The 60,948-nt window shown below is 43.7% G+C and overlaps 1 protein-coding gene and 1 long non-coding RNA gene across 2 annotated transcripts in view; both read left to right on the forward strand.

Annotated features, from left to right (window-relative positions):
- Window positions 1-11,958, forward strand: part of LOC138120016 (uncharacterized) — a 14,525-nt gene extending 2,567 nt beyond the window's left edge. The window contains exons 3-5 of the long non-coding RNA XR_011155703.1: window positions 2,045-3,173; window positions 3,500-3,623; window positions 9,856-11,958. This is a non-coding gene — a long non-coding RNA (uncharacterized lncRNA). The remainder of the gene's footprint in view (window positions 1-2,044; window positions 3,174-3,499; window positions 3,624-9,855) is intronic.
- Window positions 11,959-18,905: 6,947 nt separating this feature from the next.
- Window positions 18,906-59,360, forward strand: ADAMTS5 (ADAM metallopeptidase with thrombospondin type 1 motif 5). The gene is made up of 8 exons (XM_069026385.1): window positions 18,906-20,725; window positions 30,906-31,038; window positions 42,272-42,439; window positions 46,219-46,502; window positions 47,688-47,871; window positions 48,305-48,480; window positions 49,139-49,314; window positions 52,630-59,360. The coding sequence occupies exons 1-8, from the start codon at window positions 19,871-19,873 to the stop codon at window positions 53,198-53,200; spliced, it is 2,547 nt and encodes an 848-aa protein (XP_068882486.1). The 5' UTR covers window positions 18,906-19,870; the 3' UTR covers window positions 53,201-59,360.
- Window positions 59,361-60,948: the final 1,588 nt, after the last annotated feature.

Here is a 60,948-nt window from a genome sequence, read left to right on the forward strand (position 1 = left end):
AGTTGGATTCTGTGATGGGTCCCTTCCAACTTGAGATATTCTATGAATTTATGATTCCATGCCAGGCTAGATACAAAGAGAGAGGTTTTTTTCACCAAAGCACAGCACAGCCACAGAGCTGGCTGCTGGGCAGATAGCAGAGCAAGAGGGGAAGTGCAGGTTCCACTGAATTCCCAATTACTTCTAGTACAGTTAACTGGAAGGAGAAAATTCTCCTGTGCATACCTGAAGTCTCAGCTTGACACAGGCAGCCCTGAACGAGAATGCTCTTGAAGAGGCTTTGCTGAGAGGAGTTTATGTGAGCTCCCAGTCGAGCTGAAAGCTGTTCCACCTGCTCCCTGGCAGAAAGGCAATGTGCATAATTAAAAGCAGACATTTCAAAGGCTATGAATACCCAGCAGGGTTTTGAATGCTGAGAGTAGTGAGGGGTTCTACCTCATCTACACACTATTTCCACCCTTTAAGGACTCTGGAGAAATTAACCAGCGATGTTTGGTTATTATTAATCCTTTTTTACAATGGAAAGAGCATCTCAAGAAACGTCTGGTGCCAAGAATCTGTTGTTTCAAGCAGCCTCAGACACTGCAAGCCCTCCCCAGTTAAAAGTTTCAGGGTTTAATTTATTCCAGAGTCTGGATCAGCACTGGTGGGAAGGTGAAAATCCTGTTTCAGTATTCACTTTAGTGGAAGTGAGACTCTGTTTTTCTTTCCAGGCTCAGAAGAGAAGCTGATTGCCACAGAATTAGCTCTTCCTAGGGAAAAGGGGTTTATTGGTACCAGAGGCAAATTTGCGCTCAAGGTTACCAATTCCAAATTACTTTTTCTTCTCAAAGCCATGTTATTAGATACTACAGATCTATGGTCATTTCATCCCAAATGTAATCTGGGCTTGCTCATAAATTATCTGCTTAGAAGAGCTGATAACATTGCTGTGTGAGGGAGTCTAACTTTTCTAATAGAATGAGGAGAAGCAATCAAACAGAAATGAAAATACAATTGCCTGCCCACTCTTAAGATTTCTGTGCTGGGATAACCAGTCAACAGGAATTATCCTTGGTTCAGAAATGGAAAAACATTAAAAAATAAAAGATATTCAAAGAAATCACATGCTGATGACATCCTTTATCCAACATCTAGTGACAGAGCTGTCTAAAATGTAAGAACCAATTAGTAAAAGTGTATTTTATGTTAATACAATTAATGAACACCAGACAAAGTTTTTCTTTAATTGTTTCTCCTTACAAGCCAGTCCTCAACAGCAACATGGACCGGATGATGACTTCACACATCTACAAGGCTCGGGTTTATGCCTCTAAATTAAATTGAACAATTTTTTTTAAGGTTTCTCCTCTCAGTTTAGAAAAATTATATAAAATATGTTTTCCCCATATGAGAGAAATTAATATAGAATCTCCCATTAGGTCATTTCAGCATAAATAATATTTTACTCTCTTGACTCTTTTGTCTGAAAACAATACTATCTTTTTCTCAGAAGGTCTGATTCTGAAATGTATAGACCGTGTAATAAAATATATTGATTTTAAACGGTTATTAATGGGAATATATGTATTGCCATGTGAATAGAGCTGTAGGATCAGGCCAGAACCATGCAAGTCACCACAGAAGGATGGATTATAGGATTGGAGAGGGATAACTGCATGAACCTGCAAACCCCATTGTATTCTTGATTGCATTTTGAATTTCCTTTTGTATTAAAAGTTTACAAGTTATAGACACCCTATGAGAATTGCCAGACTGTGCTTTAATAAACAGATATACTGCTTGAGCAACCCTTCTACACAGGCATAAACCCAATTCATTTCCTCTAGGGTCTGATTTCAGCTGGAATCTGTCAGGGCAAGGAACAAGACAACCGGGACAGGAGCAATGAAACAGAGCTGAGCTACTCATGAATAAATAGGAGTATACACGCAGTAATTGTGGATTAAGTGGGTGGCATACTAGAACTGGGCTTCTCTTCTTCATCCTTTTTCTCTCCACCATCCTGTGACACTCCCTAATAAAGCCATGTTTGTCTCCATAGTGCCAGTTTGGAAATCACACATGTCTGAATACTGCCCAAAGAGCAGCCCAGCTTTAAAACCTGCAGTGATTCACAGAATCACAGAACACTGGAGATCATCCCCCAACTCCCCTGCTAAAGGAGGTTCACCCAGAGCACGTTACGCAGGATCCAGGCAGCTTTGGAATATCCCCAGAGGAGCAGACTCCAATCTCTCTGGGCAGCCTGTTCCAAGTGCTCTGTCACCCTCACTGTAAGGAAGATTTTCCTCCTATTTTCCTCCTAAAAAACTTTCTGTGTTTCAGGATGTGCCACTGGAAAGAGTCTGATCTCTTGATTGTCTCCTCTCGAGGCTGAACAGCCCCAGCTCCCTCAGCCTTTCCTCCTAAGGGAGATGCTCCAGGCCCTTCATTATCGCCACTGACCTCAGCTGGACCTGCCCCAGTAATTCCTTGTCTTTCTTGAACCAGGGAGCCAGAACTGGACAGTTCGCAGAGAAGTGGGGATAATTGTCTCCGTCAGCCTGCTGGCCACACCCTTCCCCCTGCAGCCCAGGATCCCACTGGTACATGGTTCAATTGCTCATTTCCCACTCAGCTATTAGGGAGCTAGATTGGTTACAGAGCTCCCTGAATCAGGATAAATTCTCCTCTCTCCATAACTCTTATCTCACTCCAAAGGAGAGAGGCATTTTCTGTAGCTGCACAAGTGGGGAGAGCACTGATGTTTCTTTCATGAAGTACTTTAAGTGCTGGGACTTATTGCAAGAGCACTCTTTGGCTTTAGATGTGTGAATAACAGGGTTCATTTTCTGTAAATAGCAGGCAGAAATAGGTGGTTGGCTAAGAGGAGTGTTCCTGAGTTTTATGGGATCAATAAAAGTTGTTGTTGTTGTTGTACAGAGCACTTGGCTTTCTCCAGTGGTCTCTCACAACAGCTTTAATCAGGTTCATCCCTGCACCATTGAGGGCGAGGATGCACCATGAGTTTGTTTGGCAGCTGTTCCACAGAATCCAGTCAAAATCCAGGCTTCCCACTGGAGTGAACAGGGCTTATGGATGCACTTGAGTGCTTTGCTGAAGCAGGGCCAGCCTGGGTGAAAACATCTCACCTAGGAGCCAGTCTCACCTTCTTTGGAGACATTTTCAAGGTATGAGATTTTTATTTTCCTTTCAAATGTTGGGGGGGCGGGGGGAGGTTGTAGGTTTGGTTGGTTTGGGTTGGATTTTGGTTTGGTTTTTTTTTTCAATCGGGAATAATCTCTCCAGAATGAATATGTATGATATCCTCTTGTATATGAAAAACTGCATAAATAAGAACAGATGCTTCCAGTGCAGAGGCCTGAGAAAGGCATTTCTTTTGAAAACAGCAGTCAGAGGCTCTTCATAACTCTCCCCTTTTTGGCTGATGATATGCTTGAGCACTGAGACCTGGGCTGGGAAGCCCCAGTAACCAATTCCTTCCTCTATAAAACAGACGCCGAAGAGGAATTTGATCCAGATTTCTCCTGCACATTCCACCACACACCTTGGGTCTGAGCTCCAAACCACCGAGGGCAGCTGGCTGACTCCACTGCAGTTCAGAGAATATCCTACCTGGGGTAAGCTTGGAGAGTGTCACAGAGGCATTCCTGGTTTTGCTAAGGATGTGGGCTGGTCCCATTAATCAAGGTCTTAGACAATCAGGGCTGCATTTAAACTAAAAATGTAGAGGAAAAATAGGAAAGAAGATCAGAATAAATAGTGGGCCCACGGGCATTCAGATCCCATTATTCACATCACCAAAATAGAAAGCAGAGCCTAGAAGGAAGCAAGATTTAGTGCTGGCTTCCTTCTAAAAAAGCTGGGAGTAATACCTTTTTATCCTATTTCTTTAAAGAAAAACTAAAATGAGGGAAGAGGAGAAAAGAATCCTTGCAAAAAGAGGTCCCTTTTGCTCATGGCCTCTCAGGCAGCCTGCACAGTGAGTGCTTCCCTCACTCCTTCCTCCTGTACCTCCATTTCCCTGGTTGCTTGTGGTTCAAAGACTGCTGCACCCTGTGAATCTTTCAACAGAGGAGATTGAATTTTTCCATCATTTGGGAACCTGGATACAAATCCACACCTCCAGCAAAACAAACAAAACCCTCACAGTGCTCATTTTGCAGTGTCAGCCTCGATAAAACACCCTTTGGAGACGTTTTACTCATCCATTTCCCCTGAACAAAAGCAGCAGAATGAAGTTGGGGACAGGCTGCTCATACACCCATGCCATTTTAATTGGTTGGAGTTGATGGGTAGCAACATTTACTGCAGTATAAAATAAAGCCTAGCTCAAGACTGATTGTAGCAAATTACCCTCCCTTCCACCAAAAGTAAAACTTACGTTTTGATGTATGAGAAAATTCTTTTTAGTTGTAAATGACCATTTAAATGACCTCATTCAGCTGGGTAAAAACTGTTTGAGTGGAAACCCTGGCTTAGGTGAGTCAGTAAATGTTTGTACAACTAACAGCAGTACAGGAAAAATTAGGCAAGTTTGCTTTTGTTTAGGCAAACAGAATGAGAAAAATAAAATTGTGTCATGTAGGATGAATGGTTAGTGAAATCTCACTTCTTGAAGCACTGTTATTAGGTGAGGCTGTGGATCTGTCAGCACTGTCCTAATATCAAATACATGAAAGAGAACCTTTTCAGTGTCATAGCAATAATATTAAGAGGTTCAAGATGCTTTCAGACATGTCATTTCATCTGTAAGGAAACTGTTCTTGAATGGCTTGGGCACCAAAGTGCTCTTTTGTTCCAAGATTTCAGAACAAATTGAGGTGGAGATGCAGCAGAAGATAAAATGTGATAGCTGAGATCTTCCAGGACAACAAAAAAGACTTTCCTTTTCACAGATTTTCCACAGTTGTCTCTCATTTGTAATGGTAAATCCACATTGCTGGGATTTTCCAAAGCATGCAATTTCAGGGGATTACTAAACCTATTCCTAAATTATTTGGGGGTTTTACAAAACTCCACAGCCATTTGTCAGTGACTTTCAACGGCATTTAGGATTTCCAGGACAGCCTCAGGCACTTCTCTGGAATGCAACTGTGGGAACCTGTGGGGATGGTTCTGCTGCCATTTCCCAAGACTTGCAGGTCATTTGTAGGTGCTCCAGCTCCAGCTCCCTGCAAGTTTGGATGCTTAAGGCAGTTGGATAAGGATCTGCCATGTCCAACTCATCCCGAATAAGCCCAAAAACCAAACCAAAAGAACAGAAAACCTGATTTTTATGTACATGAGAGGCACTGAACATTTCAAGACCAGTCTGCTGTGTGACTTCAGCTTGCTGTCTGGATTCCAGAAAACCTCTCATCAAGAGTTTCAGTCTTTTAAATTTATCTAAGCAGCAATTGACTTCTTCGGGTACCAAATCTGTATTTATTTTTAACTGAGGGACTTTTATTGCTGTCATGCTAAAAAGCAAGAAAAAGTTCCAGCCCTTAAAAAAAACCCCCACGAAATCACTAGGGTAGACATTAAGCTGAAGGCAATTTATTTATTTTGTGAAGTTAACAAAACTTAATGTGGGGCTTTCCAACAATCAGCAGGTTCCATCTCATTCTTGCTCCTGGAGGCAGAAAAGCTGGAAAGGGCAGGTAACAAGCACACTCAACATCACAAAGATCTCCCAGCATTTTAGCAAAGATTTTGCAAAACTATTTCCCATCTTTTCAGGAGCTTTTCGGCCTTTAGTGAAGGGAGTCAGAGACAAACCAGAAAGCAAAGCAAATACAGGTTGAACATTCACAGTCACTAAATACTGCTAACAATCATTAAGCACTGCTGCCTGAGTCAGTAAAATACCAGTTGTCTCAGATTAAAACACTGCCTAACAGCCTTTGGGACAGCATTCTTTAACAGAAGAGAGGTTTCATTCTTTCTAAATTCATTTTTGAGTGTTTTTTGCAAAGGTACAGGCATTATCAACCTGTTGTGAAAGACACAGTCAACCAGGGGTCTGATTTTCAGAAAAAAAGCCAAGCAGAGAGGTTGTCCTGCACAGGGCTTTAAATCCAACAACATTTTCATAACCATTCAGCAAACCTCTCATGGAAAGACTTCCCACTACCACCTTCCTCCTACTCCCATCAAAGTGTTGTGAAAAAAAAGCTGGTAAATGATGACTTTAAATCCTGTTTCAGCAAAGAAAGTAGGCTGCCAACAACAAGGAGCTTTACCTAAAGTATGTTTCTGAGTCTCAAACAAAACAAAGCCTATCTTATCTCCACATCAATTTACATGCTGTAATCTGGAGTGGTTTCACATTTCATTTCGTTTGAAGAAGTACAAAAAAAACCATTTTGCAGGAATTTCCCTTATTTTAAAATGACCTAATTAGTCCCCAAGTTTGCATAGATTTCAAACTAAAATTCAGGTGCAGCGAGGCAGGGCCGTTCCTTGCTTTGTTTGCCCATCTGTTTCTCTGCACTTGGAGCACAGGGGAAACGTGGCAGAACTGTTTAATGCAAATGGTGCTGAGAATATGGAACAAGTTACCAGAGTCGGGAGTCAGTGCAGAGCATACATGTGTTCAAATTACCGGAGATTTGTTCCTCTGGTAGGGAGGATTGAGGGATGAAAATGCAAAACCGTGGGATTCAGCTAAACTAAACAAAGGAATCCATGCTACGTTTTGGGCCAGATGCCTTTTTCCTGAAAAGATTTTGCTTCCAAAAGTTTCCAGGTGCAAACTTGTTGTCTGCTGAGACCGAGAGCCAAGAGCCCTTGGTACTGCTTTGGGTGTGACACGTGACTGCAGGCAGGGGGTTCTGCCTGGTTTTCTTCTGATTCAAGTTATTCTTTTATCTGCAAAGTACATGCACTAGGAAAGGAGTCCTACAGGCTTTGGCTGAGGGCTGGATTTTGGCCAGGCCTGAGAGGGTGCAAAGCAAGGCAGAGAAGGCTGGTGGAGGCTGTTAAAAACCTGCTTCGTGTTCAACAGGGTCCAAAGAGGCTCCCTGAAACCAGCTGTAGGCTCTGTAGAAAATTCTGCTGGGCCAGAGCAATGGTTATGGCATAACAGAAAGCAGAAAAACACCTCCTCCCCCGAGTGCTTTTATTCTGAGGCAAAATTCCTCTTGACATCCACAGAGGCAACAAAACCCCAGATCACCTGAGGACTGAGCTTTACCTACAAGGCATCATCTCAAAGCAGATGATTGCAAGGGCTTTGATATTAGCTCAAACACAGAACTGAGCTAACATGTCTGCAGGACTTCTAAATGAGAGCTGGCTCATGTCCAGGCAGTTCCAAGCACGAGCAGAGGAGCCTCAGGTCTGTCTGAAATGTCCTCTAGATGGATTCTCAGATAGGATGCTCTGAAGTGTTGCCTCTTGTGGTTGCAGTTGCCATGTGGGTGGCTGGGCTCTCTGAATCACACCTTGTAAAAACAGCACCTTGACAGTCCCATGAACAATACAGAGAGTTCTGGGTTCAGTATGAAAACCTTTCTTTTCGGAATTCCTCAGATCTGAGCGGTGGTTTGAAGGGAAAAAAAGAATCTGATTCAGAGCTTGAAAGGAATTCATGTATTTCCCACAACATTTACTACTGGGAAACATTACTAACTTTTACTCTAAGAGGCATTGACCAATAACTCTCCCAGTGTTTTCCTGGTAGCACAGCAAAGTGCAAGTAAAGAGGCTGGAGAAAAAGAGTGTTTCGCTTGCCAACATTAAAAACTAAAATAAAATCCCCCCCATTACATGCACACAGAGTGCCCTCAAATCTGCAGAAAGAGCCTGAAACTCAAACTAAAGGCATTGCTAAAATCCACCAGGCCATGTGAACGCAGGGCACTCACACCACAACATAATGAAAACCATCAGAGCTCCAACTTCATGTGGCTTTCATGGACCCACAGCATCTGCCGGCTTTGTTTTGGAATTCTGCCTCTGCCCCACGCGAGTCACTGTGTCAAGAGAAGTATGTGAGGGAGTCCTCTGGGCCTGCAGAGCAGGAACAGCAGGAACATCACAGCTGAACCATTCCAGGTGCTTGTTAAAACAGGGTTAGGCAAATGAGGGAGGAGAGAGGGCCACAGGGGTTACACTGCAGACAGCAGACAGTCTGATGGGCCTTGCATGTCGTGCAGTCATTCATTTCCATATGTGCATGAAGGCTGCATTCTTGCAGCATTCCTTGACTATTTAGAATGGGGACTACTCCATATCCCTGTAAAAGAACACACAGGTCAAAAAAACCACCAAAACCAAAACAAAACCAGTAACATACTGTGCCTCAGTCAGTGTTTGCTTCCAAGGACAAGTACAGCTTGTGCACAGTGATGTGCAGTGAGGCTTTTTGTCAAGGACTTGCAGATTTTCCTCAGCCACCAAATGTTTTCTCCTTGTGCTGGTTCCAGCTGGGGTAGTTAATTTTCTTCCCAGTGGCTGGTGTGGGGCTGAGTTTTGGGGTTGTGCTGAGCACAGGGTTGATAATACAGATATGTTTTTGTTATTGCTGAGCAGGGCTCACACAGAGCCAAGGCCTTTCCTGCTTTCCGTGCTTCTGGGGAGGAAATTGGGGGTGCAAGGGGACACAGCCAGGACAGGTGACCCCAACTGACCAAAGGGATATCCCAGACCCCGTGACATCCTGCTCAGGATATAAAGTAGGGGGAAGAAGGAGGAAGAGGGGACATTTGGAGTGATGGGGTTTGTCTTCCCAAGTCACCATTACATGTGATGGGGATCCCTGCTCTCCTGGGGATGCTGAGCACCTGCCCATGGGAAAAAGTCAATTAATTCCTTGTTTTGCTTTGCTTGTGTGTGGGTTTTCCTTTCCCCATTGAATTGTCTTAATCTCAACCCACGAGTTTTCCAGCTTTTACCCTTCCAGTTCTCTCCCTGATCCCGCTGATGGGGGAGTGAGAAAGCAAGACTGTTATAATGCTCTTCCCTACAAAATTGGTCTGGCCTCATCTACACAAAACTGCAGACAGACTGTTCTAAGTAAGACAAAAAAACCCCTGCAATTAGAATTTACCAAAATGAGCTCTTCAGAAGATGCAAGCAGGAAAGGACAAGGGGTGTTTATGTCTCTGTGAAGTGCAGGAGGGAGGTGCTGCCCGAGCCCTATAAGTAGAAACGTGTCCAAGCAGCCAAAACAGGGCTGAAGTGAGGTCATGTCTTTGTCAGTGGCACTCAGGAAGCCTGACTTCACTCTGAGGGACCCCAACAGCCACGTCCTACACAGCAGCCCTGGGCCTGGAAGGCAAACGCCGCAGCACGCAGGGGATAGGGAGGAAGTGACTGTACAACCAAGAGCTGTTATTCATCCTCATTACACTGTGGTTGCTCAATGTTGTGCATGTGGATTTGCTGAGGCATAGAAAACAGCAAACAGTGACTGGACTGGAAATTGAGAGACCTCAACGTGTGATGGTAAAGAGACAGTATCAAGCAAGACTTTCCTGCTCTATACCAAAATACACAGTTCTTAGCACTACACAGTTTAATAATTTTATCAGCGGCCTGAAAATAGAGAATCATGGAGTCATAAAATGACCTTGGTTGGAAGGGATCTTAAAGATCATCTGTTCCAACCCCACTGTTGTGGATAGGGACATCTTTCACTATCCCAGGTTGCTCAGAGCTTCATCCAACCTGGCCTTGGACACTTCCAGGGATGGGGCAGCCACAGCTTCTCTGAGCAACCTGTGCCAGGGCCTCCCCACCCTCACAGGCAAGAATTTCTTCCTGATATTCGCTCTAAACCTACTCTCTGTCAGTTTGAAGCCATTCCCCCTTATCCTGTCACTCCAGGCCCTTGTAAAGAGTCTCTCTCCATCTTTCTTCTAGGTTCCCTTCAGGTCCTGGAAGGCCACACTGAGGTCACTCCAAAGCTTCTCTTCTCCAGGCTGAACAATCCCAACTCTCCCAGCCTTTCCTCCCAGCAGAGCTGCTCCAGCCCTCTGATCATCTTGGTAATGAGTTCCTGGTGTGGTTTCTGCCCAACAGAGTTATGGAAGTCAAGTTGCAGCATAGCTTTGTCCAGCAGCAATACCCACACCTTGGAGATATTTTTGATTAGCTGAAGGAGGCCAAGACATGGACTGAAATATTGAAGAATTGTTCTTTGCATACACACAAGGTCCTTACTGTGCTTAAGCCTCGCAAGGGGAGGGCCAGAGTAACAAGCTATTATCTATAATTGACTAACTAGGAAAAAGAAGTAGCAGACTCTTCAGACTGGCAGGAAAATGTTTAATAAGGTGTGATGTCTGGGCACTGCAGCTAAAGGGATCCAGATTAGGAGTTAGATGCCACTTTTTAAGGTTAATAAGCATTGGAACACCTTTACAAAAGCTCTCATTTCTTCTCTGAAAATACCAAATTTTAATGAGTCAAATGGGTCAAGCTGAGTGTTTGGGGTGTGAACACACGGCAAAAACAGAGTGCCAGCACTCATCTGCCTCACACAACAGCAGCTGGCACCTTGTGGGGCACCAGGTGCCTGTCCTGAATGGAGTTCCAGCATGGAAAGGGGAGGTTTTTGTTGGGAAAGGTCATGTGTGGGACATTGCTTGGTTATGTTTTCTCTTAAAACATGTCACCATATGGTTTCTGTGTTTGGAAGTGGTGAGCTCCTGCTCTGAGCAGAGGAGAATGGTTCTGCTACACCAGGGATGGGTGAGTTTTTATGAAGCATGGAAAGTCGTGCTGTTCACTGGCAAGGGCTTGAGTACACACATTTGTCAGTTCATACTGGAGCACATAAACCCCAGTAAACATCAGGAAGGAAATAAGGTTGCCTGGTGTGGTTATGATCTAGACTATGACATGAACATTTCAAAATGTTCCAAGGGGAGAAAAAAAATCTGAAAATATTGCAGGCAAGGCAGCAGAGAAGCAGAAGGGTTCTGAGAGAGAGTAGGTGACTTGGAAAACAGCCCTGAGGCTATGACGAAATCTCTGCAACTCAGACAACATGGGAGAGCAAAAGTTTGGGTTGGTTGGGAAGTTTCTTGCTCTGTTCCAATGCCCTGAAAGGTGGGCTAGGTGTTTTGATAATGCTTTGCAAATCCATTCCAGGCCACAAGAAATGTTATAGCATGATGTAGAGTGGAAGGGTGTTTTTGTCTAGGGGACCTGCTCTGGTTTTTCTCCTACTGAAGGTCAGGATAGAGGGATTTTGAAAGGACAGTTGTTCACATCAACTCAAGATCAAGCTGTTCTCTGCTCTGCCCATCTATTATATCTGTTAAACACTGCATTTATTTATTTATTTATTTATTTATTTATTTATTTACAAATTTCTTTGTATCATGGCTGCTGAAGATTTCCAAGAGTCATATGTGATGATATTCTGGGTGTCCAATAATTTCCTGTGGCCTGTTGCAGTATCAGGTAATAGAGCTCCCCCATCCCTTTCAAACACACGCCCTCCCGGAACAATGGTGAAAAAGGAGTCGTGATATTTATCAATTTCCACCATTTAGCTTCCTGAAATGAAAACCCTAATGACAGCCCATGCAGGCTGCATGGTCAGGAAAACCAGACAAAGTCTCCCATTGTACCGGTCTGGTTGTTACGGGAGAGGATCTGCCTGCTTTGGTGTAACAGGATGTACTGCATATTTTGTATTTTTGCCCAGTGCTCCAATCCCTGTGGGCTAAACCTTTTCAACAGCAGCAATAAAAGAAGAAAAAGACTGAGGCCCTTCTCTTATACCACTTTTATTTTCGGGGGATATTAAATACAAGGAGTTTCACTCTCAGTGGAAGTTGTCCAACTGACTCCAGGATACTGTGTAATCATTAGGAACTGGAAAAACTCAAACTGCCTGTCTGTAGTGGCTTGGATAAGACCTGCTGGGCGCCTTCCAGAAATGAATATTGCAGCTGTGATGAGACTTGTGTTTGGGCTCTTCTTTCGGGGTGAATCGCGCCCTTACACCCAAGGCCAGCCTGAGCCTAACGCATCATTTGAGACCCATTTCAGCCCTTAAAATAAGATTAAAATAGCATTTAAATGTTACACGGACCTCCCAGCCCTTCTGAGGGAAGTGAGTGCTCTGCAAGGTATGTGCTAAACATGAAAATGTATGTGCTGATCGTTAACATGTCTGTGCTAATCATTAAATTGAAGCTTTCCACTGCTAAAGACAGGAAAATATATCCCAAAAGCTGCATCCATGTCTTACAGATGCAACATCTCAGCCTGCACAGTGTCTAAAACCTTTAAAAAGGAAGGTTGCATAGGGCTCAGCTGACACGGCGGCCTGTTTGTGTCCTAATGTTTCTCAAAACTAGCAGGACTGGCTGCTCTAGGAAGGAATGCAGCTAGGTGGGAGATGTGGACATGAACAGTTGGCTCAGGATGTGCATCTATCTCTAGGTGGATTTATTTGGTCTAGCTCTATCTCTTCCTGTGCCCTGTGTGCCCATTGGATCATATTTCTGGTTTAGTTTCATCCCAAAGGAATCCTCCGTGACCCCTCCCTGGTGCAAACCAAAGCACAGTCAGGAGATAACAGGAGAATCCAAAAGCAGGTTCATGATCCTACCCTAAAAGCACCCTGGGAGCACCTACACACCCTCTTAGGCAGCAAGAGCTCTCAAAATTATCCAACTTTGGGATTAATGTTGGGAGAGCAAGCTGTAGGTTCTCCACCTTTCCCTTTCATGGCAAAGATTCCTCTTTGGAGTGAGGACAAGCGAGAAGAAGCTCTGGGCCAGGCAGTGGTGCCACCTGAGAGCATTCCCTCCTTCCTTGCAGGACCTGCAAAGTCCTTCCTCCCCCAGTTTCAGGGCAACCAGGACTGAGATGGAAAAATCTGTGCACACGGCAACCAGAACTCGATCTCTGAAGTGGTGGAGCGTGTGTATTAATGCCAGGTGAGATCTGGCAAGCCAATGTTTGTTTTAAATTTCTCTTTAATCACTCTTACAGTTTTGACTTTGAAGTCTAGGGAAGTACATTTTCTGGTTTATGCCTCAGATGACGTGGAAAAAGATATTCCACCTCCAGCACTGGAATATCATTTATAGATGTGTAAATTCATAAAGCTATGCCTCTTAACAATTTGCCCACATGGAACCGTCCCAATTTGCAGCAACTGAGAACTTGACTGTAAAAGAAAAGAAAGAAAAGAAAAAGAACATTTGAGGCATTTCTTTTATTATCATTGCCCCAGAATTTCAGACCTAGCTATTTCAGAATATAGGATCTATATCCAGGCTGTGTGCAAAAGAAGGGCTGGGAGGACAGGGAGAAGCTGAACATTCAAATCTTTGGAAAAATATTTAAAGAAATAATGACAAAAAGTGGTAAGGTTTGGAGGGGTGCGAGAGAATGCAGATTTATTTGAGCTCTGTTTTTCTACTACAGATGTTCTGCTAACTAGAGCAGAGATGTTCAGAGACCACATATTGGCTGTAAAATTCTAGGACTGAGATTAATTAAATGTCTGCTGCTCCTCATATAAACTACACTCGAGAGTTTTTCAGGCCTTCTACTCCTCTGAAGGAACAGCTGTAGAATACATCACATGCATATCTTGCACCCTTAAAATGTATTTTTATAACAAGTGTCATTTTTTTACAAGGAAATTTTAACATTTTACCCTTCCTCTGATTATCTTGCTGCTGTTCAGAAAATAAAAAAGGAGAAGGGTCTGATGCTTACTCTACTAACATGTGATACTTCCTGCAGAGCACTGCCTCCACCCAACATGTGTTTTTAAACAAAATTCATGGTAGGTTCAATGGTCACAATTATTCACTTGTGTTACAGCTTATATGAGTCCATTTCTTGCAGCAGTTGTTGGAAGGTGAGGACCCCATTCCAGTCTATTCTCCAGGTTAATGCCTGAAAATGTAAGAAATACAATTTGTCATTTACACCTCCTTTTCCTCTTAACTGGACAATCTCATTGCTTCTTTTATCAGTCAGCTCACCCCTCCCCTGGATACCTGTAAGAGGTGTACTTTTATTACATGATATATTTTTATATGTGATTAATCTTGCAGAAATCTCTTTTCCTCCTCCATGAGCTGGTACCTCAACAATCTGATTTCTAGCCAGGCCTCGGGCAGTTTCCTATTTTAATTTGATACGGTACCCACAAATGCACAATATTCTTGTGTTGTTACAGTAAAACAACGCGGTATTTTAGAAGTGCCCAACCCGCTTAACTCCACACCCCTCAGGGCTGCCTCCTCAGCTCTGACAGAAAAATGAAGCTGGTGTTAAATGTAAAATTTTCAGCCTGCTGGAACTGTGATACCCTTGATCAACTGCTTGCACATGCCACTTACAAAAACACAAACCCCAAGCCAAAGGCGTCTCCTTTGCTCCCTTGAAGATGTCGTTGACCATAAAGAAGCAAGTAAAACATTTTGCCTTAAAGCCACAGTGTTCACACCAAAAACATTTGCATTCCTCACCAAATGTGATGGCTTTAAGTTCATGGTTTTGTTTAAACTGAAGAGCCTGGCCAGTTACAGCAGCTATGGGTGGTGGCCAAATGCAGGGATGGCTTGTGAGGGGCACAACCTGGCTAAATGGCATCCAAGAAACTGAGGAGCACCAGCCTGTGTCTTCCTTGTGAAAATGCTTCCTGATTGTTTTTCTGAGGTAGATGTTACTCGACCTTTAAATAAACCACTACAGGCCTGTAAAAACTTTGTCCTGCACTCCTTGGAAATGCCAGCTGTGTGTGGAGGGAATGCCAGCTGTGGAAATGGTAGAAGGTGCAGCCCACAGCGAGCTGCCTTTGCCACAGCCAAGAGGAGAAGGATGCAGAAGTTACCTCAGTCTCCAGGAGCACTCAGCTCCCAACACATCTGGTGAGACTGGCAGGAAGGATGCACCAATAATGGTGGTGTTGTCTTATTTGTCAACCACAAACCCATTTCAATATCAACAAGCAAGATAGAGTCACTCAAAACAGCTGCCAGGAGGTCTCCATCTGAGTGGGTTTTCACAAATCCAAGCCACAGAAAGACACATGGTCCAAAAAAAGAGGTAATATTGATTGTGTTGCCATCCTAGGGTGGGGGTTAAAGGCTGTATAACTTATTCTGAATGCTGGAATATCCAGAACACTAGCCTAAAATATTAATCTGTAAGAGTACTTTGCAAAATTACTTATAATGAGGATTTTATTTAATAATGAGCTCTTTAGAAGTAAATTTCTTCAGTGGTTTTAGTGCATCACTGTAGGGAAGCTTTAAAATGAGCAGCCTTGAGCACTGTAATCTTAATGTTTGCATTGTTAAAACTGCTGCAAGACCAAGAAACCATGGCCTTGGATGCTTCCAGGGATGAGGCACCCACAGTTTCTCTGGGCAACCTGCTCAAGTGCCTCACCACTCTCAGAGTATAATTTTTTTCCTAATATCTAGTCTAAATATACTCTGTTTCGATTTGAAGTCATTCCCCCTTGTCCTGTCACTACAGGCTCTTATAAATAATCGTGCTCCATCTTTCCTCTAGGTTCCCTTCAGGGACTGGAAGGCTGCATTAGGTCACCCCAAAGTCTTCTCTCTCCAGGCTGAACGATCCCAGTTTTCTCAGCCTCTCCTCATTAGCAGAGCTGCTCCATCCCTCTGATCATCATAATGATAAAATTTCCTATCAAGTTAACAGAACAGAGGCTTTCGATCCTCAGGAGGGAGGAAGCTGACCTATGTTAAGAATTGTGTTCCTACAGGTAGATTTTTGGATAGGATCTTACCCAAGCCCGGGTCCATTCCCAGCTGTAGCCCTGTGTCGATCACGATCTATCAAATGCTGATTTGTTGGTATTTAGAACATGTTGGGCGGGCAAATTTCTTGGGTGTGATTCGGCCTTCTTGTAATTTTACAGAACAAATGTTACTTCCCACAGTAATTGCCATCCTCCCTGTGCAATGACAGAAATGCCAGACAGCCCTAACACCAGAACAATGAAAGCTGAACCAGAAGTATTTTAATTTCCAGGAAGGAAGAGTTAAATTCATGGTGAAAGACAGGTGTGTTGGGTGGGACATCCCTGCTAGGCCTTGACTACTGTCAGGGGGCTGTGGGCAGACACAGGACCTTGGATTCATGGTTTTCTACTCCTTCTAATGTGCCTGAGAATTGAAAAAGAGGTGATGTAAATCAGGACCTTTTTATAAAGAATTGGAAGGACACCTGGATAAAATCATTAACATCTTTGCCAGCATCTCCACATCTCTCAAGCTACTCCTTCATGTGAGTGTTTATAATGCTCAGAGCAGTTTCTTATGTGGCTAAAACACTGTAGGATCAGGAATGCCCTGCTACCCAGGCTGTTATTTGAAGGGTTTCATGGACAAACGCAGGGGGTGGAACACAACCGTAAAGACAGCAGCTCGTAGCTCACAGACACTCCAGAGGATTGCGTCGTCTTTCATCGGGATTGAATTTGATCCAAAGTGTACAAAACTTGTGTTATGCCTCAAAGCTAATTGAGGATTTGTGGCTCTCTATCTCTCAGTTGGGGAAGGTCAGCCTTGAAATTTCCAGGTCAGAACTGTTTGACAAGGATTTAGTGTCATCCACAACTTGGGACATGCTAACAGGATTTCTTGTTTAAAGGCAGTGCTGTAACTGTAAAAAGAGGCTAAGAGGGCAAAACTGTGAGGAAAGAGATGATTCATTCTAGTGATTTATCCTTGCACTTCCAGGCTCTCAGACTAAAAGATGCTCCCTCTCCTTGCACGAGGCATGACTGGCCCATCTTTCCATTATTGCACTGCTGTGCTGAGTTATTGCAGTTTTGAAATGTAAACAGGACAGATTTCCTAATCTGTGAGGTAATTTGCACAAACTAATTTGTACCTTCCTGGAAAGCCTGGATCCTTGCTCGGTGAAACAGGGCAGCCCAGCCAACTTCTTCTGTCATTTGGGAAATCAAAGACAACTCCAGAGATGAGCAGTGGGACACACCATTTAATTATCACCAGCCTTTCTAAGCATTCCTGTTTTTCCAAGGTTATATGGCCGGACAGTTGGAATTAGGCTGCAGCCTGGGAGAACATTACACTGGCCTCTTGTGCACCATATGCCTTTTCATTGACAAACTAACACTTCTTTAATGAGAGTTGCTGAGGTTGTTATCCAAAATACATTCCTTATCCCAGATCTCATCTCTAGCACCTCTCCCAGGGGTATCTGGGATTTTGGACCCAGACATATTTGCAAATCCAGGGCTTGATCAGGTCCCAGTGAAGTCAATAAAAATATTGTTGGTGCTGAGCAGACATGCACTAGGCTCAAAGGAAAAGTAAAACCCATCCAAGAAAATTACAGGTTCTTTTTTCAATCAAAATATGTCTTCTCTCTCTCTCCCTTTAAATTTTTTTTCTGCTCTTTTAACTTTATAACAAGTTTAAAGTAACTGAGAAAATGTTTAAAATTTTAAATGTTGAATAGTCCTGGCCCAATGCCCAAAAAAGTTAACGTGACCTTCCTAAAATATAACTCTTATTAATTTTGAAACTTACTGACTCCAGTCAAGAATTTTTGGGAATGATAGAACACTGAAATGCAGAAAAAGAAACCACCAGGAGGTTGAGGAATGAACTTTAATTCGCAGGTATCACCATTTCCGGAAAAATGGAAAAAGAAGAATGAACACCTGCAAAACTTTGGTGCTTATTTCATAAGCACAACCTCAGGGTTATGTTAATGCAATCATTAACATGGGAATATTAATTTTTGGAGCCTTTGTGGCTTTAGTTAAGCCTTAGAGAAGCAGTGGACTCACAAAGCAACCCCTGGAAGCTACCGGGGCAGGTCTGTGCATCCCAGCCCCCATCCTGACCCTGCCAAGCATTACAGGTGTGCACGTCCTTCTCTTCCAGACAGAGTGGTCAGGCTGAGCTGCTGCTTGCAGGTGAGGATGAGGTTGGAGACCTGCAGCCTTGTGGAGTCCTGCAGCCAGAGAACACCTGTTCCTGGCACTGTCTTGGGACGTGGAGAGGAAACATGGGATAAATACACGCTTTTGTTTCTCAGTGGGGGGTCTGGACCTCAGCAGGGGGAAATGAGTCAGAATCCTCAGGAGCCCCGTTGCTCTCACCTTCCCAGAGCCCTTTCCAGCCCATGACCTCGGCAGGGAATGAGCTGTTTGCCATCTCCCCTCACTCCATTGGCAATGTTTAGGTGCAAAGGTGATTGCAGTCACCTGCCCTCTGCGGTGCCCCTGCCGGAGCCCCGAGCAGGGAGAGGCAGACGAGTGGACCGGGTTAGTGGGTCTGTGTGACAGCGGGGGGAAGATCTAAGGGTCCGAAGTCACCTCGAAGGTCAGAGCAAGCATTACCTCCTCCCCGCCCACCCTGCTGCCGGGGCTCGGGGGAATCACAGTCCGCCCAAGTGGATGACAGCTTGCCGGCCCTTAATGACAGGCTGGGTGCAGACCGGCTGCCCGGACAAAGACGGGAAGTTCGGCGCTGCCCGGGGCCGGGGCCGGGGCCGAGCGGGGACACGGCGGGACCCCCTCCCCGCTGCCCCGGCCGCTCCATCAGCCCGGCAGAGCCGCGGCCGCTCCTCGCTGCCTCCGGAGCCAGGCACGGACCTCTCCTCCTCCTCCTCCCCGAGCACTGCGAGCCGCAGCCCCGGCAGGACGCGAGGTAAGCACAGCCCTGCCGGCCCGGGGACATCCCGAGCCCCGCGTGGCTCTGCGGCTCCCAGCGATTCGGGGCAAACCTCGCGTTTTTCACACACACACACGAACATCTTTCTCCTGCCGGTCCCTCTCTCCCCGTTCCCGGCTTCCTCCGGCTCTTCTCCTCTCCTGCTTCCCTCTCTCCCGCTCACTCTCGCTGGTTTTCTCCTCCTCCCGAAGCCGCCCCCCCCTCCCCCTTTCCGCCTCCCCTCAAGTTTCTCCTTCTGTCTGATTAAATGAGAAGGAAGTGTGGGAGTGGTGGTTTTGAAGCTCTCCCTTTAAGAGGCAGCCTGCAGTGACGAATTGTTGAAATTGCCATTGCAGGATGGCATTCCGCTATAAATTCATTGTTCCACCTCCTCTCATCTTCACATTTCTCTCCCTTCTCCTCTTGTTCACATCGACAGACTGGGGATAACAACAACAACAACAGGAAAGATACAGGGAGGGGGCTTTTACAGAAATCCAGGACGTTTCCCGCTTCTTGGGCTTTTTTCTTTTTTTTTTTTTTTTTTTCTTTTTAACCATCTCACCGGAGACGATCGAGGCGGTTTTGGGTGCCTGAATTTCTTCTCTCCCCTTCTCCTCCTTCTCTTCAAAACAAAAGAGGGCAAAAGAAGGAAAGGAGCCCACCGGAGCCCCGAGAAAGTGCCGAGTCGCAGCAGACCTGCCCCTGCTGCAGCTGCTGGTGATGATCCGGTGACTACAGCAGAGAAGTGGAAGAGGAGTGGGAAGTGCTCAAACTTCTCTACTTGCCGGCTCCGAGCCGTCTCTCCTCCTTTTCCTCTCTCCTCACTTTGCCTCCCCGGCAGCAGCGATTTGGGGATTTTTTTTTTTTTTTTTTTTTTTTTGCCTCTCTCTCTCTCTCTCTCCTTCCATGTGCTCCCGGCTCTTCCCTGCAGAGAAACACAAAGTTCACACGCGAGCGGCTTTTGTTGACATTTTTTTCACTCCCACTCACACTTGACTTCGGGAGGGAGAACTTTTTTTTTTCTTCTTCTTCTTTTTTTTGGGGGGTTTTTTTTTTTTTTGGTTTTTTTTTTCCCTTCCCCGCATCTCCCCTTTTCTTCCCATCCCTTAACTACGCTGCCGCGCTCCGCCGGCCGGCTCCTTCCAACGCCGTCTCCCGTTATTATCATCATTATTACTACTATAATTACTACTACCGCCACCCCGCTGCCCCGCGCCGAGGCGAGGATGCTGCCGGCGCTGCTGTGGCTGCTGCTGGCCGCCCGTGCCGGCCGTGCCGCGCCGCCGCCGCCCGCACCTGCCGAGCCCGGCGCGCCGCCCGCCCGGCCCCCCGCCCCCGGGCCGCCCCGCGGGGCCGTGCGGCGCCTCGACCCGACCTACGCGGGGGGCGGCAGGGCGGGCTACGTGCTCTACGCCGGGGGACAGCGCTTCCTGCTCGACCTGGAGCGCGACGGGCCGCGCTGCCACTACCGCGGCACGGTGGACGGCAGCCCGCGCTCGCTCGCCGTCTTCAACCTCTGCGGCGGCCTCGACGGCTTCTTCGCCGTGGGCCGCTCCCGCTACACCGTGCGCCCGGCGCGCCGCGGCCCGCGGGGAGAGGCCGGAGCGCGGATCTATGGCGAGGGCCCGGCCCGCACCCCTCACGTCTTCCGCAGGGAGAGCTTCAGCTTCGAGACGGTGCCGGCCCGCACCAGCTGCGAGACCCGAGACCCCGCCGGGCCGGCGGGCGGGGACGGGCGGCGGCGGCGGCGGCGGCGGCGCTCCGTGTCCCGGGCCCGGCAGGTGGAGCTGCTGCTGGTGGCCGACGCCTCCATGGTGCGCAAGTACGGGAAGGGGCTGCAGCACTACCTGCTCACCCTGGCCTCCATCGCCTCCCGGCTCTACGCGCACGCCAGCCTGGAGAACCACGTGCGGCTGGCCGTGGTGAAGGTGGTGGCGCTGGGCGACAAGGAGAAGGGGCTGGAGGTCAACAGGAACGCCGCCACCACGCTCAAGAACTTCTGCAAGTGGCAGCACCAGCACAACCGCCTCGACGACGACCACGAGGAGCACTACGATGCCGCCATCCTCTTCACCCGCGAGGTAGGCATGGCCCTGGCCATAGGCATGGCCGTGACAGCGTCGAGGTGTCCCTCGAGCGTGGGGCGGCCGGGCTGGTGGACCTCCAGCCGCCCTGCTCGGCTTTGCCCACGGGTTGCCTCCCCACTCGTGGATCCAGCTCTTCCATCAGGGACCGGCACCCACGCACAGCTGCCGGCGTGGCAGAGGGGTTGAGATGTGTATGTCTCCTGCCCTGTGCTGTCAGCCCTGCTGTGGGTGCGCCAGTGCAGTGCTGGGACCCCAGCCAGGTGGAGAGGTGGGAACTTTGATCGTGGGACTCAGCCCAAAGTCCCTCTGCTTGAGACATGACTTTGTCCTCTCTGTCCCAGTGGTTTAACACCCGGCTCCTCTCTCTCTGCAGAGGTGGTCCAGGCAGGAAGGGCTGATAGCACTTCCTAAACTAAATTAGTCCCCAAACAAACCTGCTAGTGAAAGTGGTGGAGAGCACCTTAAGAGTACAGACGTCTTGCTTGTGGAGCACATTGGGACGCTATTTCCAGCAAGAATAGCTCCACCGCGCTGGAAGCCGGCAGCACTTGTGGTTCAAGGGTAGGACGTAAATGCAGACCGCAGGTAAACAGAGCTGCACAAGCTGAGTTGGGCTGGTGGCAAGGGGCTGCAGTCCCTGTCTTGTCCCCCAGGTGGGTGCCCTGATCAGTTGTGGGTTGGATGTGGCCGGTGTTGACCATGCAAAGGTGTGTCCTGTTGCTCCACGCTGGGTTGTTGATTAGTTGCATTGCCAGAGGTCGTTAAGGGACATTGCTCTGGTAGACATGTGGCCGAGTTTATGCAATGAAGTTCTTCTGTAAGAATATCCCTTCAGCGGTTTGGGTTTGGTGTTTTCTTTTTTTCCCTTTCCCCAAGTACGAAAAAAATAACTGCATGACTTTCCGTTCATTTGAGTTCTCCGGCTTTGCTACATCGCAGGAGCCTGCCAAAAAGGATGCTTTGGATGGTTTGTGGAAGGAGTTGCTCCAGAAGGGGGGGAAAAAAGCGCCTGGCTCGCTTTTGTAGCTGTAAATAGTTGAGACATTAGGTTCTGTGTCAGTCAGGCATTACTTGTACAACAGGAGCCCCTTTTAGCAGTTTAAAGCCCATCAGTATAATTTGCAAGCTTTCATTTTTTTTATCGCTATAACCTGAATGAAAGCAGGCTACCTGGACTGGGTCAGAAAGCTTCTGGGTTTTGATATAAACATCTTATCTAGTGGCTTATTAAGCCCGGGCCAGAATCCATCATTTCTTTCTGAAGAGTGTTTCTCCCTGCCAGTATTCCCACTTATTTCTCTGGGCTGTATGACAATTCGGACAATTAATTAACGTAACATCAATTATTAAGTTAATTTGGATTGAGATAGGGTACGACTCTAAAGTGCACCTGCTTTACAGATGCTCAGCTGTCTTTCTTTGCATGGACACCCTCCTGCCAGAATGAGAGGGTGCTGCTAATCAGTAATCCACTGTCAAAGACTCGTGAGCAATGCATAGAGTTACTTCTTTGGGACGTAAGTAGTACTCCAAATAAACAAAACACCGTAGTTCTTGTGATCTGCTTCCACTCTTTAAGATGCAAATTTTGCTTGCACTGCTGCTCAGGGCTGCTTCATAAGAAAAAAAGCACAGCCTTGTGTTCTCTTGGTTTACATTTTAACAGCTTTAACTCTGGGATTAGCTCCTAGATGCAATTCAGGACAACTTAATCTGCTTTAATGCTTTGCTCTGTGCACACGAACATTGTTTGGCAGTGTTTGACTGAATTAAGAACCAGACTGGAGTTTCTTGCTACATGTGTTCATGATGTTCTTTGCAGGGAGTATGTGTGAGCCCACACGATTTTTATATGTTTACCCTTGAAATGTCAACATGAATCTATTTGCTCCCCATGGAATGTAAACACGAAAAGGGTTAAAGGATGAAAAAGCAGTGGACATGTTTCCTGGAGAAAACAGCCCCACTTTGAACTAAAGGAGAGATTTTTTCCAGTTTAGCTTTTCAATGAGAGTGGCAGCAGTTGGCAGGAGAGCACCACTTTTACAACTCTGTTTTGGATGGATGAAGTTGGTTGCTAAGCTACACGACGCCAAGCCGTGGCTGCGTGTTTTGATGGGCTCTGAATATCGTCATGCTGATCTTTGAACATCCAGATGTCTCTTTCTAAGTGCTGTGGGTTTCAGGCCTTGGGCAAACGTGTGAGGTACATTTTCCATCTTTGTTTACTAACTGAGGCCACCTTGAGCTTCGTGTCTCTCTGTCAATAGAATAATATTTGCAAATCGTTTGTCAGCTGAATGCCTGGCCTCGGCTGTATGGAACTGGTTTTGTGTAGATAGAATCTGCATTGTGCATGGCTGGTGCCATACAAATCCCTAATATAATAATTATCTTTGTTCCAGAGTGACATTTGCTTGGATGTTGTTTTTTTACACCAAAAGAGGGCTTTATTTGAGTTCCTCATGAGGGAAGAATCCTGACAGAATTCAGCAGTGTTGCTTCGTCCTCTGTGGTTGTCTTTACTTCTTTAAAGATAAATTAGAAACCATTGATAGACTGAGAGTGCATTGGCAGCTCCCCTTTATTATTAAATTAGTAGTGGTTCAAATTATGTTATATAAGTTCAAATTATGGTCATCATCATCATTCGTACTAGGAAATACTTCCCATGTGAAAAAATGTAGAAGGAAATTTACTGATTCTGAGTTAAAACAGCCACTTCCTTCTGGTCATAATCTGTATTTAATTGGATAAGGGCTTTAAAGCAATTATGCTGCAGACCATAGTAAATCACTGTGAACATGAATTCAGTTTGGGGTGATACAGGCAACATGTTAAAGCTGGTTTTAGGCTTTGTGTTGCTTATCAGTGATGGCAAGGGTCCATTAGCCGCAGTGGGTCCTTATGTTTACTCTGTAGATGAAGGGAGCACTAGAGGAACATGTCTGGCCATTGTGAAAACCTGCAGTGGACACAGAAATTATCTGTCACTAAATATTGCAGGAATTTAGTTGGGTTCCACAATGATTATTTAAATCTGATCATGAGAAGTGTATTTTCCCAGTGATCCCATCTCTCATTTTGAGCCATGATGAGCAGGATCGAGCACGACAGAGGTCTGACTTGACAGTTAGAAAACGTGATAATTTTCTGATATTTCTAAATTTCCTCAAGGCAGCTTGACCATAATAGCCTTAAAGAGTTCATGGGTGCCCTGCTGTTGGACAACTTTGTGGTTGAGTCCTTGACAGCAGCTGTAAATCTTAGGGCCGCGTGAATCTTAGAGCATCCTCCATGGAATATGGTGGTGCAGGGATTCAATTCTGGTGGCCAGGTGAGTTCTCCACCCCATAGGGAAGTGGCTGTGTGGTGGGGACGACGAAGAGCTTGCGAAGCTCTCTTTCCCTGGAGATTAGATCACTTGCTCTCAGTGGCAATGGAGTCAACAGCAAATTTAGAATTCAGTGTTTCGTCACTTGTTCTCAGTGGCAGTGAAGTCAACAGCAAATTTAGGGTTTAGTCTGTTTCAGCCTTTTTTATCGTGAGCAGTTTGCAGAAGCTGGAAGCCGACAATCTTCAGATTTTTATGGGCGCAACAAAACACTTGCCAGATTATTTGTCACAGTAGCAAAACAGATTAGATGGGACTTTCAATCTGCAGTTGAACTCACACTGTTCTTTTTCTGAGGTCCAGCCTGCTCTGCAATTATCCTCTAGAATTCATCCAATCTGTTTCATTAATGGCTCTTAGTTAAATTTCAAGTGAACTATTGAATGCATTTGGACAAAATCCAGCTCTCTTCCTCTCCCCCCAGTTCTGAATCATCTGAAGATTAAAATAGATGTTTCTCACAGTAGATACAGACATTAGGAGCAAGAAAAAAATCCTTTCCTAAGTGCTTGTTAGCATCATCTGTGATAGTACCGTCATGCCTGGCTCAAGCTAGAGTTCATGCTAGAGCCAAAGGCCACTGGCCTGCCTTTTTCTACACAGTAATTATATGGGGCTGGTATGTTTGATTTAGTTTTAACTGTCCATCTGGCAGTGCTGTTGAAATTTAACAGCAAGCTTTGTATTATCTCAGCTCTGTAGATGATAATTTCATTGCATGGAGCACATGCTTTCTTTGGCTCTACTTATTTCTTCTTATTTTTCTTTTTTTTACTTCTTTTCTCTATTATCATCTTCCAACAATTATTATCCCCTAGTAGTAAAACAAGTCACTGTACCAATGATCAATAGAATAGATTTCACTGGTTGTTATTATTACTCTGAAGAAATGGTAGTGTGATGTGTCTAGCAGTTTCACAGTGTTTTCACCAACTTTGTTGCACATCTAATACATTTAAATAATGTCCCTAGGGAAAATAAAGTGGGACATAACTGATAGAGGAGAAGTTTGATTCACCCTGATCTAGAGAGATGGTGTGGAGTTTTTCCACAAAGGAATTGTGGCTTAGGCAGGTTAAATCACACATTTCTACTTGGTCATCAGTCACCAGTTTTGTAAATGAAACTTCTCTTCCCCATGCAGATTCCAAATGCTTTATGTGCTTTTTGTCCATATTTTTAAATAACCTGTGGTTTGCATAACTCTGCTGTGTTTTCTTTAAAATGCCCAAGCCTCAGGCCCATATTTATCACATGAACCCCAAAAGCAAATGACCTCAATTTTTAAGCTAAACTACTGGAGAAATACATGTGGGTTTTGTTTTGGTAGACATGGCAGGTATCACCCTTGTGGTTTTCCTCAGAAGGGAGCCAGGTTTTGGCCACTCTCTCAGAATGTGGCCAGGAAAGGCCAGAGCAGTAACCCAGTGAGTCTGACAGGAGTCCTTCCTCACCCTGAATCCTTTCTGTTTGTTTCAACATTACTTTTTTAAACCACGTGTGCCATTCCACGTTGCTGTGCCATCAATAAAAGTTCACCCACTTTGCTGAGGAGCACAAGGGAGGGTGGATGTGTGTGTTCCTAACACCACCTCACCCACCCTCCCTGCCCAGGGCTGCGGTGGGAACGCTGCTGCCAGAAGTTGGAAAGTCGTGCTTAATTCCTTCCTCTGCTTGAGGGATTTTAGGTCTGTATCGCCCACCTCCCAGGAGGGGTCCTTAACCAGGAGGTCGTAAGCTGTTCCAGGTGTTAAGGAAACTTTCCACCCCTCTGACCAAAGGTCTGTCACTGTGTAGTGAGTAATTCATATGATGAGAACGAGAGGAATCATGACCTGAAGCCGCTGAGTGGAGCGCAGCGCTTGGACTGAGGTGGTCTGGGTTCCTCAAGCACGGAGAGAAGGCTGTTTGTGTAATTTACCACAGGCTGTTCTGTGGGATAGAAGGAGGATAAGCAATAGGGACCAAAAATTGGGTCGCTTCACTGACTGCACTTCAGGTGCAGCCTGGGCTAGAGAAACCTTGGGCACAGGGGCTGCTTCAGGAGGAGCCACAGCTCCCTGTGTGCATGGCAGTAGCTTGGTGTAGACCATACAGTGCTCTCCTAAGAAACATTCTTCTAGCTGGCCTCATCCCTGGAAGGAATTTGTAGCTGGATCACATTCTTACTGGGAAAAGGCTTTAGCTGATGAGCTGTTGTAAAGGAACCAGAAGAGCAAATGAACAGAACTGTAAAGGTTTTAGCTGTGCATTACAAGAAAGTGATGTGCAGCTTGGCCTGGTACAAAGCCTAATCCTGTGGGTTCCTCTCATTCTGATCTGAGAAGCTCTGTAGGCTCAGCATCCCTCAGGGGCAAAGGTGGAGAAACATGAAACATCTGAACCCCAGTAAGCAAAGTGCCCAGCTGTTCCAGGCTGTGAAACTGTGGCACTTAGAGGCCCACAGGATCCCAAACTGCAAGCCCTATGAGGGGTAGATAAAACACCTGAGGACATGTTCTTCCACCCTTACCTTCCACCAAATTGTCCTCGTTGGTGCTCACATCCTGCTTTAGATCTGGTCAGCGGGCTCTGACCTAATACCAGGTTTCACTAAACAGTTTGTTCTTGTTCTGAAACCTACTGGACACATTTCAGGTGAAATAAACTCCCTGCTCCAGCCAGGACGTGGTGACACTTATCTCCCTTCACAACAATGCCATGTATACATGGCAGCCAGCCAGCTGCTCCTGATGGATTTAGAATGCCAAGAAAACTTGGCCTCTAATGAGCTGTCTAATTGACTACCAGACTTGTGATGTACAGCTTAGCTTTACTAAGCCATTCCTTTGCCAAAGCTTAAGTCTTAGCATCTATTGCCTCCTGCATAGTAAATGCATTTCCTTGTCATTCTTCTGCTATGAAACTACTGTAAAGCAGATCAAGGGCCAGGCTGCTTTCCTTCTTTAGAAATATCAAAAAACATTCTTTAAAGCTTCTGCCCCCGTTTCAAGGCAATTGAGTATACAGAACCAAGTAACTTTCTTTTTCTAAAAGAAACAGAGTGAAATAATAATTGGAAACTGATTTTATGTGTCATGAGTTGCCTCTTTCCTCGTGCTTTAGCTGGAGTATGAAAAGTTGAGGCTACCCACACAGATTTTTTAGGATTGCATCATTACACTGAAGCCTGTTTTTAACAAAAAATTAAAATATTTTCCAGGAAAATAAAACCTTTTACTGTACTCCCAGAAAGTTTACTTCATGAAAGTAGTAGACTGCTTTCCAGGACTGCCCAGGAAAGCAAAAAACAATGTAACTATTGATTTTGGTAACAAATAATCCATAAGCCAGTGTTTGATGGGTAAGCAGGCATGATTTTCAGTAACATCGTTTGAAATAAAGCTGTTTGGAAGCTAGTATTGGTGAATTGACCCAAAAGCAAACTTTTCAGAGTATTTGTCTAAGAAATGCTGTTTGATAGGCTGCAGTTCTGTTTATAGTATATACCATGAATAGAAATATATTCCTGTTCAAATCGTGCAGAGGCAGGAGAAGGAAAGAATGAGTGAGACAATGACAACACAGAGGAGCTGAGCTTTCAGTAATCTGCCTAAATGGTTATTGACAATATCAGCCTTAGCTGCAAATGAGCATCTGAGGGCTGGAATTGGCAGGGAGAACCATGATGCTCAATCCCTGCTCTGCTCCAAGCACAGCCATGGCATGCCCTGCTCTAGCAGCAGATGGGCAACCCCCAGACATCCCCGTAACAGCTTCTTACAAAGGAGCTAATGCCAGAAAGTATTTCCTGTCCTTGTTCCCAGAATCCTTTACAAGCCCCTCTGCTGTTTCCCAGCTGGGATTTGGCAGCGGCTGCAGGACTCCCACGCCGACTGCTGGGGGGCCACAAGCACATGGCCACAGAGCTACTGGGCTGCTTTGCTGCAGCACTGGCCACCACTTTCTGACCCCAGAGTGGTCACTCTTCTCCCTTCTGGGGATGGCTGGTCACACACTGTCTGAGGACACCCGTTTTCCAGCTGTCTTTGAGGAATTGGAGGAGCTAGGTGATTTTACATAGAAGCAGTTTGCAGAATCATGTCTTTCCTGCTGTGGGATTTCCTAGGACCAGCCTCTGGTACAGCCCTAATGTCTAGGGAAGGCAGTGTAATGCAGTTCTGTGCACAGCTTTTGAAGTGCTGAGGTGAGACTATGGTAACATCCCTGCCCTAATGTTCCCTGCTCTACACATCCCATCAGAATTAGCTCTATGGAAGTTTATGAGAGTGCCTGCTTAGAGAAATGATAGTCTTTTAGTTACATTTGTGTCATGAAATCTGGGGAATCATTGTGAGGTCTGGCTGTGCCTGCTGGTGTAAATTCCCAGCATAGCTGCTTCTTATGTGCAAATGGGAGTAAATCCTGACTGGCATGAGGCATCTGGGTGCTGATACCATTGTGCCCACACTGGGAGCAGCACTGATGTCAGAATCTACGTGATAATGACACCCAAATACAAGAGCAGACGAGTGACATAGAATCTGCCTGCAGAGACAAAGCCTGAATTAATGCAGTTTATACTATTACTGGCACTGTCAACCTGTCCTGCCCTCCTCCAGTAAGTTGCTTTCTGTCTGATTTATGTGCTTTTCAGTACTTGTGCAAGAATTTCAGTTCAGCTGCTTGTGTGGATTCAGGTCAGATTGCTCTATCACAGAATCACAGGATCAGTTAGGTTGGAAATGACCTCTGAAATCATTGAGTCCAACCTGTGGCTGAACACCACCTTGTAAACCAGACCATGGCACTGAGTCCACATACAGTCATTCCTTGGACACCTCCAGGGCTGGGGACACCAAACCTCCCTGGGCAGCCCTTTCCAATATCTAATCACCCTTTTTATGAAGAAATTCTTCTTAATGTCCAGCCTACACATCCAGTTTAAGACTGTGTCTCCTTGTCCCATTGATAGTTCCTTGGGAGCAGAGCCTGACCCCACCCAGCTGCACCCTCCTGTCAGGGAGGTGTGGAGGGTGAGAAGGACCAAGTTCAGTGTAAAGGGTTAATCGGATATGAACCCAAACAAAAGTAGTAGGAGTTTAAGGATGGTGTCTTCTTTGTTGAATATGCCCCAGATATGTGACGTAAGAATAACATGACCTCACTTGAGGCCTCTCCCAACGCTGGTTGAGAGCTGCTGAAAATGATGCAAAGTTTATTTGCCTAAATAGAACTGGAAAAATTGTGCATTTCTTTTAAAATACTTCAAAATATGCATCCCATACTTCCCATAACCCATGCAGAGCAAGAGGCAAAGTCTGGGCGCCTGGGGACTTAGAGAGAAAATTGTCTGCATATTATCTGCAGTGGTACAGAATGGAAGTTTTCCTTAAACCATGGATTACACCTGTGAAAATTTGGAAATTCAGTACTTTCCAACTACATTCCCTCTCTTCTTCCCAGGCTATTTTGGTCATTGGTAGTGAATCATTTAAAGCTTGGTGTTAAGTAGCAACAAAAGTGAATTTACCAAGAGTTCCCAGATACCTGGAAGCCAGAACTGAGCCTGAAATTTCTCCTCCATATATGTAATATTGCTTTGTATTTCAGCTTGAAAAATTTCTTTGTTTGGAAAAAAAAACCCAACACCTTTTTTCTTTTTTTTTGTGTTTGTAAAGAGATGCTCTGTCACAGTATCTGTGAACTCTGTGTGGTTTTCTTTGACTTCAGTGGGATTTGAATCCTCTGCATTTCCAAGTTTGTCTAACCTGTCATAATCAGTGAAGACTGCTGCTCTGAAGCCTCCTGCAAGGTGTCTCTTATTCAGAAGGATTAATTATGAAAGGCTTCATTAAAGGAAGTCCTTATAAAAAGAGATCAGAAAGGAAGAAGAGAATCTTAAAAATGAAGGGAAAAAAGTGCTCTTTGATCATTTTGATAATACCATTTGTCATGCCTTGAAAATGACAGTTTCATTCAACCACAATGAAATGTTGAAGTGTTCCAAATAACATGGCCCCTACTTTTCCTTCTCATCCAAAAAATGTATACATATGCACATTCACACTAATATTCTTCCCTCTGCTCCAACAGAAGCACAGAAAAGTTACTGCTGGTGATAAATACACAATGTCTGACCAAAGCAGAAAGAAAAAACCTAATGCTGCCTGCATGGTTTTTGGAGAACACCCCATGTCTACATGTGGGAGAAGTGGTTGAGTTGTTGGGATTTTGCACTCTTTCGTATCACTGACTCTCAGCAATCTCTGAGAATTGCTTAAATGCTTGGTATGTTATTGGGTAACACACTATTAATTGTACTGCTTGACAGATGAGAAAGGAGGTTTCACACGTAACAGTGTCATTGAAGTGCAGGTATAAGATTTGCTTCAGAAAAGCAAGGTGATCTCTGGCTCAAGGACTGATCAGAAAGCTGAAGCTTTCTGTCGGTGTAAATAAAGAGAACTTTCTGGTTTTATTGTCCATGAGGAAATGCTTTCACAGAATACTTGAAGTGCCTACCTCAATGCAAGTGTGAGCACCACAGAAATACAAATGTAATTAACAGCAATTAGCTGCAGAATGTATCCAAATTCTGTTAAAGTCCATAAAAATACTCCCACTGACCTTACCATAGACTGGCTTGCTGTGCTTTTAACATCTTTTGCTGGAACCTTACGTTGATATTTTCATCCAGGTCCTGCTGTTGCCGAAGGCGACTTTAACCAGTTGTTACCGCTGAGTGTCAAAACTTAATTTAATGATTTTTTGAATTTTTTTTTCTCCCTTCTGGGGCAGGATTTGTGTGGGCATCATTCCTGTGATACCCTGGGAATGGCAGACGTTGGGACCATCTGCTCCCCCGAGCGCAGCTGCGCGGTGATTGAAGACGACGGCCTCCACGCAGCCTTTACGGTGGCTCACGAAATTGGTATGCAGTGCCTTTTCTGTTCCCCCGCCAAGCCAAACACTCACAACAGCTGCATTAGGAACCAAAATACCCCGCAATTAATTCCAGATTTCCCCCGGCCCAGAGCCCCGCCTGGGGATTAGGGCTGTGTACATATGCACTTCAGGGTTAACTAATAAGGGATCAGAAGGCAGGGGAAGGCGCGCAGTAGGTGTTTCCTCCCTGACAGTGGCCTTTCTAAGCAGCAGTTGAAGTGAAAATTCAAAGGCTGCTGCTACTGCCCAAAGATGTCAATGCATGGCCCTCCTGAGAAAGCTTTTGGCCCATCTGTTGTAATTTGCATGCGTTTATTTATTGGAAAATAAGTCACATTTTTCAACTTGTTGCATGTGCTACCGTTAGGAAGATTTTTTTCCTTGTATTACCTGCAGAGAAAAGCTGTTGTGGCAACAAAACCAACATAATTCTAATATCTTCGTAAGTGTATGGAAATTCCACCTTTATGAATCCTATAATAAGTTAAATAGTATTTAGGTGATAAAGGTTTGGTCAAAAAACCTGTTCAGCTTTGTTTCAGTTTCCACCTCAATGGACAGCAATTAAATCAGGAGCCTTGCATGTACCCTTCAGAAGGGTTTAAGAGAGAATTAGTGACAGAAGAAAGTTTGTGGTCTTGTATATTACATCTGTCATGATGTATCCCTTCAGAGTGACTGCTGCCATCTTGATGATGATTAATTTACTGATATTTTGTGAACTGTGTTCACTGGAAATGCATTTGCTATAAGGGCTATTCACTTTGGGGAGTGAACAGCAATTTAAAAGTGGAGAATGTTCTTTTTTTCGTTTTTCTTTTTTTTTTTTTTTTTTTTTGTAATATTCTTGGAAGGAAATAACAAGGAAGGGAGAACTTTCACAGAGAGCCAGCTGCTGAATTGCCTTGTACCTCATGCCAAACCAAAGTAAAGTTTGCTTTGGGAGTATCATTGCAGTGGTTCCATTTTCAAGGAGCTTGCAGGTAGAGGCTGAGATCTGAGTGCCTTATACATATGGCTCAGGAAACAGAAGTCAGCAAGGATGGAAAATGACCTGACTGTTCAGTGACAAGTGATCCTAACCCTGCTCTTATAGCTCTGCAAAGGAGTTACATCAGTAGTGGCTAGAGAGGGGATCGGGCGTTGCATGAAAACATGAAATATTGTGTCAAGATGAGCCCCCAAAGCAGAAGTTTTATTTTATTAAGCAATTTTGTCAAAACAAAAGAAAAAGTCCTCTGGAGTCACTAATTCAGTGCATTTGGAGGTAGCTACAGCAGTGCAGAAAGACAGGTTCACATGGGATGTGGATGCTGTGAATGAGCCATCACAAACCTGGGATGTGTTAGGTGGCAAACTTAGCCTGTCATTCAGAGCCAGCGTGCTGGGGACACTGCTTGTGTCCCCTTGCACCCAGAAGTGATGCCTCTGCTGAGGGTCAGTGGGCAGGGTTGGGTGAGGAGCCGCCTTGTGGTGCCAGTGATGATGGATCTGGTGTGTGAAGAGGAGAGCAATGTCTTTCCTGCCATTTTATCAGCAATAAATATATTTTTAGGTAGATTAAAAATGAAAGAACACAGAGAGTAAAGGTAGGGATGAGCAGCTAATGTTCACATTGTTACCTTGAATTCCACACAGAGAAAATATAAGCAAAAGTGAATTATTTTTAGTGATCTAGGAGCACATTTTGGAGAAAGGCCATTTTCATACCTAGGAATTTACAGGAATCTCTAAAAACTATAATTTTCAATGTAAAAAAGGCATGAATTGAAATGAAAAAATAAGAACCCTAATGGACATAAAACCTCTACTTTGAGGCTGTTTAAAATAACATCCTTTTTTTTCCCCCTCACCAGAAGTTTTTAAGAAAGGAGGGGTGTCAGGTCACCGAATGATCTTTGTGTGTGTGGCCTGAAGTAGGAGAAGCTGAGAAGAAAACACAGCTAAAATTGCTTGAGTACTTAAATCAAAGGTCAAAAAAGGATGAAAAATAAAAGTGTGGCATGGATATCCTTTAGTTAAGCACTTTGGGGAAAACCTTGCTTTATTTTATTTGGAGACCAGGTTTCTTCCTACAATCCAGAAATCTTCAAGTTCCCCCTATCCTGTGGGCAGGGTGTAGCTTTAATTTTACAGTGGCTCAGTTCCTCAGTCAGAGGGGATGCTCTGAGCCTGAGATGTTCTTTTCTGGCAGTAGGAAGGTCAAGGTGAGCCACTGAGTGAAGGAGAGTCACTCTCAGCTGTTTTTGTGCATGGGGAGCAGATGCAGCACCATTAACATGGACTTGATTCTCAGAGTGTCCTCGCTGTGGCTTCCAGGGGGATGTGAATGCTCTTGTTTCCCCCGTGAAGGATCCAAGAGCATTTTCCAGGCTCAAATTCTTTCTCTGGAAGGCAACCAAAGTAAATTGAACTGCAGCTCAACCTGACAGGAGGATGGATGCACAGCCCAGGGGCTCAGGTTGGATTGGTGCACAGGAAGCCAAAAAGCAGCTTGCTGCAGAATAAACCTGCTGCTTCAGTTGCCAGGGTTTGTGCCACATCACGCCTGAGATGTTTGCTTCATTTCTTTCAGATAAAATAGGTGGATTTTGACCAGTGGTTTTTGAGGGGGAGAGAATGGATGGGCAGCAACAGGCAAAACCTCCACAGGCCTGTAAAGGAGAGCACAGGAAGGAATAGATGCAGCCAAATTCTTGGTACAACTGATTAGCTGGCAATAAGAGGTGGAGATCTTTATATAAAGTTTGATAAGGTAGGACCTGAATCTTGTCCTAATTGTATGTAGGAAAATCAGTAATAGCTTATCTCCAATGTCAAATGGGAAAAAAAAGAGGATAAAGCAACATAAAAACACCAGGAGCAAACCTTGTAACTTAAAATCTGATAATCCTGTTTCTCCTGAGAATACAGGGGGGCAGTGCTAATACCATAAATGTTATTTTGAAATCATAGCCTGCCAAGACATCCAGCCACCAACAGTAAATCCATATCTGGTTATTTTCTAGCAGGGTACATGCTGCTGTCAGCTGGGACAGCAGCAGCTTCATTTTCACAAAAATAACCCCCTGGATTCTTGCCTGCAATCATCAGTTCATCACCATGTTGTGGCATATGGATGCTTTTTTTTAGTCCTAGCAGCTCCTTCAGCTACACCTCCACAGCTCTGCAGAGCTGTCTGAGCTTAGGCACAGTGTGTAGCATTCTCCAAGCCTTTGTTATCAGCAGCTTGTTGTCTGTAAAAATGATGTTTCCTTGCTTCATGCACTTCCCTGCCTCTTGGGGACATGTGGAAGAGAGCATTGAAGAACCTGAGATTGCTCATAATCTCAACAGTTATTTAATGTTTTTCATAGGGCAGCACTGTATTGCTTCTCCATATATCCCTTATTAAAATAACCATCAGGAAACAAAAACAATGAGTTTTTCACTCTGATACTCTGGACTTTTGGGTTGAAGATTTGTTGCTTTGACAGTGCTGAGTTATAAAGTGAAGATAAGCATGATGCAGCATCAGCAAGAGGCACAGTCAATCTGTTGGAATTACATTTAACATATTTTGTGATGGATTATATCCATGTTTAGCAGCTTGGTGCTGTGTTTTGAGGTACAGTCATGGTCAGAAAGTTTCTGCTGGAGTCCCACATGCTTCAGCAGACAGCCCACCACCCTAAACAGTTTGCTATCTACAAAAGGAAAATGAGGAGAGTTCAAGGGGATATAAATGGAGCTACTGCTTGTTTTATCAATAGGAAATTTCCCCAAATCACAAAGGGAATCCCAGGGAAAGCCAAGAATTAAACTTGAGTTTTGATCTAGAGTCTCTTGAGTTTTGATCTAGTCCTTAAGTACAAAAGCATCCTTCCTGCAGCCTTCAAGCAGGCAAAGCTCCAGTTCAGCTCCGTGGGAGTTACATGGGTCTAACAACTTAAATCAGATCTATCTTTGTTCTTTCCATCAGTCTTGAGAAACTTACTTTTTAAAAAAGAGTCAATACAGCCTTTTTTCTCAATGATAATGTTCATTTGACCTTTTGCAATGTTCCTACTCCTCTGTTACACAAACACTCTGGCAGGCAGTTACTCCTTCTGTCCTCCTGAGTAATATGGTTTACTGATGTTCTTTCCAAGTATTTTATTTTTAGGCTATAGCTTTAGCAGTGCTACGTGGAACTCATTAAACCTTTGTTCATTAGTTTCCTTTTATCTTTCACATGTGACTTTTGGGGAGGGAAGACCAAAGAGTGGGATAAAAGCAGCCTTCAAATATGTTTAAAAAATCACTGCAAAAATTTGCATAATAAATCATTCCCCCTGTCCACCTGGGACAGCACAAGGGGTAATGGCCTGCAATTGCAGCAGGGAAGATTTGCTTTAAGCATTAGCCAAAATCATCTAAGCGGGACAGTTGAGGGCAGGACTGAAGTGCTTGGGGAGGCTCTGTTTCTGGAGGTTCACAGGAGCCAGCTGGCTGAAGCAGCTGTGGCTCAGGGGATGCTGATCCTACCCCAGGGCAGAGGGATGCACAGGATGCCTTTTCAAGGTCCCTGCTCAGCATCATTTTCTGTGGTTATGAGGAGTTATCACAACATCCTCCACAGCTGGGCTGTGTAATGCCTGAAACCAAGGGACTGCCCAGAAACTAAAGCTAGAAAATCATGGAATGCTTTGGATTGGAAGGGGCCTTAAAAATGATCCAGTCCCACCCCTGCCATGGGCAGGGACACCTTCCACTGTCCCAGGTTGCTCCAAGCTGGCCTTGGACACTTCCAGATGGGGCCAGCCACAGCTTCCCTGTGCCAGGGCCTCACCATCCTCACAGCCAAGAATTTTCTTCATATATTAAGTAAGGAGTGTGATACCAAATCTTTTCCAGCATGGCATCATTCTGTGGCCTCTGTCACCTCTGAGGACAAAAGTGTCATGAGGTACATCAGCAAAATGTATTTGAGAGCATAATTTTCTGTAAAAAAAGGCATTTTAGAAGTGATGTATTGCTCCTGGCATCTCTGCCAGGAGATCACTGAAATACATCAGAATACCATGAACTATGAGTGGATTTGAGCTATTTATTCAGAGCCTAAGCTGTGTTGGAGCTGCAGGCCACTGAGGAAGGAATACCATGTCTAACTCACAGCAAACTCTGATTCTGACCCTTCTTCAGTGACAAATGAAACGGAGAACAACATGTGTGATACTTAAAGGAGTCTTTCTTTTGATGTCCATAGAAGAGTCAAAAGATACTCCCACTCCTTGTTTTACCACATGTGCTCATTTTGTGTACACTCAAAAGTAACTAAATACAGCAATCTTCTTCCCCATGTTCTGCTGAACATGCAGCCCTTTGATTTCAAGGCTGTCAAGATAAAGCAGATAAAGACAAGCTTTAGACCTGACAGCTACAAATCTCCTGTAGCCTTTCATTTCAAGGGGGATACATTGCCAAGGGCACAGAGTCTCACAGCCACATGAAAAAAACAGTGGAGGTTGTCTGAGTCTCATATTATGTTTCCTTCATGACAGATGATGTTTAGGCGAATATCCAGGTAATCATAATTAGGCAGATTTGCTTTCTTAAAACAACAAAAAACCGAGAGAGTACACTCATCCAAGTCTTCTCTGCTGACATGCATCAGGAAAATTACTTGATTCCTCCTCTTTGAACCTTTTTTCAAAGTTCTGTCTTAACTTCTGCTTGCAAAAGCTCTCAAATTAAGCCTTCATGAACGTACCCCTTTTGATGAAGAGATGGGCAGACAAAGCTAAGCCTTCCCAAGAGCTGAAGGTGGGGCAGAAAATTAAGCTGATGCCTCAAAAAGCAAACATCAGCTGTCTAAAAGGTTGCTGGTTAAAATTTTGAATAAAAATTCTTGGCTTGCCCAGAAATATTTTTATTAACTTGTAATATAAAATATGTCATCGTTCCACCTTGCAGCAGACGTGGTGCTTAAAGCAAACTGTAAAACTCTGTGTTTTGCCTAATATTTCACAGCAATCCTTATCAAAAAATATGTTAAGGACATGGTTTAGTGGTGGCTTTGGCAGTGTCAGGTTTATGGTTGTACCCAATGGTCTTTTCCAACCTAAGTGATCTCTTATTTTATGATCCTAAAAGAAGTTCAGTGTTCAGCCTGTGCCTCCAGCCTTCCAGACTGCAGGGTAGAGTAGGGATTGCTTTCCTCCGTGGCAGGTAGATAATACCGATACAATAATGTAGCTTTTGTGGGGAAGGTGCTTCTGGTACAGAGTAGGAAGGCAGAATTGCCCGGTAACAGGCAGCAGGCAATACAATTTTTACATTCCTGCACTGTGTACTCCCACAGAGTTCATTCATTTACCATGAGCTGCTGTGAATTACATTCTTTCCAAGTTCCTCTGAGTTGAACAGGTGTGAAATAGGTGTCACCCTCTCCCACTTCTTCATTAAAATGAACATTTCTCTTCTACATGCCCCATTAATTAGTGCAGCAGATGCAGTGGGGACCTCCAAGGCCACATCTTTTTAATGATTATTTAAGTCTGTGTGGACACAGCAGTCTGTGATTGCCTGGCCCACATTGGCTGGGCAGAATCTTGCCTGGGAATTGCCTGTCTGACAGGGGTGATGTGTCTGTGATCTCCCACAAGTCTGTTACAATGAGCCAGCTCAGCACAGGTTTGTTTTGTGTAAAGTCTGCAGCACTGGTGGGTGAATGTCTGATTGGGGCTTTTTTTTTTATGTCTGCTCCTGAGAAGAAGCTGCACTCCAGACTATTGTTTTGTTGAGGCTGAAGAACTCTTTTAAGCCAGAAATATTAAAAACTGCTTCTGGGCTGGAGATTGAAAAGAGAGAGTGACTTTTTTTAATCCTTTTTCTTTCGTAAGTGACTGATAGCAGTCAAAGAAAAGAAAACTGGAAGGAAAGCTCAATAATATAAAAAAGAGGAATGGCCAGTTTTATATTCTATGCAATCTTTTTGTAAGCTTGTGTAATTCAAATCACTTCTGTTTTATAAAAACACCAGCTTTATTAATTGTTATTGCTTAGGTCTATCATGACTTCAGGAGGATTCCTGAGTGATACCAGCATGAATTTCTTAAGAAGGAGTCACATACTCACAGGAGTTAGAAAAACAGCCCATGCCAGAAGAAATGGTTTTATTTTGACAGAGTTCCCTCATGCAATCCTTGTTTAGTGAGGGGAGGGCAGGAGGCTAATGCAGAAGGTCTGGGCTGGTGATTAGCCTGAGGAATGTTGAGCCAGGAGCTTCCTGAACCCTGATCCCGTGAGAGCCACAGACACACGGGGGAACCTGGGGCAAACCTCTTGACCTTCTTTTGCACCCCAGTTGTCCCAACTGGAAATTAGGTGAAAGGCATGACCTCACTGGCAAACACATGCTTCATCCGAGCTGAGCTTCTCTGAGAAAACAAATTACAGTGCCTGCAGCATTTTTCAGCCTGCTGTGTCACCTTGCATGTGTCCTGTGGTCAGATGGAGTGCAAGAGCTGCTCTTTGAAGTTCTGTTCAAGTTCTTGGCCATAAGCAGGGATTGGTGGCTTTTTTCCAGGAGACCCACCTTGGTTTGTGCTTTAGCAAAAGCTGGGGTTGGCTTGCTGTATGTTGTGGATGTTTTCTGTTTTCTTGTTTCTTATGCTTGAAATACCAGTGAAAAATGAATGAGAGTAATTTTGCTTGCTGTTCAGTCAGAGAAACTCTGCAGATAGTCTAGAACTGTGTATTAAGGAAAACCAGGAACTTCAAGAAGTGTTTGGACAACACTCTCAGGCACAGGGTGGGATTCATGGGGCTGTCCTGTGCAGGGCCAGGAGCTGGACTTGAATGATCCTTGTGAGTCCTTTCCAGCTCAGGATATCCTGTGGTTCTGGTTTGCTTCCCAGTGCTCCTGGGAATACGAGAGTTGCTTCACCACACATCCAGCACAGCTCTGGTGCACTCCTGGTTTCCCTGTAGGGCTCTTGTGTCCTGTTCCTCAGAGAGGATGAAAGTTTTAACTTAATTGCTCTGGAGTATTCCCACCTTGTATAGGGATGTACACCCCATTCCTACGAGGTACAGAGATCATTTTTGAACACATTGAAGGTATTGTTTCCTGTTGGGCTGTAGCAGGTGTTGGCCTTCAGCAGGGAAAGCTGTGAGGGGAGGATGTCGCTCCATTTAGGTCGTTGGTCTCTTTGGAGTTTGAGATGAATTTACAAGCAGGCCACCTTCTCCTTGGCTACAAGAGGGCAAACCCTGCCTCCTCTCCATCTGTTTCCTTCACCATTTCATGCATTCCTACAGCATAACTTAACTAAACACCATCCTGCTGGTAAAATTATATTATGTCATTTTCACTCAGTGGGACCTGTCAGCACCAGTAAGATGCTTCATTAAGTAGAAAACAGCAGATGATCTACGAACCCATTCTCAATCAGTCATCATCTCACACAGCTGCTGGGAGCCTTTTCTTTTTCTTCAACAGCCTGGTTTGACATTCAGTCATACAAAATGGGGTGGGGCTAAAATTGGCATTGTTTTTAAATGCCTTCTTTGTAAGATTTGTATTCCTCGAGTCTTTGCTTCTGTCCCGAGCTTTCTCCAGAGCTCTGCTTCCATACAGGGTCACTTTAAGGATCAGCCTTTCCACTTTGGAAGGGAAGCACCCCACCAGAAAATGCCAGAAACCACCCTAATATCATGTAATAACACCAGCATGGTCATGCACGTGAGGCGTGGTGGGGAGAGACTTCTTGAAATAGGAAGGGAAGTGTCCCATCCTTAATTTTTGGGTGCAAAAGGATGAAGGGCACAGGTGTTGAAGGACTTTGCTGCTCTCACTTCTGTGCTAAAAAGAACAAAACTTAGCCAGGCAGTACTTAGAGATTATACAGCCCCGTGATATTTTGAATTTTGATTCTTTTTAATGAAATGCAAAACCAGGTTTCAGCGTCATTTGGAGTTTGTCATATGCTTTAATTAATCACTTCTAAGTCTGGTCAGAGTGCCTTAAAAGGCAAAGTTAGGACAGGGAGAAATTTAGGTTGTGGTAAGAATTAGGAATTGTAGCTCCATAAAATCCTTTGAGAGTTGCATTCACGGTGTTTGTAAGCATGCATAAAAAGTTAACTGGCAAATCAGTATGGAGAGCTAAAATCCATATATTTAATGCTATTATCCTCACTAACATCACTGGTGACTAATTTAGAAGCTCAAATACTGACAATCAGAATTATGTATTTCGGAAATTATATGCTACTTACTGCGTCCTTGTCATGATGGCTTTTTAAAATTATTTCTGAAAATTTTAAACATAACAAGGGGAGATTCACAAATCCTTTGGGAAGCTTCTCCTCCAAAAGGCTGAAGTCTGCCAAGTAAGTGACTTAGTTCTCGTCATGCACTGGAACAATGGCCTGATTTAATATGACAAAGTAGACGCTGCTAATGAGGTGTGTCCTCAGCTCACCCCATTTATCACTGTAAAGCATAGAAGTTATGCTGCTCTCTCATTAAAGGTGAATTCAGTAGCCTGACACTTTCCAGGAGATGACCCTGTTTCAGGTTCCTCTGCTTTTGCCAAAGTATTTGGGATGAAATGTTCTGTGCTGAACAATGGCCTGAGAAGCATTTCATTTTATTTATTTACTCTGAACTTCTCCACAGAGGCTGGCCAGCCTTTTTCTGAGGAGGGAGACTAAATTGCAACAGTGTTATGAAGAAATCCTCAGTCTCTCTGCTCCAAGTGAGGAGCTTGAAATTTGTCTGCAAGCTTCCTCATATCCAAAGCATATTTGATTATTTGGCTCCTTGAGGAGAAAAAAGAAAGATGTCATAGGTAGGAGAGAAACTCAAGAGCTGCCCAAGTTGCAGAAGCATTAACAGGCCTGTGAATATGTGCACTGTGTTAAGTGTTTAATTGTGCACTTACATGGGATGTCCTTCACATAAAATGGCCAGTTCTGAAGGGTGAAGGACAGTTATGCAAGAAGGGATTTGTGCAGAGAACAAAAGTGCATCTTACATGGGTGAAGTGCTGCAGAGTGGTACCAGAGGCTGTGGCAAACTGGGATTCTGCCCTAAAAGACTGAAAGCTTCATGCCACAGAGTCCTGGGTAGTTCTGAATGGTGCAATAAAATGCTGAGAACTCCGAGAAATGACATCCTCGAGTTTCTGGTGTGCACCCAACTATCATTCATATCCCACTCTGAACCATGCTGAGTGCTGAGTGCCATGGGATGTTACTCAGCCAAACTCTTTGGATCAATGCTCCAGCTTTTTTTATTCGCCCATAGCTGTTCAGTACCAAGGCAGTGACTCAGAAGTGAAAAACTCCTTTTCCACTGGGAGACCCTCATTGCCTTATTTCACAAACATTCTGCAATGAGGTAATTTCTACAACTGTGAGCAGTCTTGGATCAGTAAATACAATGTAAATACAATGTATTTAAATCCTCAGCCCACTTCCAGAGAATTTGCTTTGTAGGTTATAAGTGATGCACTGATTATTTGGTTACTCTGTCAGAGGAATCCCTCCATTTGAAATAATAATCTTAGCAGTGAGTTGTTTTACTCAATACCAGCATTTGTCTGAAATGAAACAAAGCTGTTGTCATCTCTTCAGAGCAACTCTTTATGTAGTGCTGTGTCAGATTGAAGCTTGACATGTACCTCCTGACAGTCAGCCGTGTCTGAGTGCAGCAGAACAGCATTATCTGGCCTTACGTAGAAAGTATTGCCAAAGAAAAATGGTTTTACCTGCCTGAAAAAAAAAAAAAAAGGCCAAATCTTGCAGAATATGTTCCTTTCAGGGCATCAGGCTTTTTTTCTGTAGTGGCTTTGATGGGTGATCTTGTCCCTATTGTTATAGCACTCTTAGTTTAGCCCTGCATATCTTACTAATCAACTTCTGGCTTAGGTTGGACTTTTTTTTTTCTTGAGTGTTAAGTTCAGGCTTGAGCTCTCTGCAGCTTTATTCCCATTCATTCTTTTACCATTTGTTTAGCTGCATCATAAATGCTTTTATTTTTATCTCTTAAAAAAGATGCAGCACCTTTCTAGAAAGTTGCAGAACATCTTCACAAAATTTTTCTTGCTGAAGATGATTTGGAAAAATAGTAAGAAGCCTATTGTTGATAAATATAAATGAGTACAGTTCCCTTCCCCCACATGACTGTAAGCTCCAGCTAGTCAACTCTGGATAGTCATATAATGTTATTTATTTGCTTCATTTCCACAGGGCACTTGCTTGGGCTTTCCCATGATGACTCCAAGTTCTGTGAGGAGAACTTTGGCTCCATGGAAGACAAGCGCCTGATGTCCTCCATTCTGACCAGCATTGATGCTTCAAAACCCTGGTCCAAGTGCACTTCAGCAACTATCACAGAATTCTTTGATGATGGCCATGGTATGTGTTATCACTCCTTGTGTCAGCTACATGGTACTTCTTACAGTGAATCTATATTTTTTAATAAGAACATTTTATGGCAGCTTATTTGCTTAATATGACATTTACCCCTTGGGGAATAAGTACAAAAATTCCGTTTTCCAAAAGTAGAAATAAAAAAGCATAATCTTCACTCTTAATGAATTTTAAAGTCTTCCCTGTGCTCCCAAAGCAACTGCAGTTATTAAACAAACCACTCAAATTCCAAAATGCTGAGATAAAAATGACATAATTGAGTGAATGGATCAAGTTGTTGTGGTAACCAAAATGCTTATGGATAAAAAGTACGGTGTGTCTGCTGAATGTCAAGGTTTGCTTTCAAATATTTTGTCGGCTGATTTCAGTGCTCTCTGAAACATTTTTCTCTGAATGACTTAATTTCTTCTCTCAATTTTATTAGATCCATTAATCTGTACTATCCTGTTTTATGGTCCATATTGCTCTGGCATTGATTTAATATTACCAAATTAGTTTCCACAAATGAACAGAACTTTCCCTTTTGACTTCCTGAGGTAACTCTCCCACCATCCATGAATGACCTCTCAGAGAGTGTAAGGAACTCTGAACTGTTTTCTCCTCAGTTCATGAGTAGTTATCACTCAGGTGTGTAGTCTGCAGGAGTTACTGATACGATTAAGTTATTCATAGAAAATTTGAACCCCTCATCATAGAGGTCCATAGTCCTCTGGGAATTAATTTTATTACTGATGCTATTGGTGTGATTTCAAATACAAAATGTTTAGGGAGTCTCTTTTCTTGATGGATCGCCCCTTCAGAGACCTTTTTTAAGTAACACTCTTCTTTTCTGTAGAAATCTATAATTTTCCAGCTGTTTATTTTAAATCACAGATCTGTCCTAACAGAACACAAACGCCATCCATGAAGTAGAAATGGAAGTCCATGATTTGATTTCAAATGGAGACTTGATTTGACAGTCAATGGCCTCAGCAGCACTGGGTGCACGAGTGATGCTGAATGACACCATAAACTCATTTTTCTCAGTAGGGAAACACCTGACAGCTGAGTGCACTGCAGACACCAGCATTACATGAAGTCAGCTGAATAAATCCCAACAGAAATGTCTCATCCAAGGTCAGCCAGGGGGCTGGGGAGGATCAAGGTGCTGATTCCCTGTCTCCTGGGGCCTGCTCTGAGAACAATAAACAGCTCTGTCATGATATCACCATTTGTTTTACACTCATGAGATGACCCCAGACAACAGTTTGACATTTAGGAAGAAAAGGCTCGGTTTGTGTCCAGAGGAGAGTGACATTTATATCCGTCTGCTTTTAGCAAAGCCTTTCCAAAGGTACTAATTGCCCTTATTGTCATGCCAACCACCAGGCTGTGGGATGGTTGCTTGGGACCGACTGTGTTCAGTCCCAGTGCTCTGTGCAACCTGGAACAAGGACTGTTTGTATTTTAATTAATTTATATCCTGCTTATCTGCTTCCTGCACAGATCTTGTTCTGCCTTTTTTTTTCTTCCCCCCCAAGATACATTACACATAGCATTGAGAGAGATAATGAGATGGCTTAATTAGCACTGTCATCAGCCAACAATGTTGCTCTATTCCAGGGCACAAAGATGTTCTTTGGTGTCCAGGACAAAAAAAATGGGAATAGCAGTACGTACATGCTCTGGATGTTGAAATGTAACGCAGTGAATGGAAGCCCTCCCTGCCCTCCCAGCCAGGGGCCCACTCTGTCCCTTCTGACCATGACAAGCAGGAGGCTGGACCAGCTGGTGGTAAAAACACCTCACTTCATTGCAGCCTGTCCAAACACAGACACTGCTACAGTCTACCCATATAAATACGGGGTTTTTTTCCCATGGGAAATCCTTAGGGGCCTTCCCTGTCTTCAGTTCTGAATTTATCGTGTGAGATCAGCTGGAGCACCTGGCTTTGTAGAAATTAGACACCTTTCCTCAGTAAAGGAGAAGTTTGGATCTCCTTCCCCTCTGTTCTGGAGGGTCAAGAATGCTGTATTTGCTGTGCAAGCTTGTGAAACCTGTTCATTATTCACACATGAATGGGTTTTAACTGAAATGATTGACAGATGAGTATATGCAAGGATGAGACTTTTCTTTCTTTTTTCTCTAAATTTTTATTTCCAGCCAAAATGAAGTGTTAATATGATGTTTTAAAATACTGAATAACAGCCCTACTTGGGAGTTTGATAAACTTCAGTGTAGGTACAAGAGCAGTATATAAACTAAACATTGACATTCTACAGCCTTCCCATCACTGCCCTCACATTTTAGTGGCTTCCTCCATCCTCACAAGGAATATGAAGGAGGATTTCCACTGTTACGTAATTTTTACAAAGTGTATTTTTGCCAGAACTTCTGCAAATTATGTCCAGAAACCCCAGGAAAAAGATAGGTGCTTCCTCACTCCTCATCATGTCTCTCCTATTTTATACTACAGCAACTCAGGGTACTTTTAATTATCTTTATCTCATGACATCTAGCATTGGCACACATTGTCTGCATTAAAAATTCAGCATAATCCAGATTAAATATAAGGCTAGGGTAAATCAGGGTCAGCAAATGGAACAGGTTTAACAAGACAGAGAGTTTTTGGTTGCAAGTCATCACGCAGAAAGAATTTTTGGCTAATTTGGCTAATTGGCATTAGTCTTTAGAAGGACAGAAGAACAGTTGCAGTAAGTGTGTGTTTTGGAAGGAATACTCAAGCTGTTGAGAAATGGAGTATTTGGTTTGCTTAAATCCCTGCCATAGCTTGAAATTCTATTCCATTTTGTGTAAATAGTGAGGGTTTTATAGATAGGCTTTTTTCAGCCATGATGCAACTGAAGAACACTGGTGTGGATTCCAAAGTGAGGTAAATTGTGGTGAGTTATTTTGGCCGAGGATGAGTGAAGCTTGCCTAGACCACATATCCCTTTCATGAAGTGTGAAAGAGGTTACACTGAATAATAGTTCTGCATGTCAACAAGTGAGGTTTTCAATAGTAAAACAAACAGCTATCAGAAGATAGCTAGAACATATATGGGAATTCTTATTTTTAGAGCATGCCAGACAAATCTTTAGCACTGCAGACCTTAAAACACATACAAATCTTTACATTCATGCAATTTTTTCTTCCTGTTATTTATGGTTTTCTGTGTTAAATGGATAGCCCTTTTCAAACTTGTGGACAAGCAGCCAAGTATCATTCCTTAGAAGTAAAGTCCAATCCATCTTTAATGCCAACATTAGTTTTGATACGCAGCTTATATTTTTCCTTTGGCTTGGGAGAATTCTTTATTTTTTGTTCTGTTTTGTTTGGGTTTTTGGCCTCATTGGCTACAAGTCTGTGTTTTTTGATATTTTTGGCATTCCTTTAGAAGCTTTACCATTTTTGACATCCTGATTTAAAACTCAAATGACAACTCTGGTCTTGCTTACGTGAGTCTTGCTCAGTCCTTAAATCACAAACCAATAAATAGCTCAGAAGAATGTGTTCTGAGTCTTGCACAGAGGATTGAAATGCCAAAAGGACCTGGGTAAAACTCATTTACACCTCAGGATGGGAATAGGCAGCTCAACAGCGGGGTGAGAACACAGTGGCAGCAGTTTGACCTCATGCAGAGTCTGGTGTCACCTCAGAGCCTTCATGTCACCATCCTTTGAAGGAAGTTCTCTGTCAGCCGAACGACTTTGCAGCACTGCGGAGAAAACTGGGAAATAGCAGTAAATAACTGAGTAAAGAACAGCTTGGCCTTCTCTTCTAGGGAACTGCCTGCTGGACCAGCCCAGGAAGCACATCGTGGGCCCCGAGGAGCTGCCGGGGCAGACGTACGACGCCATCCGGCAGTGCAAGCTGGCCTTCGGCGCCGAGTACACCGTGTGCCCCGGCATGGACGTGTGCTCCCGCCTCTGGTGCGCCGTGGTGCGCCAGGGACAGATGGTCTGCCTCACCAAGAAGCTGCCCGCCGTCGAGGGCACCCCCTGCGGCAAGGGGAGGATCTGCCTCCAGGGCAAATGCGTGGACAAAACCAAGAAGAAGTACTACTCAGTAAGTTAGCGGCCGTGACCCCAGGGGGAGTTCTGAAAGGTGATCCCTCAGAGGTGCTGATTTTTGTGGGAGTGAAATGGGCTGTGTGGAAGCCAGATTGAAAGCTGCCTTGTTTTTTTAGCACGTAATTGGGGTGTCGTTGGTGAGGGTGTAGGAAAAATGCTGCTGAGGTTCAGGAAATGTATTTTCTTCTTTAAGGAAAGCCTTCATTCCTGGAAAACTGGGAACATTCTTTCAGAGGAGGTGATTTTCCCATTCAGTAAATCAGTTATCAGGGCTTCTTGGCCATGGAATGCAAGACAAATTACATCTCTAAATTTAATTTACAGCCCTCATCTGAAAGGCCCCAGGGCCCTAATTCTAATTTAGAAAAAGGCAGATTAAATTAATCCAGAATATAATCTTTGGAGCAGAGAAGTTTATGCTTCCAGTGACAGAGAACCTCTGTCTACTTCATACCTCTGCAGAGTCCCCAGGCTCATGAGAGCTGTCAGCTGCACAGTTCAGATACTTCTAAATTCACTGGGTAGATAGTAGCCCCTTCTGTTACACCCACAGAAGATCCACAGACTTGTAGAGCTTTGTGACAATATTTGCAAACTATGGGAGCCTTTCAAATCAAGCTACAGCCTTTATAACACCCTTTTAAAATGGATTTCTATACCCTTTTTCATGGATTTATATACTTCTACATGATATTGCAGTACTGTAGCCAATGCAGCAGAGTTGACAATTCCACCTCTTGCCAGTAATTCCCGGCAATGCCTACACATCACAATAGCTGGATTTAATTCATCTCAGATTAGCACTACAGGTATGTTCTGGGAGCTGAACCCCTTGGAGCCAGTTTAAGGGGCCTTTTTGGTAGGAATAGCAAAACATAAGAGAGCAGCACATGAAAATGTGGGTGTGTTCTGTGAAGAGGCTGAAGGCAGCTGTGCAGAGCAAGGCCCGGTATTGCCTTTGCACCCACAGTGCAAATGAGATGTCATCAGTGTGCAAATAAAAGATAGAAATTAACTCTGCTGGGAGAAGGAAGGTTCCTAAGACCTGTTATCCCTGATAAAATGGCCAAGGAATTGCCTTCAGCTGAGGAGAGCATTAGCAGTGACTTTGAGATGTAAGGACTCCATTCGCACTTGGATGACGCACTCACTCACCTCCCACTGTTTGTGTGTTTTTCAGGCTTCAAGCCATGGCAACTGGGGGTCCTGGGGACCCTGGGGACAGTGCTCCCGTACCTGTGGGGGGGGAGTTCAGTTTGCCTATCGTCACTGCAACAACCCAGCCCCCAGGAACAACGGGAGGTACTGCACAGGCAAGAGGGCCATCTACCGCTCCTGCAACGTCACTCCCTGCCCTGCCAACGGTGAGTGCCCTCCTGCTCCAGCCCTCCCTTCACAGACACTAAATACTGATTGTCTGCCTGAAACCACACAGCAAAGGCCCACTGTAGCCTCCCCAAAATGTATTTATCAAGGCAAGACATTCAGCATTAGTACAATATCCTAATTCTTCACCCACACCTCGCCCTGGACGCGGTAGAGAAAGGACGCTTGAGCGAAAAAAAGTCAGTCCTCTAAAATGAAACATAATGCAAACTTTAGACCTTTAATGCTTGTTATGCCATGGGGAGATTTCCAAGCTAAAACAGTAGAGGGATTGGAAGGCCAGTTCTAAGTAAAGAAGTGGCGTGACATAACTTAAAAATGATGTAGGAAAGAAATTGGAATAATAGATGGACATAATGATATTTGCAGCGTGGTCTGAAATAGCCGCTGATGATGTGAATAATTCCACAGCTAAATCCTTCCGACAAGAGCAGTGTGAAGCAAGGAATGGCTATCAGTCTGATGCAAAGGGTGTCAAGACTTTTGTGGAATGGGTCCCCAAGTATGCTGGAGTACTGCCTGGAGACGTCTGCAAGCTCACCTGCCGAGCCAAAGGAACCGGCTATTACGTGGTATTTTCTCAGAAGGTAATGGCAGCTCCAGTCAGGGTTTCATGCTCCACTTTAGAAGGGTCCCATATTTTAGAAATCTTTCTCTACAACCAGGGAAAAGAAGTTAGTCATATGATTCAAAGATTTAACTGTGGATTAGATTTAGTGGTTCAATCCAGTAGTTGTACATTAGGGCCAGAACTGGCCTCTAAGATGAGAGAAGTTTTTCCACATCTCAGTATGTGAATTCATGAAGAATATGGGCCTCTCTGCACTAGTTTGTTTTCAGGAGTGGATAGAGGGGTTTCTGCCTGGAATTTTCTGTCATTCTGGGGGTTTCCGGAGGAAAAAAAGAGTATTAGGAGAAAAGAATAAGTCAAACCCTGAACTATGTTTAAAGAGTCCAGAGTAACTCTTACAGAAGCAATTAATATGGCATAATTAGTCAAGTAGTAGAGATGTGACTCGTGGTCACTTCCATCAGATGCAATCCAAACTGAAAGTTGTCTGTCCTTGCTTTTGTCCTTTTGCTAAATTTCATCTGATTTGAACATGGGAGAAGATCAGTCTTGTCTGTCAGGGGAGGTGACCTGCTCTGAGTTGGTGACTTAAATAAGGAACTGGGTTTTGCCAGGTGGATCCAAAAAGGCAAATTTCTGTGGCAGTTTGAACCAAGTTTTATTTGCTTGCTCAGGTCACTGATGGCACGGAGTGTCGACCCTACAGCAACTCAGTTTGTGTCCGAGGGAAGTGCATCCGAACGGGCTGTGACGGGATCATCGGATCCAAGCTCCAGTATGACAAGTGTGGGGTGTGTGGAGGAGACAACTCCAGCTGCACTAAAGTCATGGGAACCTTCACCAAAAAGAGGTACTGATCTCAGCAGTAAATGCATCTTGTTGTGGAAATAGTAACTCTGCCACGCGGTGCTTGCTTTCTGTCTCGGAACGCAGTTTGCTTTCACGTGGGGAAAAAACCACATTGCCTGTAGATTATTGCAGTTTCCAGATGTGTGCAGCTGGCTCTTAGCATTACCCTGAAACTGGCAAAGCATCAACTGGCAGAACACTGCACCCAGCTCATTTCTGACACAAAGCGCCAGTGATGCAGGTGAGCATCAACAGGAATAAGGCACAGCAATTCGTGCCACTTGCAGATCTTGCTGTGCCAGATGGATTGTGGTTCCTAGAGGACAGAGAAAAAGGGAGAGGAGTGAATCAGAGTTGTTTGGATCAGAATTACCTGCATCTCTGAAATTTTGCCTTTTCCACTTGTTGCTGCATTAGCAATGTTTTTTCATCTCATCTCTTTTGAGTGACACTGAGGACATCCCACCTGATTCTGTGACACACATTCCTTGTATAAGTAGTGGAGAGAAGCAGGCAGCAATAAACACCTTCCTTAATAGCTGAGAGAGGTTATACCCTAAAATTACCTTTTCCCACTGCTGAGTATGTGTGGAGATCAGGTAAACAGATGAGATACCAGAAATATCTTAGGCTTAAGCATGACTATATCCCTTCATATGCCTTCGTATCCCTTCATGTCCATTGGCATAATATCAATCTCCAGATGGATGTTTTAAAGTCAAAATATTTAGAGCAGTTATCCATGAGCCATTTTTCTGTCAGAGTTCACCTTTTCACTGTAATAAAACTTAATACTAGTAAAATAGAAGGAACTGCTGCCATGGTTTTCTCTCACCCCATTGTGAGGGCAGTACTAATAGAACAACCTCAAATCCTTTCTGTCTGACCTAAAATTTTTTCCTCTTCAATTCTTAAGATTCATAGAAAAATGGGGATTTTTCATTATCGTTTATACAGATGCCAAGGTCTCAAAGGACTGATCTACGCATAGAAACTTTTAGTTGATGATTTCTACTCAGAGTCAATGACTGCATTAAACATCTTTTTTATATAAACTTGATTTTGTTTTATACCTTCCAAATTCTTACATGGCATATTGAAAGCTACCAGAAGTTGGAATCTGATTCCTGAAATGATCTTTTATTTCTGTACATTTCAACAGACTGATTAATAGCAGTCAAAAATTACTTGGAGAGTGAATTTATTCTAAAAATAAACATAACTAATCTTCATCCTGGTAAACCAATGACTGCTCACCTAACGATGCCAAAACACCTCTGCCAAAAAGAATGGCTTTCCATCCAAATTAGTAATTATATAAACCAAACCTTTTCCAATTTGTAAATATTGGAATGTCTGGGATGTCTAAATGAAGATGACAGTAGGAGATACATTTCATGTGATTCAGTAATAATCAAGCTCCAGGAAAAGTGTTAGAGGGGCTCCATCAGTTTCAGGGAGGCCAGATTTGTATAATAGATACACTTGGAAATGGAGAGATTTATTATAATGATCCCTGTGAAGTTACCATCTTACTCCTCAAATCATGCCTTTAAGTGTCAAGAGACTGGCTAGAGGGTAAAATTGTGTTCTAATATGATTTTGATTGGATTTTGGACTGCTGATTTATTTTTACTGGAAAAGTTGTTTGAGGCGATTCTTCTCTGCGAGTAATTGACGTTAAAATAAACCCCCGGTTAAAATAGTGAAATCTTAATTGTCTGTAAACTGTTGTTACAGTTTTGTATGAAAGGGTAGTGCTGGTAGGAAAACTGTCTTTCCTCCACTGAAAAATGGCAGCTCCCTTGTTGCTGTCCATTATTAACCAAATTTTAGCAATTTGTACGTTAAGCGTAGAGGAAACTTAAATTTACAAGGCAAAACCAGTATTTCCCATTACAGACAATTTCCGTAACAACATTTGTTTGTACTTCTTTTTTCTTTTAAAGCAGGCAAAACAGAATATTCTGGGAAATTTGCTTCCTAAGATTTTTGTTTAAAAAGCTGTAAAGCCAAGTTATCAGAAGTTGGGAAAGAGGAGAATTAATGCTGCACATGCTTCTCTGTGCACATGGAGCATTACAGCTCTTCGTGCAGACAACTTGAATTCTCCAGGACTGCTTGTAGGTTTTGAACAAATGATTTTTTAACTTTAATGACATGTTTGCACTGAGTTATTCTGGCAACTGTTGTGTAAAAATATTTGTGCAGTGCTGTAGAGCAGTCCCCAGGCTGGGTTCACACCATATTCCTCCAGCTTTATGGAGGTGCTAAATCAATGGAGTCTTAAGTCATTGTCCCATAACTGCTGGAAATAGCAGGGGAGCAGCACAAACGTTTCATCTGTAATATGTGCAGTCTCTACATGTGCAGCCAAAAGTTCTCAAAATTAGCAGTCTGTTCTTTAAACAATCCCAAAGGAGATGCCATCACTTTCATGTATTTTTAATTTTTCTCATTAAACCTTTCAGATACGAGGTACTTGCAGGATGGCTTTGTCACAGGTTTAGGAATGAAAACACATCTCCAAAGTCCAGCTGGTAGCTTACAGCTGTGTAAAGCCTTTAGATTTTCTTCTATATATCAGTAAAGTTAAAATAACATACTTGAGATAGTGATAAATTCCAGCACACTTGCAGGTTTTGAATGCTTGTCACTTTTGGTAAAAGAGTTTAATCTCCTTTTCTAAATCCCAGTTAAGATACTTCATAAGTAGTAGAGAACTCCGTGATGGTACAAATGAAGCCATTGGGTGCCCCTCTTATTAGACACTTGACGATTAATCTGCGGCTTTATGAATTTCAAAGTAAACAAATTTTTTCTCGGTGATCAAGATTATTTTTAAATGTTCCCAAGGTACCTCTACCCAGCTGTTCCTCTGCTCGTGCTTTCCTTAATCATCATTATAGCAAAGACTGCAAGAAACAGCTGTAACCAATGCATATCTCATTATCTTTTCCTTGGCAGGCAGCGCGTGCATCATATTTCATATCTCCCACCCTTTGCTGAAATCTATAAGCTATCTGTTATTTTTCATTCCTCTGGTATCTGACCCACGTCAGACTGTCCCTAAAGCTAAAGATTAAGCAATCTGCAAGAAGTGCAGTAGGAATTTCTTGGAGAACACGAAGAACAACACAGTAGGCCAAGAGCGGAACCTGGTTAAATTAATCTTAGGGAAAATCCAGGTGGCCTGAGCTGAAATGAAGCAAGATGTTGTTGTCCATAGGTCGAACTTAAAGGTCCTTTCCCACCTCGTTGATTCTGTGATTCTGTGTCATGCCAGTGAGACTCTTCCTTCTTCCCCTTCCTTCAGCAAGGGCTACACGGACGTGGTGAAGATCCCGGAAGGGGCGACGCACATCAAAGTGCGGCAGTTCAAGAGCAAGGACCAGAGCAGGTTCACGGCCTACCTGGCCCTGAAGAAGAAGAGCGGGGAGTACCTGGTCAATGGGAAGTACATGATCTCCACCTCGGAAACCATCATCGACATCAACGGCACCGTCATGAACTACAGCGGCTGGAGCCACAAGGATGATTTCCTGCACGCCATGGGCCACTCGGCCACCAAGGAGATCCTGATCGTGCAGATCCTGGCCACCGACCCCACGCAGCCCGTGGACGTGCGCTACAGCTTCTTCGTGCCAAAGAAACAGGGGCAGCTGGCAAACTCAGTCCCCAGCAGTGGTGGTGGCAGCAAAGTGACTGCGCCGGCCGCGCAGCCCCGCTGGGTGACGGGGCCCTGGCTCTCCTGCTCGCGAACGTGCGACACGGGCTGGCACACCAGGACTGTCCAGTGCAAGGATGGGCACGGGAAACTGGCCAAGGGATGTCTGCTCTCCCAGAGACCCTCAGCATTCAAACAGTGCTTGCTGAAAAAGTGCTAACCTGTGGTGGTGACCTTCTTTCTAAGAGGTTTGAGTAAGCCATTGTTGACATACTGGTGTCAGGTCTGCCCAGACAGAGAGAAGCAAAGGCTTCAATGTACTTGCGTTCAGTCTCTAATTATGGGCAGAATCTGCCTATTTGGACCAAATGAAGATGTGCACTGCTTTAAATAATAGTAGGGTGGTCTTAATATGTCAAAGAAAGTAAGCATTAAAGTTGTTGAAAGCCCTCTGTGTCTGCAAAAATGTAAAATAAAATAATGCAAAAGAAGAAAAACTAGTGAATGGAGGATCCTGGGATATTTGAAGGTTACAGAATCATCTCCCCTTTTTCACCTACCTCTACTACAGTATGTCCTTAGGAAACGTCACACATCCCCATGATCCCATAGTAGCTTATTTTATACTGTTTTGTAAATATCTTTCATTTGGTATATCACTTGATATCACTTCCTTCTATTAAAGAAATCAAAAGACAAACTACATAAGCAAAATGATTGACCAAAGTATATCTGCAGCCCTTGTGGACTTGGTCCATCCTTCAGAAAGGGCCACAGATGTTTTACTGGAAAATGAAGAGCTTGCTGCTGGTTTTAAAAAGTGATACCTTTTGGTTTTGACAAAAGGAAATACGTTTTCGTGGTAGAAATTTCCTGACAGCATATCAATTATCTCTGACAAATCCTGTGTTTCCACCCAGAAATTCTCAGGAGGAGCCTTGTAGCAGCTTGCAGATCAGGGAACCCCACATGGCTCCAACAGCAGGAGCATCAGCAGCTCCTCCCCATGTGTGTGTCAGGCATGCACCGAAGGAGGAGTTGGCTGCCAGGAGGAGTTTGTGTACACTGTGCTTGTAAACCTCCCTGGTTCCAGCTGTGTCACAGCCTGGGGTCCTTGTTGTCACTGAACAATAGCTGCTCGAGCTGCTCCTCTCCATGAAACAAAGGCCTACTGTATTTTGTAGAAAACTAGTTAGAGAACCAAAAATTACAGGTGAGGTAATCAAGTGTCTTCTGACTCAGATATTCTGAGGCTGTGTTCAGCTGCTTTCTCTGTTATTTTCTCTATGGCTTCCACCTTGAACTTAACAATGTGTAATGTACCTACATCTTTTCGAGAGGCTATAAAGGTCAAAAAAACACAGCAAACAGTTAATATTTTATCACTGTTTTGTCCATCATGTCTAACTCTGGTATTCATCTTACCAGCAAAAGTTTGTAACTATTTGTCTTTTTTTTTTTGTTTTGTTTTGTTTTGTTTTGTTTTGTTTTGTGTTTTGTGTGTGTTTTGGGGTTTTTTTAAAGCTATAGAAGGCATTCATGTTTTGTGTATCTACCACATTGAGGAGGAAGAGGGGTCACTAGGAAGTCAAACCACATCAGGATGTGGAGGACTTGTCCAATATCAATAAAACTGTTTCCACAGCACCGGCAGTAGCTGGTAGCAGTTTTCCTTGGCAGCAGTTCTGAATCCTGTTATTGTCTTGTGGAAGTTCTGTGACTGAGGATGGGCATTTCACCTTGTACAGGTGGAGGCCCAGGAGCAACCCTGTTAAAATCGCTCTCTTCAATATCAGCAGGCTTTGAATTAGGCCCGAAGATAACAGGTACCAATAGAAATGGTAGAAAACCACTGATCAAAGCAGAACCCCATTTTTTACTCCTTTGTTCATCCTCACAGGAGAATAGGAGACTGCAGGAGGATTTTCAGACAAGCCTTAGCTGTAAGTCAGTGGTACTTGAGCACTGAAACACCTCAGGCTCTTCTGAAAATCCCAGGCATGAAATCAGCAGGGAAAACTTGTTGGAGTGCGGAGCAAGAAGGGCAGGTCTGACTCCAGGCTGACACAAACATGTTTTTGCAACTGTGGCATGTTTGTGTGAACTCTCAAAAATCATGTGATGATTTCAAAACAGCATAGAGTTGCTACATCTACAACTGTGAAATCTGGAGAAGGATCTGGTTTTTACCCTGTTTTAAATAAACAGTACCAAGGGCAGGGCCTCCTCCTCTGTTAAATGGATTGCCAACAAACGTTATTAATCAGCTTTCAAAAATGGTGTGGCCTTCTGTTCAGGAGTAGTCCCTGTGCAAAACTGTGGATCTTGTGGAATACACCCCATTTAATCTTGATCCCAACCTAAGAACTGAGATCAAGGCTCAGAATATTTGCAGGGTGCTGGAAAATAAACATTTATGCCTCCTCTGCCTATTAAAATAAGATCACTTTGAAATGCCTTATTTTTCCTTTCAAGTAATCTAATTTTGATGCTTATATATGTATTACACATGTCCTAGAACCTCTCCAAAAATCCATAACAAATAGAAACCATCATGTGAGGAAAAATCAGGAGATTTAACGTGTCTCAGCATAGACTTAACATTTGTCTCAGCATACAGCTGCTGCATTAAGTGGTATTTGTGTTCTGTCATAATAGAGACAGAATGTGCAAGTATTTGTGTATGCATCATGGTAATAATTTATTATATATTCAGCAGGCTGAGTAAAGCTTCTGGATGTTATCTAGGCGTGCCATATGCGGGTATAAATTCAAAGCTTCCTTAGATCAGGAGTATCTTTGAAAAAGGAAAGAGATAACTTCGAAATAAATACGAGAACAAACCACTGCAGTGACTTTTGTCACCAGTGTAGCAATGAAGCGAATTCACACAAGCAAAGATGTGAGGGGGCAAAGGGGACAGACCAAGGCAGGACCCTAAAAGTGTAAGATAAAGGGTAAGTTAACACTTGCTGTTTCAGGTGTTCCTAAATCACATTCCAGTTCCAAATCTTGCCTGTGCCAGTTGTAGCTGTCCCGTGCACCTAATGAATGAAGAATTGGTGCAAGGTCTGTTCTTAGCTGAATTCTGTGTCACTCACACTGTGACATCATTGTTTACATTTCTTCCCAGTGTTGTACAGCTGGATTCAGGAAATGCACTGAGGGATGGAAACCTGGAGTTCTGCTTTTGGCACAGCCAGGAACAATCTCAGTGTTAAATTCACACTGACTTTGGGACACACTTCCAGTGCCCTTAGGTGAGTTTGGACCCCTGAGCATCGGTGGGTTTAACAGCATCTGCTTTTCAAGTAGGATATTCTCATTAGGAAAAAGCCTGGCATCTTTAGTTTGACTTTGTACAAGAAATTAAGTTTAGCTGCCCTCCTGTGGAAACAGTTTTATCACAAGGGGAAGAGGGAATAATCTTGTGGATTAATAACAACTGTTTAAAAAAAAAAAAAAGCAACACAGCACTGAAAAAAATAAAATAATTTATTGTTTTTACAACTGGTATGTGAACGGATGTAATGAATTTATTTATTCTTATTTAACAAAATACCAATTGTGCAAATTCTATATTTAAAATGTTTTGCTATCGTCTCTGGCTCTCTTTCTGGCTCTCTTTTAATTTATGCTTCGGATTTGTGTTGGAAGTACACCTTGTGAGTTTACATAATATATGGCACTGGTCATTTTTTGTATGATTTTATTTAGAGGACTTTGCATGGAACAGGAGTATATGTGTACACACATGTATAGATGTATATTCTTTTTCTGCTGCCATCTTTTCCTTAGAGAAGTTGTAGATTTTTAATTCCATGACACCTCGTGCTCCAAGCTCCTTGTTATATTTCAAAAAGCTCTCAACAAGTAAGTCCCAAAGGTCTGTGGACCAAAACAAGCCCCGTAATAGCTCCTGAAGAAGTCAGAAGACAGACTTGTGTCTCGAAGGCACGTGCAATTCATGCTAGAGGCCTCAGTGATTGACCCCCGAGGCTGACCCTACCCCCTTGCTTTAGTTGTAGCAGACTTTCAGTAACTGGGGGTCCTCTCGATGGGAATGAAGTTCCTCTGAGTTGCCAGGACTCTTCTCTCATGCAGCTTCTTACATTTAAGTGACAACACTAAAGAGAAAGCTCCTGGGTGTCTCTTTATAAAATAGCTTGAACAACATATGATTTGGTTTATGAGGACTGAACCATTAAAAAGCTGGGTTTTCCATGTTTTTGCTGTTTATATACATATATAAATATGTATATATGGCTATAAAAAGTCAAAAGCCCAATTTGGAAGCCTTTGCAATGTTTTACTTCATTGTATTTCAGCTCTTTGTACCACGTCAGGCAAAGTTAGATGAAAAAAGCCAGCAAGGCATGTTTCCATGAGAATAATACCTGTTTGTTTCCACTTTTCATCCAGTTCAGCTCCTGCAGACCTCAAGGGAACTAGAATTGGGTGCAGTGTGAGGGGAGAAATGCGACGTGGCCAAACCTTCGGCTTTCCCGCAGTCAGTTCATTTACCTGTAGCCCCTGCTCTGCAAGGGCGGTGCTACAGACTGCACATGAACAATTCCAAACTGCTGGAAGTCACCTCGCTCCCCAGTGCCCACGTTCACCTGAGTTAAATTCCAGCTCAGCCTCTCTTCTGCCAGCCAGGCACTGTCCAAGGCCAGAGTCAGCCACGAGGCTTGAGAGGAATTAGGGATGGCTAGTGGGTGATGCTTCCTCACTCAAGGCCCAGTCCAAAACCCCAGGGAATACAAGCCTGAGCTTTGATGATCTTAAGGGCAGGCTTTGAACAGGGTTTAATGGATCATTAATTGTGGGCTTTCAGCAGTATGCTCAGGTGAAGGTTTCTCCTCATGCCATGCTGTTGTCACTGAGGAAGATGGAGCCTATGGCAAGAGGCAAAATTATATTCTCTGGGCATAGGCTGCAATTGTCAGGAAAAAAAATTGTTGCTTGGTTTGGAGGGGTTTGTTCCTTTTATTCATGAAGTGATTCATTTTTATAGAGCTGCCAGAGTGCATTCATACTTGCCATGTGCAGCATTTTCAAGGGTTTTTTTCCTGTGGGTGCCCTGATACTAACTGATAAGCTAGTTCAATTCTTGTTTCAAATAACATTGCAAATGCAGATACTTCTGGTTTATCACACCCACCAGCAATGACTCTTAATATAAGAGAGATTATTAGGTCCTCAGCCACCACCCCAAAAAGTGCTTTGGAGCTTAGAAGGTTTAACCACAAGCACCAATTTTCAGTGATAAAATTTGAAAAGACCCAAACACAGGTGAGTGGTGTAAGAGCTTCTCCCCACACCACACCAAGCATCCCAACATCATCCCACTGCTGTGCACTCTGTGAGCCACAGGACAAAACTCACAGCATCTTTTGCCCTGGAAGTTGTCAGTGGAGGCTCAGAGTCAGTGTAAGGACAGTAAAATCCTCTCCACAAACATCAGCCTGGCATAGCTCATGTTCAGACACCTGTGGCTAAGTGCAGGTGCATATTTCGTGTGTGTGCTTGGGTATGTGAGTACTTGGGTCTCCATTCCTCCCACTCACAGAGAAAAAAAGTTACACTGGGTTTACTTATGCCTATGTAAATTTAGAGTTACTTCATGGCATCACTTGGCTTTGCAGGAGGAGCTTCAGACTTACACCACTGTAAGTGACAGCATAGCTTTTTATTTATAGTAACTGGTTTACACAATTTATCATGTGAACTGTGAAATCTGCAAATAGTTTATCTTATGAAACATTGTGACAGGCATACAGGCATTGTTCAAATCCCATCAGATACAGGAAATAATGTGCTGAATTAAGTAAGTTGGAGACAGGGTATAATTCTGCAGAGCAATAAATGGAACTTCTATTGCCAGGTCATCTGCTTAGCATCAGATAAGAGAAAATGAACGAGGTATTGCAGAGAAGACAAGGGGAAAGCACAAAGTTAGGGGTTGCTTAGTTTACTTTGTGTGCCTCTTTATGCACTGTTGGTGTCAGCATATTGTGGGAAGTCACTTTGTCACCTGGCTGAAATACCAGAACCTTTTGAGAAACCAAGATGTGTCACAAAAACTTATGTTTCATCCTAGTCTGTGTCTAATCAGAGGGAGTTAATATTTTTAGAGCACTACTGTGTCAGCCAGTTTACATCATAAAAACATGTTATGCAAAATATAAATTCATTTGAACTGAACTGTGCAAGGTCTACACTGTACTATGACACATGGAAGGCCAATAATTAGTTTTGTAAACTATTACATATGTATAATTTACAGTTGTAATCCTAAAACACTTGACTCTGTGATTTCAGTAAAAGTAATAAATATAAACTGTATCATAGGTCCAAAATATTTGTTTATATGGTATATTTGAGGGCCTCTGCTGTTTGTGCCCCACTGCAGGCAGATGAGCATAAAGAGCTGGAGCATAAATTCAAGGTGTAAATACTCTTTCTATATGTGACCACTGCATTGTAGTTGTGGTGGGGTGGAGCTCTAAAGTGTTTTGGGGAGTCGTGAAACAGCAGGAAAGTGCAGAAGGTGGTGTTTGTTATAAGATTCATAATTATCCATCTAAACCAATCTCAGATCAGTAAAGACCTGCCAGATGTGCTGATGTTGGAGCACTCTGTGTGCTGAGGTGGTGGCACAGGAAGGGGAGAGGCTTTTTGGGGAGACAGAGCTGCAGACAAACTCCAGTTGAAGTGAGGCTCTTCAAAGGCACTATTAAAAATATTTACTTTTCTAATAGAACCTTACAATTCATTCTCATGCTGATTTCTCGCTTATCCTTTCACATTCCACAACACTAAGTTGGAGTTTTTCATGTTCCTGAAAATGATGCTTTGCAGAAAGATTTTCTTCCTAAAAGGAAAAGCAAACCTATCCTGTCTAAATCTTTCCTCATGTGTGTGTCTAATCCATTGATTGCTGGCATCTTTATGAATTTGGGATTTTGTCTTTTATTAACTCGGAGGGTTTGCTTTCTTGTGTTTTACAAATCATGAATGAACTCAGTTCTTATTTACAGAAACGGTCTGCATGTGCCTAGGAACAGCTTTTTTTTTCCTATGCTGTTAAACAATGGCAGTGCAGCTTTACAGAGCTGTCAGTACCTATAGAGGGGCCTAAGCTCTTCCCCAAAAAATGTTATCACCAGGGGGATACATCAGTGCCTCCTCCACAGCTTTGCATAACAAACTGCAGTGTCCCTGTGATCATGGCAGGTCCTGTCTTCCCAAAATTCCATTTTTCTTTCCCACTTTAGAGTTTGCAGTAGCTCCGAGAAAGCCATTACTGGCAAGGGAAATCCATTGGTGTACAAATCAAATGGAGCAGACACAGCATTACAGACTTTCCCAAATGTCCAGCACTGCCATAATCCCATTACTGTGCAGGACTGTTCTGTATCAGGAAGATGAACTCATTCTCTCTTAATGCATTTTCCATCTCATCATATTGTGACATTTCACCTCTTCAGAAACTATCTGTAATTACATGTGAGGAGGGACATGTCTATTCCCAAGATTCTCAACTTGTAGACCCAAGTCTCATTTCTAGGTGGGGATGCAAGATGGATTTGATCCAATTTCAGTCTTTTAGCCAAACCAATTTTTTTTTTTTTTTTAAGAAAAAAAAACCAAAAAAACAACATAAGTTTTGGACACCTCTGAGCACATCCAGTAATCAAACTAGAAAATGTACAAGTCTTTCCACATTGCTTATGCTGTTACCTCATTCTCCAGTACTCTGTGAAGTTTAAAGCAATAAATTCATCATGCTTAGACCACTTGCCATTCTAAGCTGACCCAAGGACAGGATTGAAGAGTAAATGCGTGGGAAAATAATTTAACAAAAGCCAAGGAAAAAATATTATTTTCCACACTTGGAGGGCCAGGGCGGCAATCTCTTTGTTTTCTCTTGATTATTCTGGGGAAGAAACCCACATCTAAGTG

The sequence above is a fragment of the Aphelocoma coerulescens genome, chromosome 1 (genome assembly GCF_041296385.1).
Source record: "Aphelocoma coerulescens isolate FSJ_1873_10779 chromosome 1, UR_Acoe_1.0, whole genome shotgun sequence".
Classification (NCBI taxonomy): Eukaryota; Metazoa; Chordata; class Aves; order Passeriformes; family Corvidae; genus Aphelocoma; species Aphelocoma coerulescens.

Excerpts from the sequence above, each read along its gene's own strand:
- ADAMTS5 (XM_069026385.1), top strand. The coding sequence starts at position 19,871 with ATGCTGCCGGCGCTGCTGTGGCTGCTGCTGGCCGCCCGTGCCGGCCGT. Across the intron at positions 20,726-30,905 it reads CCATCCTCTTCACCCGCGAG|GATTTGTGTGGGCATCATTC; the intron begins GTAGGCATGGCC and ends CTTCTGGGGCAG. Across the intron at positions 48,481-49,138 it reads ACGTGGTATTTTCTCAGAAG|GTCACTGATGGCACGGAGTG; the intron begins GTAATGGCAGCT and ends TTGCTTGCTCAG.